The 72089-nt window shown below is 39.8% G+C and overlaps 1 long non-coding RNA gene and 1 pseudogene across 2 annotated transcripts; one reads left to right on the plus strand and one right to left on the minus strand.

The window, feature by feature from the left end:
* Window positions 1–217: 217 nt before the first annotated feature.
* LOC113260715 (nascent polypeptide-associated complex subunit alpha-like) lies at window positions 218–17274 on the minus strand (annotated as a pseudogene).
* Window positions 17275–25244: 7970 nt separating this feature from the next.
* On the plus strand, window positions 25245–54187 carry LOC123001447 (uncharacterized). 2 transcript variants are annotated; one of them, XR_008959294.1, is made up of 6 exons: window positions 25245–25330; window positions 44576–44801; window positions 46197–46359; window positions 47381–47494; window positions 47838–49827; window positions 50029–54187. It is a non-coding gene; the product is annotated as an uncharacterized LOC123001447 (long non-coding RNA). The 2 variants fall into 2 exon arrangements; XR_008959293.1 differs by having other exon boundaries at window positions 25264–25330; window positions 44576–44635.
* Window positions 54188–72089: the final 17902 nt, after the last annotated feature.

A 72089-nucleotide genomic window follows, 5' to 3' on the forward strand; every position in this document is an offset into this window, starting at 1 on the left:
TTATATTTCAAGAATATTTGTATAAGCATAAATACAGAAATTTTTGTGTTTTCTGATGATTTCCTAAAGCGGAATCGCTACATGAGAACCAATAGACCAAGCAGAGTGAAATAGAAGCCGCACTTATATTAATGATGGAAACAGCACAAGTGTAAAACCAAACGACAGTCACTCTTTTGAAGCACCAAAGTAAATAAGAGTCCTTATTTTCGGTTGGTTACTTTGTTAATTCCGTAATAGCAGCTACAATGCCATTACTGTTGTTCTTCAGGGCTTAGCCGCCTTTGCGCTTGACATGTTTGCTTCTGACGTGATCAGTCCTATGGTCCAAATGTCCACATCTGTTTCCTTAACTTCCTTCTCTTCACTCTCTGATACAGTTGGAGTCTCTCTTTTTTTTTGAATGTTCTGGACAGGTTCACCTTGAACTTTGAATTTCTCAGCAGCTGCTAGCTATGCTTGCTGAGATAGGCCCCTGACCTTGGCTTCTTCCCCCAAAATCATGTGTGTCTAAAGCTGGGCTCTTGTAGACATATGGCCTTACGATGACAAAGGGAACATTCTAAGATTTCTGGATGGTGACTCTAATAACTTCTGTAACCTGTGGAGGACTCAGTTTGGACATGACCTTCCATTGACTTCTTTTCATTCTGACTTTCTTTGCTTTATTTTTCCTGCCTGGTTCATCCATTTCAGGGGCTGGTGCCAGCTGGGTTTGCTATGTGCTTGCCTGTGTGGAATCCTGTTCCTCCAGCTCTGATACTGAGTCACCAATGCCAGGCTCTGTCTGACCCTGTCTCAGTCCAGGGCCGTGGCGATTGCTGCTCTGTGGCAGGGACAGTGTTGGGAGAGGACTACTGACCCAAGATGGCAGCAGGAAGAGTATGAAGGTGTATGGAGATAACTTTTGATACCGTTGCCAAATGGCTTTCTAAAAGGAGATCTAAAATTACATTAAATGTCTCTTTCCAAAATACCTTGGATAGAATTCTTTTTAAAGCAGTAGGGTTGTTCGTATTTTGAATGTACTTTAATTTATTTAATAATTTAGGTTGTCCATTGTTTTTTATAGGATGTTTCTACTAATACATTTTGTTTGAGTGTTTCCATACAGAAAGTCTCTAGAAGTAGAAATCTAAAATAAAAGATAGATAGCATAGTTTAAATTTTGATAGATGCTGCCCAAATACATTGAAGACTGGTTTATTAATTTATCTTCCACCTGTTTTCCTTCACCTCCAAAAGAACAGGATATAATCCATCTTTTGAATATTTGAAATTATAGTGTGGACAGAGAGAGCACATAACTAGTCTTCTGGTATTTATTTGCACATTCCTGATAACCAGTGAGGTTGTGTTACTTTCTATCTGTTTATTGTTCATTTTTCCCCCTTTATATCTTTTGAATATTTTTTTAATTTTGAGTTTTCTTATAAATGTCTTATAAGGTACTTAGTATAGGTTGGGATACTAATCCCTAATGCTACATATGTAGCAAATATTTTTTTGCTCTGTCTCTTTGTAATTATGTCGCCAAGCCTAATTTTGTAATTTTTTCATAAGGGCTTGAAAAGTCTTCATATTCTTATTTTGTTTGGTACAAAGTTATGAATATGCTGACAATTCTTCTCGACTTGATATACTGATTTTTAAGATAGCTCTGAAAATCCCCCAATAAGTCTGTTGGATTCATATTCATTTAGCTTTATATTGAAACCCTCTGAACATGCTAATAATTATTAAGCTTATTTATTATTATATCTATATAATATAGGCTTATATTTTATTTGTAAAATTTTATATCTTTTAATGTGACATATATGTAATGTTTATATAAAAAATATATATAATATAATGTAATTATAATAATTATTTAGCTCATTCTATTGCCTAATTTGGTTTGGAATGATCTTTGTTTAGTTTATGTTTTCCATTCAACACAGCATTTGGTGCTGAATGGAGTGTGGGGAGGGGTGAGGCCTGGAGGAAGGGAGACAGGGAAGCATGGAGAAGGGAGGCCCGAGGACACACAGACCCACAGACACAGAGCTAGCCTGGCTCTCCAGGTGTGTGGATATGAGATCGCCAGATCCCTCAGAGGGCCTTGGAGACATGGGCTCCTAAGGCACCTTGCATCTTGGCTCTTGGGATGCTTACAAGCTTTGCATCAACAGCCCATCCCCAGAACTCCCACATTACAGCAGCATCCTGGGAATTAATTCCAGAGGCAGCTTCTCTCTAGGAGTGGAGTTGGGGACAAGAGAGCTCTTTTCCACCTGTTGCCTTTTCAGTATCTGGCACGCCAGCACAGTCCATGCTTTCTCCCATTCCCGCTAATTTTTTGGAGCTCAGGTTACAGTGTAGTAAGGTTGTAGGTTTTTCAGCTCTGTTAGCACTAACTATCAATCTATTACCAATTGCTTTCTACATTCCAGAATTTCCTGTTTTATTATGACATCAGCACCCCCACTGGCTTTCCAGTATCATATGGGTTTACTTATTTTTTATTATATTTTAATAGGGTTTGAAAAGACAAAGTCTTTATTATGCCTCTCATTATCTAAACTGGACCAGAATTCAAAAGCTCTTTAGAGAAGAAATTCGCCTATGTTCAAATTTAGGCTCTGTCACTTCCCAACTGGAAAGCAACTGGACAAATTACTGTGCCTCAGTTTCCTCATTTGTAAAGTGTGGATAAATGTACATGGTAGTGTCATACAGAGACATCTAGGACACTCTGTAAATGCTAGCTGTTGTTACTATTTTGTTTGTACTATGTATTGTGAGTTTTATTTGTAATAGTGTATGTTTATATATATGTAAATATAGGAGGATGTGTTACTTTTATGCTCTTCAATAATAAAAGCTAGCTCTTATATCGTGCTTACGGTGTACATTTTTAGCCCTTCACATATATTAATTTATGGTTCTGAAGGAGAAATCACAATGGCAATTAGAAAATATTTTTAACTGATAAAGAAAACACAACCTAATAAAACTTATGGGGTGCTTTTCCCATGATGTTTCCTAATTAGCTGTTGTTGGTGTCTTAAAAATGTTTTAGTTTCCATTCATTTATTTTGAATCTGGTTTCAATACTGAGCAAAGCCTCAGGCAGAGGTCTTATGAGTTATTACTTTACTAGGAATTAGCATTCTGGGGAGCAGGAATGAGGCACAAGGGGGTGAGGCAGGGCTGTCAGGAGAGTCCGCAGGAGTGTGGCTGTCTGCAAGTGGGCTTGCTCAGTGCCTAAGAGCCAGCCCTGGGGAGCTCTGTAAACTGCACCTCCGTAGGGTCTTTCTGGGGTAGGCGAGGGCAAGGAAAGGGAAAGAGTTTATCTACCAGTTTCCATCTTCTTCCTTCGTCTGGGATATTAGCCCCTCAGTTCCCAACCTTGGCAGAAATCCAAGTCAATAAGTTGGCCTGTCTCCAGGAGCTTGGCCCCTTACTTCCAAGCAGCTTCTGCAATCTCTGAAGTCTTCAAAAAGAATCTGTTTTTTCAATGCAACCAGCTTTTGTTGTTCTTACTGATACACCGCTCAACCACAAATTCTACCATTGAGGTCAGAAGTAAAAGCTCACCTATATATTTTGATGTGTGATTTTTCTTTCATTGTCTCCCGCCCCCCCCCAGGAATCAATAGTTTTCGTTTTGGCTAACTCTTGACCTAAGAATCATTAAGAAGTAGTTAGGTGTTTTTTTTTTAATTGGTTTTCTGTTGCTTCGAAACAAATTCTACACAACCCAGCAGATTTAAACAACATATACTATCTCACCATTTCTGTGGGTCAGGAATCCGGGCACAGCTCAGCTGGGTGGCTCTGGCTCAGAGTCTCTTCCAGTATGCTGTCAAGGTGTCAGCTGGGATGGAACTCATCTCAAGGTTCAACTGGAAAAGGATCTGCCTCCAAGCTCACTCACAGGTGGTTGTTGGCGGGATTTCATTTTCCCAGTAGATGTTGAACAGAGGGACTGAGCTCCTCCCTAGCAATTGGCCTGAGATGCCTTGCATTCCTTGGGAGGGGGCAGCTCAACGGCAGCTTATGTCACTAACTGAGCAAGTGACAAGGGCCAGAGAGAGTCCAACAAGCAGGCAGTCAGTGTTTTGTAACCTAATCTCTGAAGGGCTATCCCATCGCTTTTAGTGTATTCTATTCATTAGAACCAGGTTTCTAAATCCAGCCCACACTCTTAAGCTTTTTTTTTTTTTTTAATGTTTGAAGATTCTCCGGTTGTGTTTGGAAAAGCCCTCTCACCTCTACGGAAAGGGAAAATGGCAGACACCGCACATTCACCGCCTTCCCAGGGTCTGGGATATAGGAACATAATCTACACTTCCCCACTCAGATGCACCACGACGGACTTCGAAACAAAGGTCACTCGTGGGAAGAAGCTGGGCGGCAGCAGTGGGAGCAACTACATCCAAGCACCAGGAGCAGTAGGAAGCGGGACACCCGGATCCCACACTCAGTCCTTCTGCGGTCCAGGCTGCAACCTCTCTGCCTACCGCCCGCCCTGCCTCCTTCCTGGTTACCACGACTCCAAGGCTGATTCTGGTACTTCCTTGCAGAGACTGTGAGCTAACAGCTATTTGTACGTCAATTCTCTCTGGTTAAATGACCCAGAGTTAGTTTCTTTAGCTGCTTGCACGGAAGAAATCTGAGGGCTAGGATGTCCTCATCTTTGTTAATTCCATGTCCTCTAGTGTCTTCATCCCAATCAGCGGCTCTCTGCTTCACCTCCTCTCTTTGCATTTTCCTTTTGCTCATTTTTATTGTATTTCTGTCCTTTCCGAAATATTTGTGTTCTCTTTCACCTAATGATTTTTCGACAGTACCGATTAGTCTTCCAACGGCAATTTTACCTTCATAATTTTATCTTAACATTGTTTTCACTCCTCTCTATCTCATCCGGTTATCTTTCATTTCCGCCTACCTCTCAGGTATATCCCTACTCGTGCAACACTGGGACTTTCATCTTGTCATCGGTCTCTTATTTCACAGAAATCATGTACTCCTACACTTTACTGAGCATGGAAGTGAATGTTTCCCCAAATTAATCTCTGGTTTTCACTGTAAATTTTTTAAAAGATTTTACTTGTTTATTTTAGAGAGAGAAAGAACACCCGTGAGAAGGGGGAGAAGCAGAGGGTGAGGGAGAGAGAATCTCCAGCAGACTCCCCACTGAGTGTGCACCCAATGCAGGGCTCGATCTCAGGACCCTGAGCTCATGACCTGAGCTGAAACCAAGAGTCCAACACTCAACTGCCTGAGCCACCAGGTGTCCCCACAGAAAATATTTTTAAATGGAGACTCATTTTCTCTATCTTAAGGGCTATGTTCTTTATCATGTAAAATGTGGATAGAACCTTCTCAGAGATCAACTCTTTCGTGGTCAGATTCCACTTGAGCGTGATCACGGTCCACTGGTTGCTGCTAGAATCTTCTGGGGTTTCACCTAGAAAGCATGCCCACATGCATGGCTCCTAACAGTTTTTACCAATTTGGATTAAATAAAAATTCTCATAAGAAATATGATATATTCTTTATAGTGTTGACTCTCAGGGAACTTCAAAGGTAGAATAGGTTGCTTATAAAATAAATTAATGATATAAAAAAATTCCACCACAACATGATCAACGTCAACTGACAAATAGGAAACTGCAAAAAAATATTGGCAGTATTCACGTAAAGGTTAATGTCTCTAATTATATAAATATATATAATGGCTACTACAAATGTTATTGATTTATTATAAATTATTACTAAGAAAAAGGGGCACCTTGGTATCTCAGTTGGCTAAGCATCTGCCTTTGGCTCAGGTCGTGATCCCAGGGTCCTGGGATTGAGCCCGGCATTGGGCTCCCTGCTCAGTGGAGAGTCTGCTTCTCCCTCTGCCCCTCCCCCACCCCCACTCATGCTCTCTCTTTTCCCCTCTCTCTCTATCTCAATTAAATAAAATTTAAAAAATATATTAAAAGAAGAAAAAAGAATCCTATGAACACAGATAAAGGTCATGAATAGGCAATTCTCAGAAAGAAAATATAAATATTTTTATTCTTATGAAAAGATAGTCACTGAAAAATAAGAGAATTGCAAATGAAAACTACAATAAGATACATTTCTTACCTATCATATCGGCAAAATGCTGTGACACTGAGTGGGCAAGGGTCTGGAGAAATAAGCATATGATACATTATTATTGGTGGTATAACTTTTATATAATCTCTATAAAATTTGTCAATATGTATTAAAATTTAAAATGTGTTTATCTCAGCCATTCTGTTGGAGTGCTTTTATCCTACAGATATACTTACACATGTGCCTAAAGACAGTATAGTAGACTATTGTGGCATTTCCATGGCAGCTAAAAAATAAAAAAAACTTAAATATTCATCAATAGGAAAATGATAAAATAAATTATAATACATCATATAATGGAATTCTATGCAACATTGAAAACAATGAGGAAGCACCAGTCGTTGTAACATAGAATGATTGACAACATAAGCTGGATACAGTGGGAAAAGAAAACAGGGTGTTTGAGAGTCTTTATATCATGTAATCATCCAAATAGGAGAAATAAAACAGAGGCACCTGCCTAATGCTTGTGTGTGCATTGCCTATCTCTACAAAGGTACAAGAAACAACTCAGATTGTTGACTCTTGGAGAAAGCACTGTGGGATAGGTGAGCAAGGCTAGAATATAGGGCTACATTTTACTATATATCCTTTGTAACATTTGATATTTGACCATATGCATCATTTCAAAAATACAATAATTAAGGTCTTCATGCAGGTGCATAATACCATTACCTATTTTTTACGCACAAGTTTTGTTTCAACTGTTTTGCTTGTCTTATTTTTAATGGTAAAAGTTGAGACAGGAATAATACGGCTTTTTACAGTCTCACAGGTTTGTTTTTTTCTTTTTTTAAGATTTATTTATTTATTTATTTGACAGAGAGAGACAGCCAGCGAGAGAGGGAACACAAGCAGGGGGAGTGGGAGAGGAAGAAGCAGGCTCATAGCGGAAGAGCCTGATGTGGGACTCGATCCCGTAATGCCAGGATCACGCCCTGAGCTGAAGGCAGACGCTTAACCGCTGTGCCACCCAGGCGCCCCTACAGTCTCACAGGTTTTGATCCTAAGATTCTCAGGCAATCTTGTAAGATGAAAAAAGACTATTAAAAAAAAAAAAATGGAAGCAACATTTTCTGCAGAGGTAACTTCATTGGAGAGTAAAATAGTTTTGAATAATAAATGGCTGACGCTCAACTAGTGGTCTTCTGAAATTAAACTTGATTCAGACCTTGAACCGATTACATTAAAAGTGTCTGTTCAGTCAAGAGGATAGACACTCAGGGCTCCATATGCGTGGACCCACAGAGCACATATGGTACATTCCTTTGGCTTCCTCACAAAATATCGGGACTTTGATCTTTCCTCTGAAACATTTCACCTGCGTTGATGATTTCACATAAAAAAATAATCTTGGTCTTAATCTTGCATTTTCTTTCATTTCTTCCTCTTTACCAGTTAAATTTAATTGCTTTTTTTTTTTTTTCCCATCCAAATGGGAGTTTTCTCTTTATTCAGACTTCTGGACTGAGTTCATAATGTGCAGTTAATGCAGAGCAGTCTTTGAAGCAGTATGCCAAGATTTTGATAGGATTGGAGTTTTATGAGTAAGCGTGGCTGCTTCATTTGTAATATTGTATTTAGGAAAAAATTAAAAGACCTTGAAGTCATTTTTCTCTCTAATAGACCAAGTATCAACTGAGTTAAAAACAGACACACACACCTTCTTCTATCTATTGGGGTGGCCATGCTGAGAGAGTTCAGAAACGTTTTCACTCAGAATAAATGACACAATATCGGTCATAAATTTATAATTGTTGAGGAAGGAATTCAATTTCAGGAGGAGCGTATCAAACCAGTCTCTACTTTCGTGCAGACTGAAATTTTCCACTCTTAAAAAAATGTCAAGCGTTGTTGACTCCAGATCACCTGGATTTATAATCCCCCCATCTCTCCTGACAATACCTCCTTCTCTTCCATTTCTCCAGGAACGAGGAGGAGCAGATGAGGTTGCTCCATGAAAGATTTTCAGGAGATTTTCATCCATTCAACATATTTCCTGAGGGTTTCTGTGGGTGGCTTCCAGACTGTTCTAAGCTTGCCAACCACAGTGTAAACAAGACAAAGTTCCTGCCTTCGCAAGGCTAAATCCTAGAAGGGAGGGCAGTGACTAAGCAAATCATCATACACAGTTTCAGAGAGTGATAGCTGTCTGTCTTCCATCACTGTTCAATCCCAAAATTCAGTAACATAAAATGGCAACCACTTCTTTGCTCATGATTCTGTGCGTTGGCAATTTGGGCAGGCCTCAGCTCGGAACAGTTAGCTGTTCCAAGCCATGTCAGCTGGGTTCATGTATTTACTTATAGTTGGAAAATTGTCTGTAGGCTGGCTGGTCCCAGAGAGCCCATTCACAAGTCTGCCAGTTGGCCTGGGTTGTAGGCTGGGACACCTCAGTTCTCCACCACCTGGCCCCTCCAGCAGGCTAGCTCACATATTCATTTTTTTTTAAAGATTTTATTTATTTATTTGACAGAGAGACAGCCAGCGAGAGAGGGAACACAAGCAGGGGGAGTGGGAGAGGAAGAAGCAGGCTCCTAGCGGAGGAGCCTGATGTGGGGCTCAATCCCAGAATGCTGGGATCACGCCCTGAGCTGAAGGCAGATGCTTAACGACTGTGCCACCCAGGCACCCCTAGCTCACATATTCAAATAGTGGTCTAAGAATTCTAAGCCCAGCAAATGAGGACAAGACCTAATACACAGGAATTTTAAATCTATGCATGTGTCATATTTGTTATTCCCCTATTAGCCAAACACATCACTGGAGTGAGGCCAAAGTCACTAAGAAAGGTGCCTGAACAAAGGCATGAACACAAACAGGAAAATTGTTTCACCCATTTTTGCAAATAAATATATATATATATACACACACACACACACATACACACACATATAATATATAATTATTAATATTACATATATATATATATATTTCACATATATCATGTACCAAAGATCCCAGATTCAGGCATTTTCTTGCAAGTCAAAGGCTGTCATGAGGGCCTGCTTACATTTTGCTTCTACATGTCTCAAAGTCTATTTTTTTAAAAAAAGGAAGTTTTCTTCCTCATTGGAAATGCTGCATTAAACAAAATTACACAGTGATTATTAGCATTAGCCTCATTATCAGCATGATTCAGGGCTTGCCAGGGAGTTTAATATGCCACCTTGTACTTCACAGACTTTTTCGACCACAAAGTATCTCCCAAGACAGATGCTATCTGATTCTGACAACTGTTGCTGTCAGGAATGTGGATCCCATATAGCTAGATCTTCCAGGCTTTCAAAAGAAGCAAGAAAGTTTATTTTATGTGAAATTTCTGATTTTTAGATATTGACAACTTGTTTAAATGTCTTTTAAAGATTCATTATAAATACTTGTTTTAATAAGCAAAATACAACTGCAAATCAAATTTGACTCATTGGTGATTTTATGCAGAGGCCCAAGGAGTCTCTTGGGAGAGAACTCATGTCAACGGAAGGCAGAGCGGAGGCTTGGATGTTTGGCCTCACAGGAGACCTGGCCTTAAAGGCAGGGCAACACAAGAATGAACATAAGCCAAAGAACTGTTCTCCATCACCTCCATAGGTATCAAGAGCTCAGAAAATGAGTCTCCGGTGAAAATACTGGTGGCCTAAGCTCAGTGACCTCATCATCAGTAAAGACCCTAGGACAGCATGTCCCAAGGAACCAGCAGGAGGGGAAGCCCAATTCTTCCTGATAGGCCCACCTGTCACTGATTTGTTGCTTGTCAATTGTACCAGAGATGGGGGAGAAGCAGTTTTCCCTCTTGGCTTTCCTAATGGAAGCACACTTGTTCTATAAAGCACATTGGGTCCATTTCATTCCCCATCTGCATTATATATATATCCTGGACCCCACCTTTTCTAGCATTAAATGCTGCCCTCCCCATATCTGTTTTATGCTTCCATCTCTTTTAGAGTAAATTGTACTTTCCAAAATTATATGTCCACATGCTCTAGCACGATGTGACCTTGCCAACCCCCCATCAACAGGTAGAGTCCAGTCCCTTTCCCTAGACTGGCTTTGTGAACCTCCTGGAAGCAGTATGATGGGGGAGAAGTGACTCTGCATGGCTTCAGAAGGCCTTACAGCCGCTGCCCATTTCTCTTGGGCCCCTGGATCTACTGCAGAATTTCTCAACATCAGCACTATCGACATTTTGGGCTGAACAATCCTTTGTGAGGAAGAGTGGGTGGGGGTTGTCCTGTGCATTATAGGGTGTTTAGCATAGTGGACCCAACTAACCCAACTGCTGACTGAGGACCACTAAGTCATCTCAAAGTCACCAGAAGCAGAAGAATTAGCCAGCTGGGCCATGCCTGAATTCCCTGCCTACAGAATCTGTGACATTTACCTTTCAAAAGGCTGCTGTTTTAACCCACTATTTGGGGATAGTTATGTAGCAATAGTGACTAGAACACCTACATCGATGGAAGTGAAATATAATGATATTTTGCTATTTTAAGAAATAAGGAAATTAGTATCTATTCGTTGTCCTTGGATGCTCCTTTTAATTTTCTAATTTGCTGTACAGCAAATGAAGTTGCTTTCATTCATTTAACACATATTTATTGAGGACCCATCTTTGTGCCAAGATAGAAACGCATAAATAAACATTTTGTAATTGTTATATCTGTATAATTTCCTGCTATCTACACAACACTCTCGGTTTTGTGAGTTAGTGACCTTGAAATGACCTTCACTCTTGGGTTTCTTTCTTCTTCTCATTCTAGTCCCCTTTCTGGAACTTACTCCTCCTTCCCCTTTTTCCTCCATCTCATGCACATTAGGACCCAGTCCACCTCCTCTGCAAAACCTTGTCCTGTGCATTAGTCAAAATGATTTCTATCTCTTTTTTGGTCTTTCATATTTTTCCTCCTCTCCTTGCACTCCAAGTAATATAATGTAAATATAATGTAAATATAAAAGTGTATATAATGTAAATAAATATAAATATAAAAGTAAAGTAAATATCAAAGTAAATATAATGTAAATATAAATATATAATGTATATTTATACATATAAATATATATAATGTATATTTTTATATATAAATATAATGTAAATATAATATAAATAAAAATATAAAAGTAAATATAATGTAAATAAAAAAGTAATATAATGTAAAAAAAAAGATGATAATAATCATCTTTACTTGGTAACTGGCCTTTCTTCCTACTTCAGAGAGAAAACAGAACCCACAAGCATGGAATTCTGTTAGCTGCTTCTAGCTTTCTGAGCCCACAAACACATCTGCATCTATGATACAAACAACACAGCCATACATCCTGTATTAGGGTTCTCCAGGGAAACGGAACCAACAGGAGATAGAGCTATAGCTATAGATAGGAGAAGATTTATTATAGGAATCGGCTCACATGGTGACGGAAGCTGAGAAGTTCTACAGTCTGCCCTCTGCAAGATGAGGCACCAGGAAAGCCAGTGGTATAATCCAGCCTGAGTCTAAAGGCCTGAGAATCAGGCCAATCGATGGTATAAGTCCCAGTCTGAGTCCAAAAACCTGAGAACCAGAGGTGCCGATGTCCAAGAGCAAAAGGTAGATGTCTCAGCTCTAGCAAAAAGAGAGTGAATTCGACTTTCTTCTGCCTTTTTGTTCTAGGCAGGTCCTCAGTGGGTTGGATGATGCCCTCCCCACCCCCCAACCCACATTAGTGAAGGCAGTCTTCTTTACTCAGTCTACTAACTAAATGTTAATCTGTCCTAGAGACACTCCCACAGACACACCCAGAAACAATGTCTGACCAGCTATCCGGGAACCTTTAATCTCATTCTAGTTGACACATGAAATGAACCATCCCACTTCTTAGCTCCGTTTTCATTGAACAAGTTGTTCTGTCTTCAGTTGAAAGGCTAAAGCTTCTTCAGTCACCCAGACAGTCCCCGATTCAGTGATTCCCCAGCGCCAACCACTCTGCTGAGCCCTAAACTCATAGATTCAGCTGCCTCCTGAACATACCCACTTAATTGTCCCTTACATATCTCAAACGCCCTAGGTTTAAGACCAAACTCATTATTTGCCTATTTAAACATGTCCCCCCTAAGGTCTCCATCTTGGGGAATAACACCACTCTTACTGGAGCATCTGACAAAGCCACCATACCCTACCAATGACTAGACCCTAAGGATTCTGCCTTCCTTAATTAGGTCATGTCCATCAACACTGACTCTGCCTTAGCTCAGACCCACATCATTTCTCCCCTGGACACTTGCAGTCGCCATGTAATTAACCCCCATCTCCAACTATGCCCTCTGCTAACCAGTCTCCACTCTGCTGCCAAATTCATCTTTCTAATATAAACATTTCAACATCTGGATGACATGATGAAAAATCTCCCTTGACAATAAAGTCCAAGTTCCTCAGTCTGGCAGACAGGGCTTTCTGGTCTGGTCACTACTCATTTTTCCCGTCTGACCTCTTGCTGCATCATCCCCTGCACTATCCCCTGGCCACGCTAAATATGTTTACAGATCCATGAAGACATCATCCTCTCCCATGTCTATGACTCGCCAATGTGATATTTTTCTCTATTAGTGTTTTTCTTTCTGGTATATCCTTCTCCTATCTTACCCCTTTCTTAATTGGCTATCGTTCAATTAGTTAGGTTATGCAACTATGAAGAGATTATTGCTGTATTTAGGAGATTTGTTTGTAATCCAGCAAAACAATGAAAATATTAGTATTTAGGTATCTGGCATTTTCTGATTATTAAGATGATTTGTCATTAAAATATATTTATCGTTTTTGTTCCCACATACCTAACGTTTCAAAGCAAGTTTAGCAGCTGATTTATCTTATTTATCTACTCACTTATTCTCTCTTTCTCCCCACTAGAATATATGCTCCATGAAGCCAGGGATCTCAGTTGTGTTGTTGCTATAGATCCCATAGGCCCAGAGCAGTGCTCAGAAGAGGGTAGGAGTCAATCCTAATGTACCAAATGGAACAGTGAATAAATGCTCAATCTTAAAGAACTCAGGCCAGTTGTCTTTGGGTAGCCTTTTTTGATGCCCCTAAAGAAGGATGGTATTGGATCATCTTCTCTTGTGACCCATCATACCCTTGGGTTTTCTCTATTACAGCAGGTAGAACAGTATATTGTGACTTTCCATAGCCCTGTCTCTTCCTGAGGCCGCCCTGCAACCTTATGGTCACCTCCTTGAGAGCAAGGACTGTGTTTCTTATGTCTGTATTTGCAGCTTTAAGCATAGTGCCGGCATAGAGTAGACGTGCAAAACATGCCTAAAACAATTAACCCTGTTGCCACAGGAGCAATCTATGCACATTCTTTGTCTCTTGTGCTGGCCCGCCAACACCTGGAGAAAAGGAATTCTGTCTTCCCAAACTCTTTCCTACTGCCTCCTACCATGCTGTTCACATTCTAGACACACAATAAATGTTGAATTAAATTACCATTAGTGTTTCATATGCTCAGATAAACCTAAATGGTGTTCATCAAAAACAACAAGTTGTTCATTTTTCCAGTGCTGACCAACAGCATGATGCCATGATGCTGAAACAGATGGTTAGTGGCAACTTTTATAATGATATGAAATGCACTCTTTCAAACATCAAATTGCCATAGAACTTTTGGCATCTAGTCCATAACCAATAGTCTGCACTGTTTCTGTTAGGATTTTGTGCTAAGGTGCTCATTACCTTCAATCAGGACCTCCTAGAAGGATAATTCTCTATGGCCAGAGTATCCAATCTAGCACAACCTGGATAAAATAGCCTACAGAATGATTCAACTCCTTTTCCTGCCACTGCATGCTCACCAAGCCTATGCATTATTTATTGGTTGGGTTATAGAAAGTAGAAAATTCCCTGGTCTGCCTTCTGGACAGTGTTTACTTAGTCCTGAAAGATTCTGACTCTGAATCTCTTCTTGTGAGATTTCACACGCTTTGGAACATTACCCCTAACCTACTAAAATTATAAGCATCAACATTTACCTGTTTGGGGCTATCGCTAATTTTTTTTAAATATTATAAACACCCTCACACCTAAAATGAGATTTGGGAAGAAAAGAGGGTTTTCACATGATTTTGAGGAAAGACTGCTTCAGCTGTTGGCTTATTTCATCCAAATTATGTTTAATTTTTTATAGTTTCTAGTGTATATAAAAACACTAGTTTTTTTATAGTTTCTAGTGTATATAAAAACATGTTCACTTTTACTAATCCAAGGGTTAACATAACCTATTGATTATCGTGTAGAGGATATAAATTCCAATCACAACAGAGTTACACTCGACCGGATTAGATTCTAAAGTCAGTCAAGATGATCTGGCAAAAATCACGTGTAAAAAAATTACCCTTGACAATCACTCAAATGAAGGTAGACATTCTTTCTCTCCCAATCCAAGGCCCCCAAGTCGCTCTCACATTCCCAGACTGCTGCTTCATCAGTTCCACACCAGATGAAGTTCCTGACTTGCATGTAAAGCCACTCTGTATGAATAACGTCTATCTGCAAAATAAGAATCATTTTCAGCACTGGACGATGATCATATAACCAGGGCCCCCAGGACCAACAAGAGATTCGTCTTTCTTTTCATTCTCATTGAAGGTACATGGTCTTTGATGGAATAGCAAGCAGAATCATTACAATGTTCTATTTCTTTCTCTCTCTCCTCTTCCTCCTTCTCTTCCTCCTCCTCCTTCTTCTCTCACTCTCTCTCTCTCCTTCTCTCTCTCTGAGATAATTCATAGAAGTTAAACTCACCTATTCTGTGCCTGCACTGGAAGTTTTCTTATCTGTTCTCAATAGCTTATTACAAAACCAACCGTAACCAAGAGCTTATCTGTCTACTCACCTCCTTCCAACAGTTGCCCATTTCTGATCATCACAAGTGTGATTTCTGTTCTGGAGTTCTGAACTCCCTGTACCCTGGTCATATAAGAATTAACTGGATTTGTCTATTTCTTCCAGGTTTTAATGAACACAGAAGAGAGTCCTGGTGGCATTATCTGTGGTAGTATTTTCAGGACACGGTCCATTTTCTCACAGCTAATGGCATCCCCGATGGTACACATCTGAGGAAATCTGTTGGGTATTTGGGGTATGGGAAATGGTCTGTTCACTTACAATGAGGGCTTCTTTTAAGAGATTTTAAGTTCTGTCTCTGAGGATATACTTTAATTTGCTCCCTAACTGAGCTTCTACACATTTAATTAAAACTTCATCTGGCATCTAGCTGTGTCCAGCTCTCACTGAGAGGTCCACTGCTAAGACAAAAGAAGGACAAGAATTTTTTAAAAAGTAATGCGAATAAGATTTGAAAATCCTCACAGATGAAGTTGAGCAGAAGGGACAGGGCTGAAAATATACAATCTCTTTAATCCTCTCTACCGCCTTGAAAGATGCTATTTTTTCCCCATTTCATAGAGGAAGAAACTGAGGTTTAAAGATATTTAATAACTTACCCCCGGGCCACACAGACTGTAAGTGGTACAGCAGGGATTCGGACCCAAATCTGTCTGGCTCGCATTCACTAAGCTTTCATTAGACCACACAATCAGTGCTATTCCTGAATCCCATGGTTTCGCCTTTGCCAAAAAACGTACTTATTTTTATAATACTTTTTTCCTAATCAAGCCATGAAATTTGTAACTACTGATTCCTTTCAAAGATTTCAATACAATAAGTGAGAGTGCTAGACCACTCCAGCTTCTGAAAAGGACATAAATGTTGGATAAAAGACAAAACAACAAGAAATCAATTCTCAGGCCAGGAGGAGAGGTCAGAAGAGCACACAGTACAGCCTGTGTGCTCAGGTCTTTTGCCCAAACAGATGCCCTAGAGTTTTCGTTTTTACAGCCTCGGTGGTTATAGAGGACAGAATATAAGGTCCAGAGTTGGCCCAAGTGTGAGTCCTAACAAGTGATGGTCCAGATGAAGATGGGATTCCAAATGGTTACACCCTAACATAGGGGCAAACCAGAAAGCAAGACCCTACCCCCTGGTTTGGGGTACTGTCTCAACCTTTAGCTCTGAGCAGATCACGGGGAAAAAAGCACCGAGAATTTGGAGATATCAGTTAGTCCTTGTGAGAAAGTCAACCCTAATTCAAACTACCTGTGAGATCCCCAAAGCCTCAAGCCAAATAATCATCGAGAATCGGGTTTTCATCCAGTGAGGATACCACCTGATGGAAGAGATATCTGGAAATGTTTGGGGAGTTTTTTGAGTTCTCATTATTCCTGGGAGCACCACAGGCATTTTTCAGGTAGAAGCAGAGACAGGAAGCCTCTATAATAAAGAAATGTCCCACCCAAGATGCTAATAACACACTCCTTGAGAAACACTGGTTTAACGTCAATAGATGGGCGACACCACAGGGAGTTGAAAAAGCGCAGTGGTATGTGCCTGGAGAAACCCATCTTTATCTCAGATTTCACATTTTTTCACAATTCCCAAGGAAAAATAAAATCATAGTCAATAATAAAAGAATAAATTAGAAAATAAGGTACAACCTAAAATTGCCACACACACCCCCCAGCTCCCCTCTCCCCGCCCCCCCCCTCACCACCAAGTGATTGCACTTTGGTGCTGGTTCCTGAATGAGGAGTAGGCAAGAGATTCTGTGGTGTCACCCACCAAACATACTTGCCACTGCCAGCCCCAGCTGGCGGTGACCCTGACCCTGACCGTCCCCACACCTGCACCAGGCCCTGCTGGGCTGGAGGGCAGCCTCCTGCAGCTGACAGTAGAGCATTCGGACCCAGGCAGCAGCAGCTGTGGGGTCAGGAACAGAGCGGGAGGCTGAGCGGGGCGCAAGGGCTCCGGAGAAGCTGTTCTGGAGAGGCAGGAACCCAAATTTCCACCGCCTCAGAGTCTCCACAGAATAATTCTCTAGTCTTCTGCCAGGTAAGGAGACCCAGAATCAAGATTAAAATGGAAGGAGGAAGGGGACCTGGGGGCAACGGATCTCGTAAATACTTGTAGACAATCTCTGTCTTCAACCTCAGGCAAACCTTATTTTCAGAGGTATACAATGTTTTCCATTTATAAAAAACTGACATTTCTGGACTTACATGACTTGGCTTTCCCTTCCCGGCTTGCATTTCGACTTCCCGGACATTGCTAATTCAGTCACCACCTGCAACTTCCAACTGCACGTTCAGTGGCTCCACGTAGATAGCTTGAAGTTAGCCATGGGGGGAGTATTGACACCACAAGAATTGGCAAATGCTACAAATCAGGGTTTTGGGGTTTCCTCCCAGGGAGAGTTGATTCTTAAACATTTAACAGCACACCACCAATGGCAATCCTAGTTGTAAATTTCTCTGGCCCTCAGTCTGCCCATCTGTAAAGTGGGTCTAACACTTCAGCTTTTCTTTCTTCTCAGAGATGTTGAGACTTACCCAAGATAAGGACAAGAAAGATGTTCAACTATTCAAATATTGAGTAACTTCTGACAGTATAATCAGTTTTTATAATCACTAACATTGATTATTAATGACACATTTCCTTTCTTTTCTGAGAACAGGACAGAGACTGGACATACATAATCTTGGCTGGCTCATTCATAACTTGAGGAATTAAGATAATAAAATAACATTCAGAGCACGGAGGACCATAGAGGAAGGGAAGGAAAAGTGAAGGGGGGAATCAAAGAGGGAGACAAACCATGAGAGACTGTGGACTCCAGGAAACAAACTGAGGGTTTCAGAGGGGAGAGGGGTGGGGGGAGGGGGTAGCCGGGTGATGGGTATCGAGGAGGGCACGTGTTGTGATGAGCACTGGGTGTTATATGCAACTAATGAATTACTGAACACTACATCAAAAACCAATGATGTACTATACAGTGGCTAAATGAACATAATAAAAAAGATTAAAAAAATAAAGTAACACATTCGCAGCTTAAAAAAAAAAAGTGAGTAAATCTCCTATCCATTTTCTTTAGCAAACTGAAAAAACCCTTGAGCAGAATCACAGACAGAAGAAAACTAAATTGCTTTTTACTACCCTCCACCCTCTTCCACTCTGTAGGAAAGTCAAAGAATTTCTTTCTGAAAGATTAAAGCATTCATCTAGTCTGAAGGTGAAAAAAACCTCCAACTGTCTGTATAATACATTATTACTTTATATTTGTACACAAATATATTTCACAAAGTGAATCTATGTGCCTTATCTTACTTGATCCAACTAACATCTATTTTTATTTTAGAGCCCAATACGACTCTCCCCTTGCCTTTTTTCCCCTTCCTTACATATAAAATAGAGGTTCTCTGATAAAATACAGCCTGAATTTCAATTTCAAGTGCCGAGTAAGGATGCACAATGACTACATATAGATCCATATCTGGGGCTTTGTGCTCTGTGCTCCGAACACCTGAATTAACATCAACTCTGTGTCCCTCATTGAAAATAGATGTTGAATCAGGACAGTGTGGATATTTATCATTGTGAAGAAATATGTGTAAGGTAAGCAATTCAGATAACATTAGAAAACTACAGAACAGGTGCTTTTATAATTTATGGTGTGCTTTTGAGAACATGAAGGAGGGGACAGACTTTGTCCCCTGGCAGGCGCTTCAAGGGCAAGTCAGGGCACAAATAAGCAAGTCAGGAACAAGCATCAGGAAGGAAGGCGGGCTTTGCAGATCAGGAACTACTAGCTTTCAATCTTGTTTCTCTCCTCCTTGTGAGAGAATTTTACTTGAGGACTGGATTCAAAAGATTTGTTGAAACATAATTCTGAAGACAAATTTGCAAGCGATGGACTTTGCCAAGAAAAGCCCAGGACAAGTATGTTTTTCGCACGTAAGGAACAGCCTCGGAAAATTTGTAGGGAGAAGGGCAATGTGAAGATCTGGAGAAAACGAAGTCAAGAATATGCATGGGCAAGGGAGGAAAGAAATTTGACCAAAACAAGGAAAAGAAGGGACTCAAAGGCAATTAGGATGCATCATGGAGTAGCCCGTGTTCATTCACCAACAAGTCAGCGACACAGCTCTACGACTCCGCTCTTCACTTTGACCCTGGGAGACAAATCGCCAAGGAAGACGCAAGCAGAATCTGATCAACTCTCACCCTTACTGGTGGTTTGTCCCACCTCCTTCTCCAGGTGCCAAAGTGTGCTGGCCTTCCAGGACTCCTCCCACGGCTGATATCTTTAAGCTTCATCTCTGATTTGGAATGAAAACTTTGCCTAGGTAGAGGAATTTCAGGCATCACTGAGCAGTCAAGACCATTTTTCATCCAAGCCCATGGGAACGATCGCAAACCACTACTGTGTATTCGACAGATGTGTAACTCTCTTGTATCCCTTGAGGCAGGCCTAAAAAAGGATAACATGATGACTTACTCCTTTTAGGGTGAAATCAATGAAACAATCACTCGGGGTGATAAAAGAAGCATATTTCAGAGCTGGATAATGTCACGGGCACCAGCAAAGCCAGGGGCTACGGGAGATCTTCTCAGGGAAGAAAAGAAGGAGGGTCCTCTGTCATGTGGTGATCCTTGGAAACCTCTATGAATACAATCATGGCAATCATCTCCTCGGCCCTTCGTTTGTTCATTCATGGAACAAATATTTACTAAGCAGCTATCTCATGTCAAGTCATGTTCATACCACTGGTTTCCTGCAGTGAACAAGCAGAGAAGGGACCTGCCCTTGCAGATTTTACATTACAGGTAAGGGAGGAAAACAAGCAAACAAACACAGGAGGAAAATGTCAGATGGAGGCAAAGTGCTTAGAGAGACCCGATGTGATAGAGCAAGACCGTGGGACGATGTTGAATCGCGCAGCCAGAGGAAGTCTCTCCAAGCAGGTGAGGTTTAAAGTAAGCAGGTGCGTCAGTGCAGCCCTAAGCAGCAGACACATAATGCTCCGGGAGAAAGCGCATCGGAAGCAGAGGAACTCGGTGTCGTAGACATGGAAGGAGGCAGCTGTGGCTGGGAAGTGTGTGAGCAGGGAGGGCGTGAGGTGGCGGTGGAATTGTAGACAGACACCAGATCACAGAAAAAGCAAGTGGGTCTCATCCTGATTGCATGGGAAACTGTTGTGGGCATTGAAGGGGAGTGAGGAGGTCAGACCTAAGTGTTTACAAATCCCGCTGGCCACTGAACCCAGGGTGGATTATAATGTGTCAAGAGTGAGAGCAGAGGGGCAGAGAAAGGGACTATCACAGTGAACGAATGCTGACCATGGCTTTGATGGGGTGGACAGCAATAGTGACAGCAAGCAGGAGTCAGGCTCAAGACACATCTTAGAAACGCCCTCCATGATTGCTGCTTGTGAACGGGACAGGACCATGTGGAATGAAAAAAGTACATCAGGAACCTTCTGCTGGCGGCCCCCAGCCATCTTTGGCATTCCCCTACTTCCTGCCTCTGTCTTCTCCCAGCGTCCTTCCCCTCCTGTATCTGTGTCTCCCTCTCCTTACAACAACACCAGTCATGGGGCTTAAGACCCAGCCTCAGCCAGTGTGACCCCATCTTAACGTGATTACCTCTGCGAGAATCCTGTACCCCAATAAGATCACATTCACAGCTTCTGGGTGGAGGGGAGTTTTAGAGGATAGCGTACAACTTAGTACAGCAGCAGACGGGTCTGCACAGTTGTCCTCGAGAAGCTGCCCTCTCGTGAGGAACCAGAACCACACAGCACACATGCAGGGAGGGGTGTCATCCCAGGTCCGTGAGGCTCAGAACTGCCTTTCTGCCTTGTGACGCAGGGCATTGCAGTGTGCTGATAGAGTTGTGTGTGGAGACTCTACCCGTTAGCCCTGGGGGAGTGTGTGGCATATGTGTGTGTGTGTGTGTGTGTGTGTGTGTGTGTGTGTGTGTGTTTCTGCAATAGTAGTGACAGATGGGGAGAGGAGAAATGGAACACACCTCCATCAGACTTACATCTCAACTATGGAGGCAAAAGGAAGCATCAACAAGTGTTATACCATGAATCGTGTCCATCCCCGACCCCAGATTCATATGTTGAGGCCCTAACCCTCAATGTGACTGTACCTGGAGACTGGGGCTTTAGGGAAGTAATTGAGGTTAAATGAGGTCATAAGATTGGGACCCTTATCCAATAGGACTGGTGTCCATACAAGAAGGAGAGACGCCAGATCTCTCCCTCTCTTTCTCTCTCTCCTTGTGTGCACAGAACGGCAGGTCATGTGAGGACACAGCAGGAAGGTGGCTGTTTACAAACCAGGAAGAAAAGGCCTCACCAGAAACCATCCCTGACATCACCTTGATCTTGGACTTCCAGCCTCCAGAAGTGTGAAAAACTAATGTCTGTTGTTTAAGCCCCCCAGACTGTGGCAATTTTTTATGGCAGCCTGAGCAAACTAATACAGCAAGTCTTCATTTCAGCCATAATATAATAGGAGCCAAATGCCCCTACAAACATACAGGAGAGGGGAGGGAAGGTTCAAGATACAGTTCTATCTTCTAGAAACACATCTCTTAAATCATCACGACAGAGCTTCCAACTGGCTTATAAAGGATTTTTTATCAAACAGATGCTTACTGTGTGTTCATTATGGACAATTCACTAGTTGTATTGCTAAATACAACTTGCCTTTCAAGATTCAGTGGAGATTAGTGGACTTTGGTCTGATTCCAAAGAGAAAGTGGCTTTGTCGAGTCTCCGTGTGCTTCCCCATTTCTATGCAGTGAGTGGAAATAACGTCCACCTCCTGGGATGATGATTTTGAAGACGTGAAAAACCAACCTGTGCTGTGAAATTAAAATGATATTAACCATTTCTGGGAAAACATGATTTGTTTTTTAAAAACTTGTAACAACATTCTACACACTATAGACATTGTTCCTCATGCTGTCTCCACAATGAGAACTAAAGTTCTTTCATCCTCTCCCCTGTGTTTTTTAGTTTTCCTGCTATCCCAAGCCCCCTTCCATAGGATTGCCACATGGGGAATTATGCTGACCCTCGGTAACAAGTTTAGAGGCTTCATGCAATCAGATTTCACAGTCCGTATTCACTTTAAGCTCTTCCTGGATGGTCTCCCTGAAAAAGCACACAGATAGGAACCAAAGGGTCATGTGGAAGGTCTCTCTGGTTTAACATCTTTACCAACAACCTGGAAGAATGTGAAAATACCACACTAATGAAACCTGATTCTAAACAGGAAGTTGCTACAATGGCAGAGGAATCCATTGAGGAGAAAACCACAGAGTCACCGAAATTCACATTGGCAAGTCACCATAAATATACCGGAGAACTAAGAAAGAATTCCAAACAGGGACTGTCAATGGATGAGTGAAGTCAGTCAACTATTAATGTCCTAAAAGGCCTGAGGGTAACGGTGAAGTTAATCGTGCATGGTTGCAGAACGGAGGCGAGCGAAAAATGATCCGTGCTGCTTTGTATAGCAAGGAAGGAAAGCGTAAGCGGCCGGAGACGCCATCTAGAATTTGCGACTGTATCACTTGTGTTATTCCTTTGGAAACTCCCTCAGTCACAGACAAGTGAAAGGCATATTTCAAGGGAAGAGTGGAAGGAGAGGATGGACATGGGGAAAAACGAGTTGAACGGAGAATGAAAGCAAATAAACACCGACTGGCTGCATTCACAATTACTCAGGGCTACAGAAAGCAGTGTGGCTCAGTAGGTAAGGAATTCAAAATTGGACTGGGTTTGAGTCTCTTATTTGGCCACTTCTCAGTTGACCTTGGGCAAATGGTGGAACTTTCCAAGTCTCAGTTTCTGGGTCTGGGTCTGAAAAAATGAAGTTGTAGGAATACTTGATTCACGGGGTTGTTTGAAGAGGGAATGAGAGAGTGCGTGGCAGAAATTAGTACAACTCAAGCCATGAAAAAGATTGAAATCTTCGCCATTTGCCACAAAGTGGATGGACCTAGAGGGTATTCTAAGTGAAATATGTCAGACAGAGAAAGACAAATACCATATGATTTCACTTATATGTGGAATCTACAAACAAAACAAAACAAATCAGAAACAGACTCAGATACAGCGAACAAACTGATGGTTTGCCAGAGGGAAGAAGGGTCCCTGTGAGGGGATGGACAGAAAAGGTGAGGGCAATTTAGAGGTTCAAACTTCCAGTTATAAAATAAATGAGACACAGGGACACAATGTATAGGAATATAGTCAATAATATTGTAACAAGTTTGTATGCTGACAGATGGTAACTAGACTTATTGTGGTGACCATTTCATAGTATATAGATATTGAATCACTATATGTGCACCTGCAACTAATACAATAGTACACACAATTATTCTTCAATTAAAAAAACAGAAATCAGTACAATCTCTGATATATAAGTTTTCAGTAAGTGCTAATGACAACAAACAATAATAATGCTCATCTACACATCATTAGTTTTTTTAAATAATGTATGTACATTTTTGTCAAGTTTTTACTTTCTGTTAGCGATGATTTTTGCATGTGAATTTTCCAGACTTGACATTCAACTTAGAGTTTCCACCCGACAATTCAACAGCCCCTATGTTGGCAGAGTATTCATTTTAAGTAGTTCACTGTCCCCCATCACTTTCTCTCCACATAATTCTACCATCTGTCCTCCCATCCCTTCTTAATCAGAATAACCCTAATAGGCAGTCCTGGATCTAGTGATTTTTTAAACCACGAGAATACGGAATGAGAACCAGATGGTAAATTTGAGCATATCTAGGACAATCACTTTTTTTAGCTACAAAAACAAACAAAATTAAATAGTGGTTTCTCTTTTTTATACATTGGTTTCCCTGGCCAGATATCTCCTTGAACTCTACTCGAAGACAAAAAATTTCCATCCGCTCATCAAGTAGCACATATCTCCAACTACGGGATATCAAAGAAAGTGTATTTCACTTGAGCCATTAGAGAATCTCACTCAGATAGTTGTTTCCTATTACCTGTTTCGAGCAGGTATTTTCTGTGATTTTAAGTTGAAGGGCAAATGGGAGATATTATTTTTAAAAAGATAAATATTTGAAGAAAATTTAATGGGAACCAAGGGGAGAAAGGATGGACAGAGTGTGCTGATACATAATTATGTAAATGAGCAGGTTAAAGTGTTTCGTCTGTGAAGTCTGCACGCTGATGTACAGCCTTTCCAGGGGCACGCAGTAATGAAGTGCGTTCCCATAAAGGTCCTTTTCTGAGGTCAGAACTGGGTTAGCCCCCTTGTAATCTAGAGCTTACTGTATTAATTAACAAGACCAAACACATTCCTTTTTCAACTGAAAACTTGTGCTCCAATGGCTTGATCAAGCTGATAACACACACACGAAGAAAGAGAGAAAGAAAGAGAGAAAGAGAGAAAGAGAGGAAAAGAAAAAAAGAAGGAAACATTCTGGTCTCAACGACTTTCTTCTGAGAAAAGAAGTGAATGACATAATACTCCTGTACATAGTCCAGACATGTCAATTTCTTTTCCGAAATTGGATACTTTTTGAAGAGTCCATAAAAACTATCAAGTAGATTCTGGCAGAGACATTACCTCAGGATAATAGATCAATCATCTCAAACCTTTCTGTGTCACCTTGGATTTTAATGCCATTGGAACAATTTCCTATACTTTCAGCTATTTCCACTGAGGCACCAAACTATTTTTTACAAGTAATTATTAAAAGTTTAGAGTTTTTTTAAAACTTCATTAGTTCAACAAATGTCTCCCTTTCTCCCTTACTATGTGTCTCCGTGTAACACCACGGACAATGATGTTTTCACACATATAATGCTTTTTATCAGACATTCATTTTTGCCTGAAGGAAGAATCTTCCTCAAGAAAGGGGAAAAGTAGCATGCTTCTTTTCTGGAAGTATAAACATCAAAAAATACCATGTTCTACTTGGGAATTCAAACCATTCAGAACACTTTATTATTTAGGGAAGTGTTTTCCCAACATGAAAGTTGCTAATATATTCCAGATGTGTATTTATTAACCATCCAGCTCTTGGCCTACAACTGAAAAGATGTTTGAGATGTTTTTCTAGCTTACTGAGATAGAAATGACTGAATGCCAATTGGCTTTCCACTTGTATGCTATGTGTAACAATCAGATAAGCAATCACACAAGGCATATTGAATTATCTCCAGCTTGGGACTTGTGGTTTATGTGTGTCTCTGTCGGAGGACAGTGGTATAGAACAAGATTGGATCCTCACGTGGCTGTTGGTTGTTCTTTTTTTAAAGGTATTTATTTATTTATTTATTTATTTATTTATTTATTTATTTAAGAGAGAGAGAGAGCGCGCGCATGCTTGGGGGGAGGATGTGGGGGAGGGGCAGAAGAAGAGGGAAAGAATCCCAAGCAGACTTCATGTTGCGTGGGAGCCCGACGCAGGGCTTGATCCCACAACCCTAAGATCATGACCTGAGCCAAAACCAAGAGTAAGATGCCTACCTGACTGAACCACTCTTGTGCCCCTTCATGTGGGTTTTATAAGGTATCCCACCTGCTCTCCAGGTGTGGCAAACACCATATTTTGGTTAGTTGTATTATGTTGATCTGGCCTCAGTCTTGGGTAAATAAGTTTTCTTTGACAACTTGTCTGCATTGGCTAGCAGTTTCTTTGGGCTTAGAAAAGTAATCAGAAAGAATAAAAATTCATTTTTCACTTACGCTGGTGCTTTTCCAAAGTCTGTGTCTGTCTTTTTTTACCAAGTGTTTTGAGTAGATAAAAGTAATTCTTGATTCTTCATTGGAAAAATATTCTGAAAAAAAAAAGAAAAATATTTTGTTCTTAAAGTGTCATTTGGATTTTCTTGGATGGAAAAACAAAACAAAACAAAAATAGTTGTTTACTTAGAAGAAAATAACAGACCTCCTGTAAAACCCAAGTTTTGCTTCTGTCTCCGTCAATGACTCAAATGACTTCCTGCTCTCATCAGAATCAAGGTATAATGTCTCCCCCCTTCATCTGCAACCGGATGATCTTGTTGGGGACAGTTTGGAACATTTACGAACTTTGGCTTGTACCCATATGAGTTATTATGCCCCGTATGATTAAATCATGGATTTCCTGCTACGTCAAGGTTATCCAGATATCTGGGGCAAATTCCATTTTGTTGTAGGGAAAAGCAAGCTGCCCTACATTAGGTTTGAGAGCACAGCATTAAACGTCTGCTACCTTAGGGGTGTTTTTGGCTTTTTAGATTAAAACGCCTGATAAAGACATTTGTATATTTTCATTTACCATTTACTGCCTGTGAGTTGGAAGTCTATTCTCCCAAAATGTCTTTGGTTACAGGAGGGAAAATTTGGAGGCAGTGTCTCTGTTACTTCCTAGAGAAAATGAGTCCTTTATTTATATCATTAAGCCACTTCTGTCTCTAAATTGTTCTGCTAGTAAGTGATACATTGTCCTTCAGAAGTTTTTACACTGTGAGTGCCCTGTTGCTTTAAAAACAGTTAGGAAGTACTTTCGCACTTGGAATTCAGCTCCTTTAGGAGGGAAATTAAAAAGAGAGAGAAGGAGGAAGGGAAAAAAGCTAGTCCTGGAAGTGTTTAACGTTCAAGGGTTGAGGGGGACCTGAGTGGCTCAGTAGGTTGGGCGTCTGCCTTCTGCTCAGGTCATGGTCCCAGGGTCCTGGGATCAAGCCCTGCATCAGGCTCTCTGCTCAGCAGGGAGCCTGCTTCTCCCTCTCCCTCTGCCTGTGCTCTGCCTACTTGTGCTCTCTGTCAAATGAATAAACAAAATATTTTTAAAAAATGAAGTTCAAGGGGCGCCTGGGTGGCACAGCGGTTAAGCGTCTGCCTTCGGCTCAGGGCGTGATCCTGGAGTTATGGGATCGAGCCCCACATCAGGCTCCTCCGCTATGAGCCTGCTTCTTCCTCTCCCACTCCCCCTGCTTGTGTTCCCTCTCTCACTGGCTGTCTCTATCTCTGTCAAATAAATAAATAAAATCTTAAAAAAAAAAAAATGAAGTTCAAGGGTTGAGGGAAAGCAATGCATGAAATGAAGAAAAAGAAAACAATGGAAGAAAAACGTTTCATAAATGTTGAAATTCAGAGTGCAGAGTTAACTGCACATCTGAGAAAGCCAAAATCACAGGGAACTGGAGTCTCTTTCACAGCAAGGGTTAGGGGTTGTCAGGGTCCCAGAACCATCTGCAAGAGAATGCAGACACTTTTAAAATTATGTTTATTTGTTTGTTTGTTTATATTCAAGTGTAATTAACATACAGTGTTATATTAGTTTTAGGTGTACAATAGAATGATTCAGTAATTCTCTACATTTCTCAGTGCCCCAAGATAAGTGTATTCTTTTTTTTTTTTTTTTAAAGATTTTATTTATTTGACAGAGAGATAGAGAGAGCCAGAGAGCACAAGCAGAGGGGAATGGCAGAGGGAGAGGGAGAGGGAGAAGCAGACGCCCCGCTGAGCAGGGAGCCCAATGCCGGGCTCGATCCCAGGACCCCAGGATCATGACCTGAGCCAAAGGCAGCCACTTAACTGACTGAGCTCCCCAGACAACCCGAGATAAGTGTATCCTTAATCCCCTTCACCTATTTCACCCATCCCCACCCAACCCGCACCTCCCTTCCCCTCTGGCAACCACCAATTTGTTCTCTATATTAAGAGTCTGGATTTTTTTGTCTCTTTTTTTCTTTGTTCATTTGTTTCTTAAATTCACATATGAGTGAACCATAAGGTATTTGTCTTTCTCTGACTTATTTCACTTAGCATTATACCCTCTGGGTCCACTCATGTTGTTGCAAATGGCAGGATTTCATTCTTTTTTTTATGGCTAAGTAACATTCCATTGTATGTATATACCGCATTTTCTTTATCCATTCATCTATGAATGGACACTTGGGTTGCTTCCATACCCTGACTATTGTAATTAATGCTGCAGTGAACATAGAGGTGCATGTATCTTTTCAATTTAGTGTTTTTGTCTTCTTTGGGTAAATACCCAGGAGTGGAATTACTGGATCCTATGGCATTTTTGTTCTTAATTTTTTGAGGAACCTCCATACTGTTGTCCACAGGGGCTACACCAGTTTGTATTCCTACCAACAGTGCACAGGGTTCCTGTTTCTCCACATTCTCGCCAACACCTGTTATTTCTTGTGGTTTTTATTTTAGCCATTTGGCAGGTATATAGTGCTATCTCATTGTGATTTTAATTTGTATTCACTTGATGACTAGTGGTGAACAGCATCTTCCCACGTGTTTGTTGGTCATCTGCATGATTTTAGAAAAATGTCTATTCAGGTCCTCTGTCCATTTTTTAACTGAATTATTGGGTTTTCTTGGTGTTGAGTTGTATGAGCTCTTTATATATTTTGGATCTTAGTCATCCTTATCGCATACAGCATGTGCAAACCCCTTCTCCCAATCAGTAGGTTGCCTTTTTGTTTTGCTCATGGTTTCCTTCACTGTGCAGTGCTTTTTATTTTGGTGTACTTCCAAGAGTGTGATTTTGCTTTTGTTAGAAAACTATTTCTACAGCTGATGTCAAAGAAATTATGAGAAGGCAGGTGCTTTTAACAATGCAGGTCCCAGGGCGCCACTCCACTGATGATCTATCAGAAGAGCTAAGGGGAGATCCAAGGGTTTGCATGTTAACCACTTCCCGGGAGCCTGAGAACTGCTTATATATTCTGTCCGAAGCACTGAAAAATACCACTGGCCCAACCTCTAACGGTCCAGTTGGCCTTTAATTTGTCAAATAACAAAACCATATATATCTCAGCCAGTTACCACCGTGCTTTGAAGGATGAAGCCCTCCCCCTGCGGCGGCATCCCCATCAACGCCTCTCCTCTCTGGCCTCCATGCCTCCAGCAACCTCCTCTGGGCCTCCCCGCTTCAGCCCTACTCCTCCTCCCACCCAGTTCCCCAAAAAGTGGCCAGAGGTTTTTCAAAAATGAAAATAAGGCCCTATTCTTTTCTTTCCTGCCTAAAACTCTCCAATGTCTTTCTGAAACACTCACTAAGATTCGGATACTTCTCTTGGGCTGCAAAGCAACACAGAATGGAACTTCTGCCCACCTCTCTTCTCCAACCTCAGTTTACACCATTCTCCCCTTGCTTTCTGCTGTCCTTGCATGCCTGCCACAGATGCTTTCTTTCAGATCCTCAAGCACGGTAAACCTGCTTCTCCCTTAAGGCTTTGGAACTCTGAACTGAATGGGCTAAACTTGGGAAGGTATAATCAGAAAAGAGCTTTATTCTTCTCCCACCAGTGCTCTGGGAAACACTCTGCTGACTAGGCCACAGTGATCTAATGGATGCTATGATGAATACAGACAATAATGTACTATACAGTAATCATATAATGTGATAAATATCACTACAACGGCAATCCTATTACAACATGTAAGTGTACCAAAGTAGCATGTTGTACACTTTTAAATTTACACAATGTTATGTCAAATTTATTCAATTAAAACAATGCTCTTCCCCTCCCATTGAAGCTATGTCAGACAGTGCTCTTCACTTTTTGCTCACTTTCTAAATAAAAAAAGGTCACCTCACTCGCAGTGTAATGCTTGTCGCCTCTCCCTTACTCAGGTCTGGCCCTGTGCTCAGAACTGGCAGGAGGAGACAGCTCAGATGTCCTCATTCCCTCCTCCTCTTCATGCCATCTCCTCCCACCTACCACCTGGCTCCCCTGGTTGGGGACAAAGTGAAGAGAGATCAGCAAAATGATGTGATGGCTGATTTACATACCTGTATTGCCTTAACTTGAATTGTCTCTTGCTTTCAAATGCCCTCTGTCATAGCTGACACCAAGATGACAGCTATTCCATGCAGGGTGCATTATATGTTCTTCAGAGCCGTCTCCACCCCCACCCGGACCACCATACTGTGCTGTCCCCTGATGTGAGCAATGCATTCTCTGACCGGTTATTCAGACCTACCTCCATAGTGCCTCCAAACACGGCACAGACTTAGGACCTTCCTTGTCAGCAGACAGCCTTTGGGTGAAGCCCACAGGGAGTCTCAAGCTGTGCTGCTCTCCAGAGGCCCACATGGTCCTTGGGCACGTTCTCTCATTGGCGCCCACCAACCCCCAGCTGCTGGTGTCCTTCCCTGCTGCTCTCTCCCTTCACCTTACTCCTGCCACCTTCCCCCAGCCGGCTGCTATCTTCAGACTTCTCCCACCAAAGTTTGGGCAAAAGACTCTTTGCAACCCAAATCCCAGATCCTCCAAGAACTAGCCCTCACATTTCACTGACAGCAGCAGGAGGCACGGCTCTGAGTTTCTGTAAGCAAGTTCTGAGAGAGGGCACAGGATTCCAGTTTCCCCTTCTTGCAAACACCCCCGCCGACCTCCCACCCAAACTGTTCAATTACTGCTTCCTACATATGACTTAGAGGAGGGACCAGGGCTAATTCCTCCTTCCCACAGAAAAAGGAAAAGAAAATTCCACAGCACTTTCTTCCCTACAAATACACTTCAAAGCAGGCTGCACTCAGTGACTATCTAGTGATTTTTTATACACAGTCTTGAATAAGCTTCATGCCCACCTCCCAGCAAGTCCCATGGAGGATGTTTCTAGTACTGGGCTGCAGAACTAAAGGAGACTCATGCACTAATCTCACTTTTGAGAATTTAGTCCCTCTAAAAAGAAAGCCCTAATTCCTTAGCACGTTCCGTTCCCGTTGCTTTGGTTATCCATTGCTGTGTGACAAACTATCCCCCAAAGTAGTGACTTAAAATAACAAGTTATTCTTTCTCACAATTCTGTGGGTTGATTCACCTCAGCTGGGTGGTTCTTCTCTTCTGTGTGGAGTGTATTCAGCCTTGGTTGTGTGCAGATGCCGTGGTGTGGAAGGCTGTTGAAGTCTTGACTCACAAGTCTGGAACCCAGATGTAGCTTAGTGGAGCCCTTCTTTGTAGCTTGGGCTTCCTGACACCATGGCAGCTTCAGAGTCATTGAATTTATGCAGAGGCAGCTGGTCTCAAAGAGGAATAGCAGGAGCTGCCAGTCCTCTCCAAAGCTGAAGTCCTGGAACTGGAGGTCACCGAGCCAGCCCAGATTCAAGTGAAGGGAAAGAGACTCCGCCTCTGGTTAGGAGGGCTGGCATGCTGGTATAGGAAGCGAAGGGCTGGTGGAAGCCCTCTTTGGAGACTGTTTATCATAATGACCTCTTTGCCCAGAATGTTCTTTTTAAGAATATTAACATGGCCACTGGCCTCTTTCTCACCATCCAGTTCTCAGCTCAAATGTCATCACTTGACCATACTCACCAAGCCATCACCAATTCTACCATCTCACATAACCTTACAGTCACTCTGGTTCACTTTCTTAATTTCTTGTTCTTTGTTTATTGTATTCTGCCATTATTTGTTACATATTATATATTAGTTATTTATTTATATACTGTCTGCCCTTAACTTCCCTCTCCCCATTGGACCATAAGCTCCCTAATAGAAAGGAATTTGGCTTCCTTATTCTCTGTAGTCTCTCCATCATCTAGAAAAGAGACGGGATTCTATGAGTCTTTGTGAATAAATAGCACCTATCTCCGTTCTCCCATATTCGACCAGCTCCCAACAATAGTGGCTGATGGACACAAATGCCTTTATATCCATCTAAGGTTTCATGGTAGAGTAGCATTTTTAGAACATTCATTTCATTTATTGTTTTTCTCTCTACAATAATAGAAATAATTTCTCAGTGGAAGTCTGAAATAAAATTAGTGTTCTGACTCCAATAACGCTTTGGATTTTTTTTTGGATAAAATGACCTCAGGTTTAATGAAACTTCTAAATTTCAATAAACAGAATTTTTTTCTCCCTGGGCAAAGTCAAGGGAGAGCATTCATGTCACACTTTTGATTTTCCTTCTCGTCATAGTTTGATGTTATAGTAAACTAACATCATTAAGGGGACATATCTTTAGGTGGGAATCAACAACCTAGAGCTCTTATGCAATTATTTTTGGAGGGATAATAATAACAACAGCTAAATGTCTTGAGCACTTACTTTGTGCCAGATCCTGGGCTAAATGTTTCATGTGGGCCAACTCTTGGGTTATTCTAAGCATAAGGACAAAAGAGTCTTCCACTGTCTTTGTGCTGCTGTCTGTGGCCTCCAGGAATACACCCTTTAAGAGTGTCACCATTTGAACAACTTCCCTCCTGATCCTCTGCAAACTCTCCAAGTAAAGGGACTTTGACCTACAACATACTTAAATTCCCTTTTACCCCAGCCCTAGAACAACTGTGTTATAATTTCCTTACTTAACTGAGCATAAGCCTCAAGCATTTCTTTCTTACTTTGAAATGCTAGTCAACTCTTATCCCTCAAAGTAGTGTCTGTCTACTTCATCAAAAAAATACCAATTATTTAAGCGTTAATTGTCTCTTTTAAATTATATTTCTATTTAATGCCATCCTTCTGCAAAGGAGTAAGGACAATTGCAAGCTCAATGATTTATACTTATTATGTATATCTGTTAATACCTTAAATAACAACCTTTGCATGTGAATATGTAATTATACGATATGTTAAATGTTATTCTAAAAATCACTTTTTGTTAAAATCCTCCCAACTCACATAAATGTGTTCTGGCCTTCTAAATTGACCAATGGGCCAGGCTCTTTACAAACGCTATCTCATAAGGCATAGAACTGAGAAATCCTTGGAAATATGTCCATCCAGTGGTTGCCTCTCAATGCCCATAACTGAGCTGACTATTCCAAGCTGAAAACTCTGGTCTCGAGATCACTGTTCATCTAATTGATGGCTACTGTCTTCATCACACAGCTGTTAGCCCATCAAGAAGATAGTTAATAAACTTGGCAATATACATTGCATTAACTCTTTTGCCCTAAGGTTAATAATGGGATTATTTTTAAATGTGCTTTTGATGTGCAAAGCTTCCCTAATAAATATGATTAAGTAAAATAAGTTGAGAGTAAGACCATCAATTCAATGAAGACTGCTTCACATTAGGCAGTAGCTTCATATTTGAGTAAAAGGAAATTTGGTGTCTGTACTTCATGGCTCTTAAAGAACATTTGGCTGTGACCCAGACACTGAGCTTTACCTTTGTGGAGCTAAGCCAGGAAAACACTGATTTATGCATCAACAGGATGGTCTTCAATGGAGCATTATTCGGGGATTTATTTTTGCATACAATACGTTCTTTTTTCCTTTTCTTCATATCAAAATGAGCATTATGATTCTTTGCAAGAATAATACAGAACATATCCTAAGACTAAATCAATGAAGGGAATAAACAATGTTGAAATAGACTCCTAAGAACAAAATGTGTTTTATTAAAGAAACTTTGTTCCAAAAGTTATGTGAATTTTGTATTAAATATTAAACCTTTCTAAAATCTATTTACTCACTTTTTCAAAAACGAAACAATGTAAAATGCACTTGTTACTACTACAACTACCTTCACTGCAACCATCTCTAATATTCATCCTTTTGAATGCTAACATTTTAGTCCTTATTGACTTAATCAATATTAGACAAACTCCAGGAATAAAAATTAGCTATATGACATTTATAACAACAAAGATTATACCAGTCAGTAGGAACACATTTGGTGATAAATTCTCCTTATTTTGGTTTTGATAAGTTTTATTAAGAAAAATAGTCCTGGATTTAAACTTGTTATCATTTGTCGGGGTCTAAAATAATGTTTAAAAAAAATATTTTGATATAGTTAAACTAGTCACTTCCTCCTCTGTCAAATGACTATAATGACCATAATAATGACATCAGTTCGGGGATGATGGCGAACATGTTTGAAGAGAGGAAATTAATTTATATTTGAAGGGGATCCTTTTTTTTTCGAGTACTAAATTAGTACTCTCTGCCCTCTTAGCACAAAATGTACTTGCTGGGACAGGAAAATTTCATTCAGGCTTCCTGGACTCAGCCTCCCCTCTGATTTAATCTTGGCTGAAGGGGAGAATCAGAGTAGATGTCAGTAAAGGAGGAGCCTCTAGTCTCCTCTTGTTTTAGAAGAGAGAGGACAGCTCCTACAGTAGCTTCTTCCACCAGACATAATCTCCATTCACCCATTGCTTTAATGGGTTCCATTTCTTCATTAGATGACAGACTTTAGGAATCTGGAGTATTTGTCAGAGAGGAATTTGTATTTTCAAGAACAGCTACCCAAAGTATTTTTGAACCAAAGTACTCTTTCTCTAGATTTCATGAGAAGAAAGATGGCGCCACAAAGCTTTTGTTTTCAAAACTCTCATGACTAAGTCAATAAATATTGTCTACTCTTCAAGAACAGCTTCACGAAATCTTCTTGAGCCGAAGTACATTTTCTTTAGATTTCTTCGAGAGAGGGAATGGAACTGTAAACCTTTTGTTTTCTAAACCCTCATGTTCAAGTCAATAAATATTTAAAGTCTATAAGGTACTGAACTAAGGAGAAGATAGACATAAGAGGAGTCGAGGAGGTCCAACTAAAACAGGAAAACAAAAAGCCACATTTCTATCTTCCTGTTGCTGATATCTGGTGGGGGAGAAAGACATGCTCTAACAATCTAGTATAAACTGAGCTGTGCTAAGTGGTACAAGGGAAGCTCAAACTCATTGGGATTGGTAGGGTATCTGGGTATCTGGCAAAGCTTTCTGGAGTGCTGGCAATTCAGTTGAAGCTGCAAGGTCTACAACAAGGTAGAAGAGAATTACAGACCCAGGAAAGAACCTGCACAAAGTCCCAACAACTTGAGGTCTCAGATTCCAATTCTAGGATGTAGGCTACAGTGTGAAATACATAGAGTTCACAGTGGGATGAAGTGGGAGATAAAACTGCGAAAGGATGGAAGGCCTTTCTTACTTTTTTGTGACTCTTTTTGTCATTATTATTCAGAGGGGCATAGACACACAGTCTGTTCTCAGAATGTGTCATATTACTGTAACACTACCCAGAATCCAGAAGATGATGCCAAAAGGTTCATGCATTTCCCCCTGACAGCCCATCACCCTGCAATGAGTCCATCTCAGAGGTCCCAAGTCAGTCTCCTCTCTATAGCTTCCAATATTCTTTCTCCTCACAGTGGTTTTCTAGATGTGGGGCCAGCAAACATTTTCTAAAAAGGGCCAGATGGTAAATATTTTAGGTTCCACAGGCTAAACCGTCTTTGTCACAACTACTCAATGCTGCTATTGTAGCATGAAAGCAGCCATGGACAATACAAAAACAATTGGTGTGGCTGTGTTCCAATAAAACTTTATTTAAAAAGCAGATGATAGACCAAATTTGAACCATCGGGTGTCCTGTATGGACTCTTGTTACAAGTCCCAACTCCTCTGTCTTCTCCAAAAAATCTTAGTTGTTCGTACTCTCTGTCTCCAGTCCAGACTATTAGTTATTTGAAACCAACAGATTTCCCACCTTGAGGAATCTAAGGCAAGATCTAATTTTGGAGGCAAGGATGAAAAGAACTTAATCTTTTCTTATCTAACCCTTGAGAGGAAGGATCTAGAAGACAAACTTTTTAGCGTAATTGTAGCGTAATTGTTATTGTGCTTAATCTCTCTCTCTTTTTTTCTAGTTTTACCAGAGATATCTTTCTGCTAATTTAGCTCCTTTGGGCCAGGGCTTGAGAATGTAACTAGCTGCATAGTATATGCCATGAAGGAGGTCACCTATAAGTGGAAGGATGAGAGAGGGGAGAAAATACCATTTTACTGTATTTGTAATCTCCAAACCTAGTGATTGAGTGCCTATCATTTATCAATCCACAGATTTTTCTTTAATTATTATAACATAGGAACAACAAAAAAATGAAGCATTTTAACTTCATATACAATGGAGAATCATTGAAGGTTTTTGAGCAGAGGAAAGCTGGGTTCAGAATTTCTTAAGGAAATACAATTATAATAATAACGTATAATAAAGACTGGAGGCAGAAGAACCAGGGTGCTTTAGTTAAAAAGTCTCAGTGACTGCAAGAAGTTTGAGGGGATGGAGGGATGAATAGGCAAAGCACAAGTAGTGAAACTATTCTGTATGGTATTACAATGGTAAATACATCTCATAAACTTCTCAAAACCCACAGAATGTGCAACACCAAGGATAAACCCTAATGTAAACTATGGACTTGGGTGATCAGGATCTGTTAATGTAGGCTTATCAACTGAAGCAACTATACCACTCTGGAGCAGCATGTTGAGAGTGGGGGAGGCTGTGCCAGTGTGAGGGCAGGGGGTATATGGGAAATCTCTGCACCCTCTGCTCAATTTTGCTGTGAACCAAAATTTGCTCTAAAAATTAAATTCTATCTTTTTTTTACGTCTCTGACAAGGAATAACCCCAGCCTTAACTTGTCAGACAGCATATATGTCACTGAAGGTCTGGTAGGTACCATTCATAGGGCCAGAGAGACAAAATTTCCAAAAGGAGAGTACAGTTGGAAGAGATGTAAGAAGTTTGCCTTAAGACTACAGTCTAGACAGAGTCCCGCTCTGTAGTTAAGCAGTATGCAGACTGTATTTTCCAAGATGGCTGTAATAGGACTCCCCATCCAATATATCTCTTCCTGTGTGATGTTGACACTTTCCCATAGAGCGTGGAGGTTTTGTTTCTCTCCTTGAATCTTGGCGGGGACTGTGATGCCATGTGATGCTATGGAATTTCCAAGCCTAGGACATGAAAGGCCATACAGATTTCACTCGGTCCTGTTGGGACACTCATTCTGGAACTTAGGCACTGTGCTGTGAGAAAAGTAGCAAGACCACACAGAGATCAAATGTAACTTTCTGGCTAATGTTCCAGTTGAGGTCCCAGCCAATAGCCAGCAGTGACCTCCTGACACAGGAATAGGTGAGCCACAAATGACTCTAGCCCCAACACCACCTGCTACAATAGCAGGAGATGCCCCAAGCAAAAACTGCTTAACTGGGCCCACTCCACACTCAGAATAACAATAATGAGAGAAAACAATAAAAGGATTTTGTTGTGTTGATGTGATTCCTTATATGGCAATATATACGTACAAAGGGTAGAAAAAAGAGAAGAAGCCCAGGGGCCCCTGGGTGGCTCAATTGTTAAGCATCTGCCTTGGGCTCAGGGTGGGATCCTGGCGTTCTGGGATCAAGCCCCACATCAGGCTCCTCTGGTGGGAGCCTGCTTCTTCCTCTCCCACTCCCCTGCTTATGTTCCCTCTCTTGCTGGCTGGCTCTCTCTCTGTGTCAAATAAATAAATAAAATCTTCAAAAAAAAAAGAGAGAGAAGCAGCCCAGGTGGGTGGTTGTTGCTATTTAATAAACCAGTAGAAAATAATAACTAATAATATCATACCTAGTTCTTATGTTCACTTTTTAATGTTCTCATCAAATGGACCATGATCTCTTCTAAGGGTCACCATATTGCCCAGCTTTCTTAAGTATGCCACCAGGATTGATGGGATCGTGCTTTCTCCACGGCCAATGGCCTACATAAGCCAGAGGCTGGGATAATACACACTATGCTCAAGTTACTATCCATGTATTTAATTTAAAAAGAAAAAATAGGGGCGCCTGCCCGGCTCAGTTGGTGGAACCTGTGAATCTTGATCTCAGGATTGTAAGTTCAAGCCCCAGGTTGGGTGTAGTGATTACTTAAAACCTTTTAAAAACTAAAAATAAGTAAAAATAAAAAATATTGCTCATCCCTCCATAGGCACTACGCTGACAGAATCAAGGTATCAAATTCTAGAGACACAACTGATTTTTAAGAGTAACCTCACAAAAATTACCTCCTTATTTTTAACATATTAATTCATCTTTTACTTTTTTTTTTACTGATGCAGTCACGTATCTCCTGGGATCACTTCCAATCTTGATAAGGCCGTGTGGCATGTACAACCTAATAGAGCAACAATTCCAGTGAGCTATCATTCACATGGATGCAACAAAATGCATGACTTAACAGGGTCACATTCTTGGGCTAATGCTACTCCATGGTCTGACAACAGGCAGCTGCATGAGCTTGTCCAAAGATACAGAATGTGGCCACTCCTGCTTCCAGCCAACACCCGTCCCCTTCGTTCTCCACAAACAAAATTTTCTCCCACTTTAGGGCAAAGAATAATATCATCTCTCTGGCTTCTGCTGCCCATTCCTTCCTCTCACACAGTCTAAGAAGACTGTGTCTTTTCTATTCAAAGCCAAAATCTTCATCTCTCTTCCTAAGCCCACCCCTTCCCACCTTCTCAGAGATAGTCTTCATAAATAATTCCCTCTTTCTGGTATCTTCAGCTTCTCCCGCTCTCCCAACTCTTGATCCTCTGCCTATAAAATTAAAAAACTTTCCCATTCTAGAGATTAAGTCTTCCTTGTGTTCGCATCCCTTTAGATGCCTCCCTATCTTCCCTTTTCAACCAACCTTCCTGAAAATGTTGTCAGTATTTGTTTTCTCTTGCTTAATTCCTATTCATTCCTTGTTCTGGTGTCATCCAGATATTGACCATATCATTTGAATTGTTAGGTTCAACAATGACCTTCTGAAATTATTTCCAGTCTTACTGAACTTGATCTTTGCATCTTTAGAGATTTTCCACCATTTCACCCTTTGGAAATGATCTAGCTTCCCTGATTGCCATACCACTCTCCCCTAATTGGAGTTCTCTCCCTTCCTACCCTTCTTTTTTTCCTTCTCTCAACAACATACAGCGTCTTATATCAGTCAGCTCAGGCCACCATATAGACTATCATAGATTGGGTGGTCTATACCAGAAGTATATTTCTCACTGTTCTCAGAGGTTAGCAGTCCCAGATCAAGACACCAGCTGATTCAGTTCCTGGTGAGGGTTCTCCCGGCTTGTAAATGGCCAGCTTCTTCTTATATCCTCACATGGAAGAGAACTCTCTTTCTCTTCTTATAAGGCCATCAGTCCTATTAGATTAAGGCCCCACACTTATGACCTCACTTAACTTTGATTACTTCCTAAATATCCTATCTCCAAATGGAGTCACATTGGAAGTTAAGGCTTCGACATCGGAACAGGGGAGACATGGGGACGGTTTAGTACATAATACGTATAATTTGTTGGCTTTTGCTTTCATGCTTTTTATTTCAGAGCCCAAGATGGATGCTACAGTTATAATGAACTCATCCTCAGATATCTTCCTTGAGAGGCTGAACACAGGCAAATCTATGTGCTGGGCTTATTTATTTGTTGTTGTTGTTGTTGTTTTTCACAAGAAAAACAATAGCAGCCCTCACGCTTTCCCTTATTTCTTCCTGGCCAAGACTGCCTCCCATGCTCATGGATAATCATATCACTGGCAAAGGCAAATTTTCAAGATTGGCTCAGCTTAGTCCGGATCCATTTTCCTGGGACAATGGAGGGCTGTTATTCTACAACACACAGGGGCCTGGCACGCAGGCAGGAGGACACAGTTCCCTTCCACCTTCCTCACTATACGCTCTTGGTCTTCCTCATAATGTCCTCTCACTTCAATTAGCCCCTGAAGTTTTGTTCTTCTCCAGGACTTCTTTCTTGGACTGCTATTCTCTCTACACTCTTTTCTCAGTTAACCTCATCTACATCCACTGTTTGCATTAGGCCTTAAACGTTATAAGCCCCCAAATCCTTTCCTCTTGTCTAGACTCCTTTCTTGGCTAAGGTCACACATATCCAAAGGTCTTCCTGGCATGTCTACTAGGATTTGCCACAGACATCTCAAAGTCAACATGTCAAAAAGAGAACATTGTTGTTTCTGTCCCTAATGCCACTATTTTCCCTGTTGTTTGGTGGTAGTAGTACCCCAGAACCAAACACACAAACAAACCACTATCATCTCAATTGGTGCCTCCTTCCTTCTATATCTAGTTACCATTTTCTGTTGTCTTCTTTCTACATATCCAAATTTCCACCCTTCTTTTCATCCCACTGCCACTGCCTTCCACCTGTGGCTTCATTTCCTACCTCTTCCCTTCTGTCTTATTACAACATTTATCAATCCAGGACCCACTTGCATTAATGTGTACCTTGGTTCATATATCCTCCATCACTATGAAACTTAAAGGTACAAGAGGACAAGGACCTTTTCTTCCACATTTTTGTACCCATTGCAATTATAGCAACCTGGTGCATGATAAGCCCTCATGAAACTAAGTTCATTTCAGCTGCCCCAACTCATGTATACAGAAATAATAATGCAGTTTCCTTGTATCAGGCTTTCTTTCTCATCTCAGCTTAAGATATTTCAGAGAAAACCTCTATTTTCACCTCCTTTCTACCTTCTCAAAATACCAAGTACATTACTTTCCGCTAGTGATGACAGAAGCATTCAAAAACATTAATAGATTAAATAACTCCTGGAAGCAAAGTGGTATTTTCTATTGTTGTGGATGGACATGGCATTAATTTATTTTTCCATTTTGTATACAGTCTCTTTTCTGTCTGCATTGCACATGGACTCCCCAGAGTTGGTCACCATCGAAGTATTTGATTTTCCAAGATGAAATCTTGGCTCAGATCAAGTCCATGGTGTCTTCTGGCTCTCATGTCTTATGATTCTGTGATTATAAGATTACTGAGAGAAGCAAGTTCATTTTGACATAAATAAGCCCATTAATTGGGTAAGGGAATGTGTGGTCCCTAATGATGTTCTCAACTAATTGGCTCAAAAAAATGTAAATACCTTATTTTTAGCAAAATGGGATAAATTGCAATCTTTGAAAGTTTCAACAGCACGAGTTTCTTTTTGGAAAATGCTATTTAAGAACAGCAATAAATTCCTTTGAATTTGGGTCACAATTTGAACGCACAGCATCTATGATTACATCAGAACTACTAGAATAAATCATGCTACTTCCTTTCTTCGATGAAATTCTATCAGCATAATAACTATTTTCAATTATTTAAGCTAAATAATAAAAACTAAGATATGATTGAAATACTACAAGACAATTGATCATACCAGATTTAAACATATTTTGACTAAGTTGAGTGAAATTTGCTTTGCTTCTAAAAACCACTAAAATGATTTTTAATTATGCAAACTGGAGCAGCCACTCTGGAAAACAGTATGGAGGCTCCTCAAAAAGGTAAAAATAGAACTACCCTACGATCCAGCAATTGCACCACTAGGTATTTACCCAAGGAATACAAAAATACCAATTCAGAGAATGCACCCTGATGTTTAAACAGCATTATCTACAATAGCCAAATCATGGAAATATCAACTGATAAATAGATAAATAAGATGTGGTATACACACACACACACACACACACACACACTGGAAAATTACTCAGCCATAAAAAAGAATGATATGGATGGAACTAGATGGTATTATGCTAAGCAAAATAAGTCAGAAAAAGACAAACACCATATGATTTCACTCATGTAGAATTTAAGAAACAAAACAAATGAGCAAAGGGAAGAAAAGAGAGAGAGAGGCAAACCAAGAAACAAACTTAACTAACAGAGAACAAACTGATGGCTACCAGAGGGGAGGTGGGCAGGGACATGGGTGAAATAGGTGATGTGGGATGAAGGCAGGCACTTGTGATGAGCACTGGGTGTTGTATGGAAGTGTTGAATCACTATATTGTACCCCTGAAACTAATACTACACTGTATGTTAACTAACTGTAATGTAAATAAAAACTAAAAAAAAAGAAGAAGAAAAAATGATTTTCAATTACATTGTTACAAATAAAAATAAGTAAGTTATGCTCTAAGGAAGATCTTATTTTCATCCCATTATTGACATTCTTCTTACTCTGAAAGTTTCACACTTGAAATTATCATCTTTACTCATAAATTTGCCTTATATTTCTCAAAGTATGAGGAGTGATGTCCTTTCTGATCTATTTAACTACATCTAAACCACATGTTAATCTCATGAGGTCAATAAACCAGACATAATTTCACAGATGAGGAGACTGTCACCTTTATTCATTATCACATGATTATGAAGTGATAGAACCAGAACAAGACTCAATATTTCTGGTATTTTACTCTAGTGCTCTTTGAAATCTGGCAACCATTCTAAGCACAAAAAATAAATCTCTCTCTGATTTTTGTAGAACAGCAATAGGATTGCACTTGAGATGTCCAAAGTTTAAAATTTCTTGTAGGATTTTGATCACTTTTTTTCTTTTTGCCATTTCAGTTTTGAAACAGCAACCCATGGGAAGTTGTCCAAGGTTTATACAGTGAAAATTTTACTTCTCAGGACTTAGGAAAGTCTAGCCAATATTTTCAAAATAGAAAAAAAAAAAAAAACTCTGTTCTTCATGCAATATTCATAAGACAAATGAATTTTTAAAACTTGCAAAGATGGCTGAGTTATAACTTCACAAAGTATATTTCAAAACATGTTAGAGGTCTTCTGCTTGTGGCCATCACAAAATAACTTGTGAACAGACAATCTTCTCACCAGAGACAACTATAAAGCTGGACAAAATACAGGAAATGATTATTTTGAGACGTTAGACATAGACAACATAGATCTATGATCCCTGAGAAAAAGAAACATAAGATGAACATCACAGTTATACCAGCTTTTTGCCTGGAGGCACTCTGCAAATGGTAGAGCAGGGGGAAGGAGCCAAAGATAGTGCAGCAGTCTCACTGGGTTGAATAAACAGATATCATAGCTCTGGGCTACTGACGCGGCTGGAAATGGTGGTGCAGGAATGGAGACAAGGGAGCTGTGCATAAAGGAAACTCCAGAATTCTGCATATGGTTCCCCTTGGTTTTTGGTCCAATACAAAACTGTGTATGCATGGGGCAAGAAATGAGAAGATGGGGCAAAAAACAAGTACTGAAGAAAGAAAAACTACTAAGGAAATCTGAGCTGAGCAACTACTAGAACTCACCCAGGCTGGGAGAGATTTGAGTCCTGACCAGCTGGAGTGGAGACACCTCATAAAATAACTCTGACATTCAACAGAGACCCAGCGAAAGTCATGCTAATCTAGTTCCACAGTAAAAGCTACTCTAAAATTTTCCTAACAAATCTTAACAATAATCCTTGAAAGTGTCAGGCTTAGTTAACTATCTGCTAGAATAAAACTCAATATTCTATTAAGAAAGAATATAAAAGCCAGCTACTCAGCAACATAGCATCTATAGTATCTAGCATATAATAAAAAATTAGTAGACATTGTGAAGAAGCAGCAATATGTGATGCAGAACCAGAAGAATTCGGTCAATACAAAGTATACATAGTTCGTTTTTAGAAACATGGGATGAATCTCAATCTTTGAATGTTTAGTAAGTATACATTTTTGGGAAAGGACTATTCTCTAAAATATATAAAGTGATAAAGACAAAATCTTAAAAGAAGTCAGGAAAAAAATTATAAGAGTGATTGCTAACCTTATTAGAAACAAAGTAAGCCAGCTGACATTACATTGACATCTTTAAAGTACTAAAAGGAAAAACAAAAACAAAAGGAAAAACAAACTCTAAAATCGTACAAAAATCTTTCAAAAATGAAAGAAAAAGAAATTTTTAGACAAACAAATACCAACAGAATCTGCAACCAACAGGTAAGAACTACAAGATATACAAAAGGGAAGTTCTTCAGACTAAAAAAAAAAAAAATGATATTAGATGGAAATTCAGCCTACACAAAGGAATGGAGAATTCCAGAAAAAGTAAATATGTAAATAAATATAAATGATTCTTTTTTTCTTTTTTAAAGATTTTATTTATTTATTTGACAGAGAGACAGCCAGTGAGAGAGGGACACAGCAGACGAGGGAGTGGGAGCAGAAGAAGCAGGCTCTCAGCGGAGTAGCCTGACATGGGGCTCGATCCCAGAGTCCTGGGATCACACCCTGAGCCGAAGGCAGATGCTTAAGACTGCGCCACCCAGGCGCCCCTATTTTCTTTTAAAAATATTTATTTATTTTTAGTAATCTCTATACCCAACATGGGGCTTGAGCTCATGACCCGAAGATCAAAAGTTGCATTCCCTTCTGACTGAGCCAGCTCAGCTCAGTTATGGTTATTTTCTTATTGCTTAATTCCAGAAAGATGGAAGTATACTATTATGAGTGCATATATACTTAAAGACATATAATATGTTTTATATACAATATATAACTTATTTATTTATGTTTCTGTAGACTGTGACAGATCAAGGACACATGGTAAACTGAAGGGCAACTATTTAAAAAAATAAATAAAAGAGGCAAAGTGAAAAAACCCATAGAGGACATAAAATAGAATCCTAAATAAAACTTGCTCCAAAAGAAAGCAGGAAAAGAGGGAAAAAGAACAAAGATTTTGTAAGATTTTAGAGTTTGTTTTTCCTTTTAGTACTTTAAAGATGTCAATGTAATGTCAGCTGGCTTACTTTGTTTCTAATAAGGTTAGCAATCACTCTTATAATTTTTTCCCTGACTTCTTTTAAGATTTTGTCTTTATCACTTTATATATTTTAGAGAATAGTCCTTTCCCAAAATGTTACTGCTTCATTTTTTTTTTTTTGCTCTTTTTCATATGAGTTATCTAAACTTGTTACTTCTACTTCCTCTTCTCTCATTCCCAGCAAAGATGCATCCAACTCAGCCTGGATGTCAGAGGAAGCCAAGGAAGCTTCTGTGAAAAGGTGATGCCTCTGCTGAGCCCTGTAGGATGTTCATGTGTTGTATGTAGAAGAAGCAGGCAAAGAAGCCTGGAAAGGCAGCATGGCCAAAGGCACAAAAATGAGAAAGCTGACATGATAAAGAACTCTAAGAAGTTCTTTCATATTGGATCAAACAGCAATAAGAATAGTAAGTTGGAGGCCATATCCTGAATATGATATGCTCTTGAGGATTTTATCTTCAAAAGTAGGAAGCTTTTGAAGGATTGTAAACATGATCAATTCCACCCTGCAGAAAGAATACTGATAGTGCAATTGGAAGGGGGGTAGACCTGTTCCTCAAATATTGCAACAGTTCAGTGCAAGACGATGAGGGCCTAATGCAAACGAGAGACAGTGGAAAGACAGAGAAGGTGATAATTGATACAGGAGTAGAATCCATGGGACTTAATAACTGATCAGATGTCAGGGGTGAGGAAGAGGAAGGAGACTAGCTGAATTCAAGGCCTCCTGTTTAGATGGCTGTGTAGATAGTAGGTCCTTCACTAAGATAGGGGTCCTGGTAGGAGACTGGGTGGCTACTGTGCTTGCAATTGTGAAGTGATGAGATTTGAGAACAAAGGTGGAGGTCTAGTAGGCATATGTATATATCTTGCACTCAGGAAAGACTGGAGACTGGGATTTCGGTTTTGTTTTGTTTTAAGATTTTATTTATTTATTGGAGAGAAAGACACACAGAGAGAGGGAACAGCAGCAGGGGGAGTGGGAGAGGGAGAAGCAGGCTTCCTGCTTAGCAGGGAGCCCAATGCGGGGCTCGATCCCAGGACCCTGGGATCAGGACCTGAGCCAAAGGCAGATGCTTAGCGACTGAGCCACCCAGGCACCCGTGGTATTTGGGTTTGATGGGCACATGAATCCAGTGTGCAACCATGGCTTACATGAAATGAGAAAAAAGATACATGTGGCTGTTGAAGCCACATGAATAGATGAGATCTCAAGGATATAGAAAAGGACATTATATAAAAAGGGTCAAAGTGAGATTTTCGTTTTATATTTATGAATATATAAGCAAACCCCTTCCTTATTCCAGATCCAACTTGTATATTCCTAACTTTTTTTTTTTTTTAAGATTTTATTTATTTATTCGACAGAGATAGAGACAGCCAGTGAGAGAGGGAACACAAGCAGGGGGAGTGGGAGAGGAAGAAGCAAGCTCATAGCGGAGGAGCCTGATGTGGGGCTCGATCCCATAACGCCGGGATCACGCCCTGAGCTGAAGGCAGACGCTCAACGCTGTGCCACCCAGGCGCCCTGTATATTCCTAACTTCTGACAGTAATTTCAAGGATGACATTTTTTAGTAACAAAGGAAACTATTTGAATAACAATGAAAAAGCTGGCAGTCAGTGATTATCTCTAGATTATAAAATATTAGGGAAAAATATTCAATGTATATGTACTAATGATGATGGAACTGTACTTTTGGCAAAGATCGATTCTCCTTCACTCCTTGACTTTTATATTGGACTCTCTCTCTACAAATGTCACTCCCAACACCTCATCCTTCCCTTCTTCTGTTGTCATAGTGATACTGCACAAAGTTCTCTAACGCTGTAATGCACATTTATGTCCACTCTTCAACATGACACATCAATAATCTGATGGTAAAGACAGAACGGGATTTACTGTGAAGCTACTGACACTTGCCTAGTGTTCAACTGGTTGGACAGTTTTCTAATATTTGCAAAGGTACGATATCTTTATATTCTTTTTCTCAAAAGGGTCCCCCAAATTATATGAGCTGCAGCACACGTGCACTACCCCTGGATAAGGACTAAAAGTCAAATGTTACAGAGCTTAGATTAATCAAATCAATCAAATATTTTTAAATTCATTAAATAAAATGAATAAATAAATGTAGGAAGTGGTCCTCATAGTCAGGTCTTCTGACATCAAGGCCCATGGCCTTTCCACTATAGCAGGAGCTCTCCATTGTGGCCGCCCTTTTGAATAACCCAATGGGCATCCAGGTTGAGAATCGCTGCCTTCCTTACACTACCTCTGTTAACATTTCCTGTAGTTAAATACAGGGTTAACAATTCCAAAAATACAGTCTCCAAAGGCAAAATAGTACAACAAAGAAATGGAGTCTTTACATTTCTTTTTAAATAATCAGTTTACTGATGATTCAAATGTGCCAAGTATTACGACCACTTATTCATACAAAAGAAAGTTATTTTTTCTTATCTGGAGAAATTTTAATACAACAGACTATTTATATTTGTTCTGCAATCAGTTATTGATAATTTTTCTGACTTGGAATACATAATTAAATATCTAGCAACTCTTTGTCTGTTGTAATCTACATAAGTTTGAATCAAATTATTTCCTATTCAGGTTTTATTCAATTGCCCTTTGAGCCTTCATCAAGGCCCACCAGCCCCACTGGTGTGTTGTCCCTTCCCCGACATTCTAGGTATGAAGAAGTATTTCCCTCAAAAGGTGAGCTTTTATAAACTGCCATTCCCTAGCTCAAGCCGTAACATTCTTTATGGAAACTTTTTTCAAACCGGTCTTTTCAACAATTAAATTCCATCTCTAACAAGAGGCAAAAAAGCGAGAACAATTATTTGTGAGAGAAATTATTTGAACACAGCATTTTCAAATTCCTCTGGGACTCTTTGAGCTGCTTGCTTTTGTTTTGTTACCCTCTTTATCCATTTAAAGAGGCATTTCTTACCTTCCATGTACAATTTTTTTCTCCTTTTAGGCAACTCAAAGGAACCTGTGATATAGTGAACAGAGTAACTGAATAAAAGACTTGGATTTTGGTCCCAGCAGAAGAGCTGTGTCAAATTGGCCAAGGTGCTTAACCTCTCTGAAGGTCGGTTTTTTTCCTTCTGTAAAGTTAGAATATAAACATGCATCTTGGGGCTCCTGGATGGCTCAGTTGGTTGAGCGGCCAGTTCTTGGTTTCAGCTTAGGTTATGATCTTGGGGTCCTGGGATGGAGCCCCCTGTCAGGCTCTGTGCTCAGCACGGAATTTTTTTGAGACTCTCTCTCTCCCTCTCCATTTGCTCCTCCCCCCATTCTCTCTCTTGCACACACACACTCTCTCTCTCTAAAATAAATAAATAAATCTTTTTAAAAAACTCCATGCATCCTGTCTAATTCATGCAATTGTTAAATGACCAAATATAATATTTCTACCATGTTTTATTTAACAGGGAGACATCTGCTACTGGGAGTCTTTGCTTGCAAAGTCTTTAACCGAATACCTTCACTTAGGAAACTATGTCCTGACGTATATTCCGAACAAACAACCTATCCAGCTAAGTATTTCACTTGAGTGTTGTAAACCACAAGAGGCCTGATATCTTCCTTCACTAACTGGAAATGATTATATACATTTAAAAAATCCTTTCATTTAGAAAATTTCTACTGGAAAGATATGTATTAGCATAATTTGAGAATATGATGTTCCTGAAGGGTTTAAAATCTGATTCACATTGAGTGATTTCAAGAACCACTATTGATTACTGGATATGAGTATCTATAAAATTATTTCCTTGTATAATATAATTTCTCAAAGTTACTTGAGTCAGTATCTCCAAATGTGTGATAACACAAATCATAGCAAGGGCTTTCGAAATGCACACTTAAATACTAAAGACTGACATTCATTTAGAGTCACTGAATGGGGCAAGAAACGCAAATATTGTCTCGTAGACTACATCTCTCATTTGACAGATTACAAACGCGAGATGCAGTGGTTTTGTGAGGGAGATGTTTTGTTGCAGAATTGGGACTAGAACTTAAATCCCTTAACTCAAAATGTAGGGCTACATTAACTACTCCACGTTTAACCCTGGAGCCATTTCCCCCAATTTTCAAGCTAAGACGGCAAATATTTAAGATTGGAGTTCTTGGTTCCAAGCATAGATTTTCTATTAGACTATTAGAGGGTAGTTAAAACAGATTTAATTTAGATGCTTACTCATATTTGCAGTACTGAACTTAAGTTGGGATTTAATTATAGAAAGCATTATACTAAATTAATCTCATTGGAGTTCATTTCATTATTCTTATGCAGCAAATTTCAAAAAATTAACTTAAAAGAAAAAAACCAAAACAGAACAATCTCATACAAACTCTTTCCCAGTGGATTGATCTACTTTAAAATCCACTAAAAGTCCTGATGAGGCAAACATTTTCCCTTACTCAGGCCAGGCAGTTAGGTGCATATTTTCAAAGTAATGATTACGAAGATGTTAGCATCATTAAATATTGTCAATTCTGCAAAATTACATGTAGGGTGTTCTGGACATTTGTAATCTGGACAAAATGTAAAGCAGGGGAAATCACCTAGAAAATTTAGCAGAGATAATCTTGTCTTTGCCACTGGAGTGGGGGAAGAGGCTATGGCCTAACACTGCAGCTGTTCCCAAATTCTTATGTGGCAGTTGCAAATAGGAATGCTTTCCTCATAAATAATTAACTCCAAGGTTATGGCCCTTTCTTTGAGAAGTAGACTTCATCCCAGTTGTTCAGTCTTAAGAGAGGATTGCAGTAGGTGGATGAAACTTGAATATCAAAATAGAAATTGTTTTTTCTGATAAAGAAAATGGTTTCCAAACATCACGATGGTAAGAGGGCATGGTTATGCTTAATCTCAGCTCTGTCAGTAACTAATGTCCCTCCCAGGGACTCGATTTCCTCCTGTATAAAATGATGATCCCTTTGACCCATGCTATGCCAAGTTTGAATTCTCCCAAACATTCAACTTCATGGGTCAAAGCAGGCTGCTAGTTCTTCACCAAAGGCTAACATTACACAGGAAGTCGGTATTTTATTAAATTTGGTGCAACAACCTTCTCTCTGTGAATGAATGAATGAATGAATGAATGAATGAATGAGTATGAATAACAACATTTATGTAAGAGACAAGGGAATGAGAAGGCTGGATATGTATTCATTCATTGTTAGAATGGCTAATAACCTAGATTACCACAAGGTGTGTCGGATTCAACGGAGTAAATGAAAAGCATACTATTTGAGGTAAATTACTTTCGTGGGCTACATTATTTTGCTTCTCTATTTTATTTACACAGAAAGAGCGAGCTATACTTTCACATAAAACCCACTCAGAGAACAGAATTGATGAATTCTGAGCAGTGTGACAGGAAGGATTTAACTTTCTGCAGTAGAATACATCTGGTGAGTTTCCATCCTTTTTTTTTTTTTTTTGAGAGAGAGAGAGCATGTGTAGGTGAGCACATGTGCATGAGTGGGGGGAGGGGCAGAGGGAGAGGGAGAGAGAAGTCTAGAAAGGACAATGGGACCCAGAGATGGGAAGGCTGAATTTGTACCCTGACCCCTGAAGGAAGGGGTCTTTCTTGTTTTACTTTGCATTCCTAGAACTCAGCTCAGTGCCTGGCATACAGTGAACACTTAAAAATGGGGCAACTTCTATGTTGGGTCAGCTGCATCCTGGATAAGTGTCTCCTGGTCCAGCATACTTTCGGAAGCAAAAGCTGATGCAAGGCTGCGTGCTGGGGCTTCCTTAGGAGGTACGACCCCACGGCCTTCAGAATGAGACAGAAAAACAGAAAGCAAATTGAAGATAGTCCATATGACTGAGCCAACAAGAGCTGCTAAGAAAGACACAGCTGGTTCCCAGCACAGGATGCTATCCAGATGGGCCATGTAGAAACCCTGAGCCTCAGTTCCATCTATCAGGGGAAAGGAGTTTGTTTTCCTCTGTCTCATCTCTCAGTTCACCCCCTGGAGCAGTGACTCCCACACACATCTGGTGATGTCACCTGGCCCTGTTAGGCAGTTGCCAAAGCAGCCGGTTGCATTGCCTGTGGCACGGTGCTCACCTGAGTCCAGAAGCGCTGGGAAGAGGTACAACCGATGGCGAAGCTGGGTGGAACTTCGGTACAGGAGCAACTCTTCCTTTGGGGGTATCATGGAGACCATGACAAAGACCAACACCCCCAGAGCACCCACCCCTCTGGGCTTAGAGGGTCAGTTGGTCTCTCCACTGAACAAACAGCAAAGTTGCAGGGGGCGGGGCAGGAAAAGCTAACTGAATCTGGGGAGGTGATAAACTGGGTCAAGGACAATGTGGCATTTTAGAAAAGTACCTGACCCAAGGCTCAGCTTCAACTCTAAAATGGTGATCATATATTTGCCCTCACATGTCATAAGGATGTCATGAGGATAAAACGAGAGAGAAGAAACTTCCATCTTCTCATGCCCCCTCCTCCCTCTCTTGAATCTACCTCACAAAACTATGCAGGAAAAATACATCCACCCACCATCTCCCTGTCTATCACCAGGAGCTGCTAAAAAAAAAGTCACACACTAACCTCAAGCAGGCCCTCATCATTGACACTTAGCCGTGGTGCTTTTCTCCATTAAGCTTACTCTCCCTTTGCACCTTTTCTCTCTTTCCACTCCACTCTCTGATCTCAGCACCCGTCCCTGGCCAGGACGCAAGCAGATTTTGTAAGCACTGAAGGTTATACAGTATTGGGAGTTCCTTTTAAGAAAACAATTAAAAATATAAAATTTAGTATGAAAGTGAATATTCATTTCAAATGAGCAAAGGAAACACACGAAATACTACAGACTGGGGGATACAGGTCCTTTTTCTTTTGAAATTTCTTTAGACAGTTTACCAGAAATGCTAACTGATTGCAACTTGGTTTATCTTCCTAACCTGGAATACCCAACAGCAGTGTTTCTCAAACCTCAAAGAACCTATGAACATCTGGGGAACCTGGTCAGATGTAGATCCTGATTTGGTGGGGTGTAGACGGGCTCTGAGAGTCTACATATTTGACAATCCCCAAGGGCATGGCCAGGTGATACTAATGTGGTCCAGCCACAAACTTGACACTTCAAGTAGCAAGGCTCCTAACTCCCAGCATTTGCTAGGGCAGGTAGAAGTGAAGGTTCTGGAAGCTTAAATTTCATTGCCTTAGGTGTGACACCCTCACCCCAATGCCAAACAAAGGGGCAGTTCAAAATGTGTTGAGAAAGTGAATCGTTGCAGAAGCTGGGTGAAAGATCCTTTTCCAATTCTTGCTTTCAACACAACTGACAGCAAAACTAATCTCTTTATCAAGCAATGGGTTATTTATAATGATGTTTGATATACACACTCTGATTTTTACCATATAACTCAGAAGGCATTTAAAGAATTTAGTGGTATCCCTAGAACGAAGTCCTTCCATTCTTGTCTCATTTCTGTGAAAAGGTTTCTCGAGGACTATTTTAATGAAAGTAAAAAATGGGAAAAGTATTGATGCAGAACTCTGTCTCATTCCCACAAAAAATACTGAACCACACATACTTAAACTACTTGGGGAAAAAAAAAACCCACCATCTATCTCATTAACAGATACATTTCCAGTAACTTTTATATGTTTAACAATTATTTATTGAATTTTATAACGCATTATGTTGTTTTGACCAATTGTATGCAAATGTTAATTGTAAAAAGAAATCAATCCAGAAGAAAAATATTTAAGACTTCAAAGTTTATGGTTGCAGGACTTTTTAAAATTTAATTTCAATGTCTATATTTTATTGCAAAGACTGTTCAAAAAAAAAAAAAAGATTGCCAAACATAAAGATATATTATGATAAAATTCTGCTGAAGAAATCAAATGAAAATAAGATTATATGGAGGAAAGAGCAGCATAAAATTTCCAACTTGTTCATGAATATTTTAAGTGAATTGCTGAATATCAAATTGTGATTGCATACTGATTCCACTAAGTATATTTTAAAGGACCATATAAGAGTTTTATCTTAAAATTTCAATAATTACAATATGCCTGTGATATTGTGGTTTGTAATAAGAAATCTATATTTGGTATTCGTCACCATTTCTGGCACACAGCTCTTAAACTCTTGGGATTTCCTAAGTGAGAGAGTGATGGAGGTGCCTTTATTTTAATCAGGTAGCTTTTAGACCCCACATAAGGATGGGTACTGATTGCCTGGAGAATCACGTGACAGGCGGTTGGAAATTTCAATCCCACCCACCACCCCTCACCTCCAGGGACAGGAGAGAAATTAGAGATTGCATTCAATCACCAATGGTCAATGACTTAATCAATCATGCCCATGTAATGAGGCCTCCATAAGAACCCAGAAGGACAGGGTTCAAAGGGCTTCTGGGTTGGGGAACACGTGGAGATTTCGGGACAATGTCATGCTCTGAGAGGGCACAGAAGCTCAAAGCCCTTTTCCACATACCTTCTTGCCCTATGCAGCTCGTCCATCTGGCTGTTGCTGAGTTATATTCTTATAGAATAAACTAGTGATGTAGTAAGTAAAATGTTTCTCTGATTCCCGTGAGCTGCTCGAGCATATTAATTGAACCAGAGTGGGTTGTGGGAGCCTCTGATTTCTAGCCAGTTGGTCAGAAGCACAGGTGATACCTGGGCTTGTGATTAGCATCTGAAGTGGAGGTGGGGACAGGTAGGGGTTCTTGTAAGGCTGAGTCCCTCACCTGTGGAATTCGGTGCTATATCTGGGTGAATGATGTCAGAATTGAATTGAATTGAATTGTAGGACACCCTGCTGGCGTCTGGGAATTGCTTGTTAGTGTGGGGAAACCCCTATCCCCTACACATGTGGAAATTGGGTACAGGACCCAAAAGAATGCATAGAGAGAGAGAGGGGTAGATGATAGATAGATGATAGATAGATAGATAGATAGATAGATAGAAATTACTTAAAATTATGATGTGAAATGTTGTCAACATACAACTGTGAGAGAGGTACACACTTCCTGAAACTTGTTAGAATCTCTGTAAGCACGTGAGGTTTGGGGATCACAGCTCTGAGCAACCCGCCTCCACCTCTCGTCTCCTGCGGTTTACTCTACCCCCACTGCAGTCTGGCCCTGCCTGATCCTCAGCAAAGCCACTCTTGCCCAAATCACCAGTGCTCAGCACTTTATAAATCAAAGGGACACCAGCCATACTGGATTAAGGGCCCACCCTACTCCAGTATGACTTCATCTTAATCTTCAATGAGCCTATTTCCAAATAAAATCATAATCTGAAGTACTGGGGGTTAGGATTTCAACATGTATTTTTCAGAGGACATAAGTGAACGCAAACAGTGCCTGAGGGTCATGGTTTTCTTTGACAAACTCTCAAAACCCATTCCCTTCTCTTGACTCTCCAGTTCCTCCTACCTCACTGGACCCTCAGTCTGTCTCCTTTGCTGGCCCCTCCTGTGCCACCTGACCCTTGGGTGGGCTGCCAAGACCCCCATTCTGAGCTCACATCTTGCTCTACGAGCTCTCCTTGTAGAGGCCATCCACACCCCATACTTTGCAGCCCCGCACTGCCAATTACCTCTTACGCTGACCTCTCTGCTGGCCCCAGATCCAGTACCTACAAGTCTACTTCCAGCGACTTCTAGTTTTCTCACAGACACCGCTAACCCAGTGCCCCCAAGGTAACTTCCCCATCCCCACTCTCATCTGCTCTCCCTCCAGTTCTCTGTCTCAGTAAATGCGGCCCAAATACTCCCAGTTGCTCATGCCAGTAATCTGATAATCATCCTGCATATCTTCCTCCTTCAAATATACCTCGAATCCACAGAACATTCTCGGTTTCCCTTGCCAATTCCCTAATCCAAGCTACCATCATCACTCTGCTGAAAACATTGCACTTTGGATAAAATCCAAAATCTATTCAAAGCCTTCAAGATCCCACATGTCATAATTAACTATTTAGACAAAAGCATCTGTATGAGACTTCACTGTTAACTATATTTGATTAAAGCACAGACTTTACGAAGTTAAAAATTTACTTGTAGATTTCAGTCCAGTAGAAACAATAACTCCCAAGTATTATACTTAGAGGGCTCTATAAGACACTAACCAATTTTGTATCCATTAGAAGATTTATTTCTGCGCTCCTCTGACTTTCTGATTATATAAATCTCTGTACCATGAGTTCTTTTTTCAATCAGTCTGCTGATCCTGCCAGTTCCTTCATTAACAAGAATAAAATTTTTGACATGTGCTTTTTTTCTGTATTTGAACGAGAGTAATATTTTTAACTGTCCAAAAATCAGACTTTGTTTGGAGATGGTCCAGTATGTCCAAGTAGACTCTGTGTCAGAACAAATTACACTGTGTTGTCCAAGAAGTGTTTCTCACGGGCTTATCCTCTCTAGGCCCCCAGAGGGATTCTCCAGCACACTGCAATTTTACTTTTGCTAACTCTGTTTCTTCTCTTTTTCTCTTTAACTTGATGCCGAGCCCTTCCTTCTGCTTTTGGATCCTGGCCAGAACCAGCTTCTGGTTCTGTTTTGTGCAAAGCTACAAACTCTTTGTCCTGAGTTTGTACGTAGCTGATAGGTTATCAGCAGCAGCATTAGGTGAATGATGGATGGGAATCTGGTTTCATGGTTTGACCATCTGGTGAGCTGTGTTGGTTGAGCTGGTGAAGACAACAGAGCAACCAGTCTGCTAGTCTTCTCTTTTTTCTTGCCTAGATGTGATCTCAGATGAAGGACAGTTCTTTGAGAGCTAGATAGGCCAGGTGCCATGTGTCTGAGGTTACTATCAGATTACAACACCTCTTAAATTAAAGAACTTCTGTCTGATTGGTTTACAGAAATAAATATGTACTTATATAAATCATTTGCCAAAATTTCCAGAAAATAAAGGAACTGAGTTTCTAATACTTTTATTATGCTAGCCTTTTCAGTAAAACAAAACAAAAGGAACTATGGGCTCAGAAGCGTCTTTTTTTTTTTTTTTTTTTAAGATTTTATTTATTTATTTGACAGAGAAAGAGACAGCCAGTGAGAGAGGGAACACAGGCAGGGGGAGTGGGAGAGGAAGAAGCAGGCTTCCAGCGGAGGAGCCTGATGCGGGGCTGGATCCCAGAATGCCGGGATCACGCCCTAAGCCAAAGGCAGATGCTTAACGACTGAGCCACCCAGGCGCCCCTCAGAAGCTTCTTTTAAGAAGGAATTCAGGTTCCCATATTTAAAGTGAATCTTTGGACAAGTCAGACTTATTAATAATTTTGATTTAAAAAAATAACACCAATTATATATCTTTTCCTTGATGGTGTCAGTGTGGCATGCTATCAGTGAGGCACAAAGTACAAATAAATGGGATTGTTTTTTAATTTGTTTTTGAAGAGCCTAGTTAATCTGATTTCTTAAGTGATTTATATCAGTTTATTGACCAGATAACTGACATCTATAAAATGTTTAGGAATGTAAAAAACATAAAATCATGTGTTCAACGAAACTGAAACATGATTCTAACATTTTTATAACAGTAATTATGTTTTAGAGTGTGTCAGCTTGAAAATAATTTCTAAGGTGCTTAGATAATTTTACACCCTAAACTACAATTAAACTAAGTTAATTAATGGAGAATCTTCGGATATCAAGATAATTTCGATGTGAAATAAAATACCGAAACATAGGTAGCTAAGCATTATATACATACACAAGCAAGCCAAAGACACACATCCCATAATATATATATCAACACACCCCAAAAATATAGCCATTCTATAGCTTAGAAAAACCAAGACCAAAAGTATACTAGGTCAGGATATCCAGGAGTCTCTTTAGTGCAGATGCAGGAACCTTCATGAAAGTAGATGGGTAATCCAAGATCCTCAGAATAAGAATTAATTATATAGGACTGAATGAATTGATGAATAGTGTTAGTATTGATTTTAATGTTCCATTTTCCCATGGATAGAGTTTGTTCTCTTTCTTCTAAGAGAAAGGAGTAGGGGTGGGCAATTATTCTGCTGAGACTCTCCCTCCCCCTAACCCATTGCCTTCCTATCTCCAAAACTCTTTCCTTTGTTTTTCTCACTGTCCATTCATAATGCCAATGACCAGTAGATATTGACTAAGACACAGACTCAAAAGAACCCAAGTTTGGGGTACTCAATTGTTGAGGTTATATCCAGACCCTTGCTACCTGGATTGGCTTATTTCCAAAGCCAACTGACCCCACAATAGGTTGGTTATTGTCTAAGTGACCTTCTCTTGCAAAAGACAAAATATATTTTGGAAAAAAGGTTTTTTAAAATTTTTCCATAACTTTGACACAGAAACAAAATTTATTTCAAATGAGATAATTTACAGAAAATCCTTCTTTTGATAAATATTCAAATTTATTGGTAAGATAATCATCATCATAAGCCATTTTAACGGCAAAGCAGAAATGCTTTTCCCATATTTCCGATATGAGTATTCCAGTCTCACACTTAATTTTTTTAACTCCTCTTACATTCTTATTGGCCCCTCCCCATCCCCTAACACACACATCCATCCAAGCGTTTGACCTGCCTTTTGGAATCTACCACCACGATAGTGGCGCATCTGTTTTCCCCTTGCTCTCCACTCCCACTGCTGTTAACCCAGTTAAGGCCAGAGCTACATCGAACCTATACTGTGACATTGCCCTAACCCACCGGCCTGACTCCAGTGTCATCGCTCCTTCTACCTAGCTTCCCTCACCCCCTTCCCAACAATCTACAGCCTTAGTTATGTGCATAAAACCCATCTATAATCACATAACTACTCTGCTCACAGAATAAAACTCAAATCCTATCTTGGAACCTCAAGACCTTCTACCATCTGGTCCGATCTTCATCTTCCCTTGTGTATAGGTTTTATAGATTCCGCACACTTTCCAAACGTTCTGCTTCTGTTCACAGAGTTCCCTTTGCTTAGAAAGCCCCTCTTTCCTCCTACCCACACCCCATCTGTGTTTTCGCATGTTTAAATGATTCCTTGTCCACAGCTTTCTCTAAGAGTGTTTTGTCTGTTAAGAAAAATTGTCTAAAATTTTACCTAGAAGCATTCCTAGAAACACTGAACTTAACCTTCTACACTGTGTATGATCATTTACTGCCCTTGCTTTCCCCTTGGTGTCCATGGACTTCTCTGAGCCAATAATGTCTCTACATTGATAAGCTTTAATTCTCATGGGAGAATTTTAATACGTTTTCCTGTTTCTCATTTTCTCAACTGATTTTTCTTGGGATTCAGGATTTAGAATAACATCCCCAAGAAATGTCACTTAGAAATTCCCATATGAAAACACTACTTTCAGTGTCATGTATAAATGGCTCCTACAAAGGTTATCTAATCATCTCAGGTAATGTCTGCGTTTGAATTTGTTATTTACTATTAATTAAGACCTTAGACTGTGTGAAATTGCATGTTTACTTGTAGATTTTATTCTGGAAGAAAACATAGTTCTCAAGGTTATGATTTTCCTGCCCTGTAGGACATTAACTAGCTTTGCATCTAACCTACCCATCACATTTTAACATTCTTTTCTCAAAGTGCCAATAAATACCCAGTTCCTCAAAATGATCTTTGGATCTTTATCATTTTCATGGTTCCCTCACTAATGAGTTAATAAAACTCTGACTCATGTCATTTTGTATTTGTATGAGAATCATGTTTTTAACTTCTTAAAAATTATATTTTAATACTATCGTCTGGAAGTACTTTATATGACTGCTCTTGATTTGCATAAAATCTCCCTCTCTTACAGTTTTCTCGGCCATCCATCTTATTAAACTATCAGGTCAGGGTCTTGGAAAAATTCACCTTTGAATTCTTTAGAGACTTTACATGGTGCCTTGAAAATGGTAGATGCCCAATAAAAATCTGTTAAATGTAAGCGGAAATATAAATGAAATACTGACTCTTTTTTTTTTTAATATAAAGTATCTGAAGAGATCATTGTAACTGGAAAAATTGTTCTTTCATATCTATTCAAACACATGGATTCCTTCCTCACATTTTGTTAGAAACAACACTTCAGATGCCATAAATTAGCATGTTAGCTTTGACATATTCTTTTAATTTTAAAAAGTTGCCTAAGCAGCTACAATTATCACTAAGGGAAAACGTCCAGTATGTTTAAGACCATATTTTGAATACTCGTTCTTATAAGTAATTGGGTCACTCCAAATATATGATCAAAAGAATTAAGTATTTATTGAAAGCAAATAGGAAAATTTCTAATATAACTGTGGTATAACAAAACAAATATCTCTGATTAATGTATAAAATTAATAAAGGCAATAATTTTATGTCCTAGTTTTCTTTTAATTTCCACAAAGTTCTTGAGGCATGAGACCATCTGCAGCAACATAACTCAGCCATTAGGACTGAAAACTGAGACCACCTAGGGACTATGACCTGATTGCCCCAGGTAATTCATGCCCTGGAAGATAAGACTGGACACCAATAACTAACTTCACCATTTGCTTCAGAAAATGCTTACAAGCCAATTTAACAAGACAAACAGTTTCCTCATCTGGCAAACAGCTCTCCTGTCAGAACAGAGATTGGTTCACCTATTCAAAGAACTTGCTCATCAGACAGAACTTTGCTTTGCCTTGTTCACCAGACCGACCCAGTCCCTGCTTTGAAAGACCCATCTTAAACACTTGGCCCAGACCTCAAAAACCTTTTATAAAAAATCCTTCCCTAACTTCCTCCCTTCAAGATAAGGGATGATCTCCTTTGCTGTGGGAAGTTCAGTGAACTCAGCTTCAGTTAATCAACTGGTCTTCGGGCAGAAGTCAATTAACATGCTATAATCAATGATCACAAAAGAATTATCTAGCTTTATGACAGTTTTCAAGTTATTCTGTTGTTAGATTTCAAATTATGCTGTTGTAACTCATTGACTGATACTGAATATTGCATGTGAAAGATAGGGTTAGGCCACTAAAGGATACTTAGAATTTACTGATAACAATGTTACAGAAATGTAATCAGAGCAGTGCTAGGCAAGTGGTAGGTCTTCCTTATGCCTCTGTATGACTATCTTCCCACAAAGATGGAAACATCATTGAGTTTGAAACGGTAGGACACTCCATCTTACCCATGTAATGCTTACTGCTCAGAATTGGCTCCAGACAAAATTTTAGAATAGTTTGTCCTTTGACATTTCAATGTTCTCTTCTTTATAGTTTTCTTCCCTCTACTCTTTTCAGGAACACAAAGCCTTTCTGCATGCCTTATGCTTCCATTTCTCATAAGCCTGGACCTTGTCAGTCACTCACACCTTGTATGACTGGGTTTCCAATAGCACGTTATCTTCCCTACCTCCCCTCGTTCCCTGCCTTAAAATCCAGTCATCGGCTGTGCTGCTCCTCCATTATACTTTCTCCTAAGATATTTTCATTTGAAATCTCTTTTTCCTATTGATATAACGAGAGGATTTAGCCCCAGTTAAAGGAATTTCAGGAAAAAAAATAAGAAAATTTTGGCAGGCTCAGAGAATTCCTTTCATTCATTTCATGTGCCCTTTTTAGTCTATATGAAAGCCCAGTCATACTGACACTAAGGTAATCGAGATTATTATAATGAAGTGGGAAAAAATATCCAGTAGGAAGAATAAGCTAAATAGAAGAATAAGCTAAATACTGTAAGAAGCAACCAGATAAATCCAGAAAGTGTGACAACAGGCCCAATCACATCAACAATTCAATGTCATTAAAAAAAAAAAAGACTGTTCTATTTTCGATTGGGGGTGAACGAATCTTTTTTGAAAAGAGCCAAGTAGAAATATTTTAGACTTCGTGGGCTACGTGGCCTCTGTTATAGCTACTCAACTCTTCCTTTATAGAATGACAGCAGCCATGGGCAACGCCTAAATAAACAAATGCCTGTGTTCCCATAAAACTTTATTTACAAAAACCAGCAGCCTGATGGATTTGACCAGCAGCCCTCGTTCTAGATTACAGACTTAATATAACCACAGGATTCAACAGATAGGCCTGATTGAGATTCTTCTTGGGACAAACCAGCTGTAAAGACATTTGGTTATAATTGGGGCAATTTAATATGATTTGGATATCAGTTGGGATAGTTTCATTTATATGGAAAAACAGAAAATGTTAACTAACAAAAACAAATCACTCACTACACATTATATATACTATTTCATGTTTAAAAATGTACATGTATAAAAATTTACAGCTATGTTCAATAAAGTGCTACTAGTGTTGGGAATACAGTATTTTAATCTTTTTTCTTTTTTTATTGAAGCATAGTTAATGTACACAATGGTACATTAGTTTTAGGTGTACAACATTGTGACTCAATAATTCTGTATGTTATGCTGTGCTCACAAGCGTAGCTGCCATCTGTCACCATACAACGCTATCACAGTACCATTGACTGTATACCCTATGCTGTACCTATCATCCCTGTGATTTACTCATTCTATAACCGGAGACCTGCATTTCCCACTCCTCTCCACTCATTTTTTCCCCATCCCCCGACTCCACTCCTCATTGGTAACCACCGGTTTGTTCTTTGTATTTGTGAGTTTTAGGGTTTTTGTTTGTTCATTTGACTTTTAGATTCCACATATGAGTGAAATCATATGGTATTTGTCTTTCTCTAACTTATTTCACTTAGCATAATACCCTCTAGGTCTATCCACGTTGTTGCACATGGCAAGATCTCATTCTTTTTTGTGCCTGAGTGACATTCCATTGTATATTTATACCACATCTTTTTTTTTAATTTCAGTATAATTAACATACAGTGTTATATTAGTTTCAGATGTACAATAGAGTGTTTCAACCATCCTATACATTACTCACGGCTCACCATGATAAATGTACTCTTAATCCCCATCATCTCTTTCACCCATCCCCTCATCCCCTTCTCCTCTGGAAGCCATCAGCTTCTCTCTATATTAAAAGTTTGGTTTTTGTTCGTTTCTTCGTTCATCTGTTTTGTTTCTCAAATTCCACATATAAGTGAAATCATATGATATTTGTCTTTCTCTGACTAACTTATTTCACTGAGCATAATACCCTCTGGCTCCATCCATGTTGTTGCAAATGGCAAGACTTAATTTTTTGGGTGGCTGAATAATATTTCATTGTATATATATATATATATATATATATATATATATTGTATATATAATATATATATATATATATATATATATATATATATACACACACACCACATCTTCTTTGTTCATCAGTTGATAGACATTTGGGCTCTCTCCATAGCTTGACTATTGTTGATAATGCTGTTATAAACTTCAGGGTGCATGTACCCCTTCGAATCTGTATTTTGTATCCTTTGGTATTTACCTAGTAGTGCAATTGCTGGATCATAGGGCAGTTCTATTTTTAACATTTTGAGGAACCTCCATAATGTTCTCCAGAATGGCTGTACCAGTTTGCATTCTTACCAACAATGCAAGAGGGTTCCCTTTCTCTGCAGCCTCGCCTACACCTGTTGTTTCATGTATGGTTAATTTTAGCCATTCTGACAGGTGTGAGGTGGTACCTCATCATGGTTTTGATTTGTATTTCCCTGATGCTGAGTGATGCTGAGCATCTTTTCATGTGTCTGTTAGCCATCTGGATGTCTTCTTTAGAAAAGTGTCTATTCATGTTTTCTGCCCATTTCTTAACTGGATTATTTGTTTTTTGGGTGTTGAGTTTGATAAGTTCTTTATAGATTCTGGACACTAACACTTTATCAAATATCATTTGCAAATATCTTCTCCCATTCTGAAGTTGCCCTTAGTTTTGTTGATTGTTTCCTCTGCTGTGCAGAGCTTTTTATTTTGATGTTGTCCCAATAGTTTATTTCTACTTTTTTTTCTTCCCTTGCCTCTGGTGACACGTCTAGTAAGAAGCTGTTGTGGCCAAGGTCAAAGAGGTTTCTGCCTCTGATCTCCTCTAGGATTTTGATGGATTCCTATCTCACATTTAGGTCTTTCATCCATTTTGAATTGATTTTTGTGTATGGTTTAAGAAAGTGGTCCAGTTTCATTCTTCCACATGTTGATGTCCAGTTTTCCCAACACTATTTGTTGGAAAAACTATCTTTTTCCCATTAGATATTCTTTCCTGCTTTGTAGACAATTAGTTGACCATAGAGTTGTGGGTCCATTTCTGGGTTCTCTATTCTGTTTCATTGATCTATCTATCTGTTTTTGTGACAGTGCCATTCTGTCTTGATGACTACAGTTTTATAATACAGCTTGAAATCTGGAATTATGATGCCTCCAGTTTTTTCTTTTTCAGAATTGCTTTGGCTATCCAGGGTATTTTGTGCTTCCACACAAATTTTAGGATTGCTTGTTCTAGATCTGTGAAAAATGCTGGTGGTATTTTGATATGGATTGCTTTAAATGTGTAGATTGCTTTAGGTAGTATAGACATTTTAACGATGTTTGTTCTTCCAAACCATGAGTCTTTCTCCTACAGTCAGGAACAAGATAAGGATGTCCACTCTCACCATTACTATTTAACATAGTACTGGAAGTCTTAGCCCCAGCAATCAGACAAGAAAAAGAAATAAAACGCACCAAAGTTGGCAAGGAAGAAGTCACTTTCACTATTTGCAGATGACTTGATACTCTATGTAGAAAACCTGAAAGACTCCACCAAAAAATTGCTAGAACTAATACATGAATTTAGCAAAGTTGAAGGATATAAAATGAAGGTGCAGAAATCTGTCATATTTCTATATACCAATAACAAAGCAGCAGAAAAAGAAATCAAGGAATCGATCCCATTTGCAACTGTACCAGAAACAATAAGATACCTAGGAATAAACCTCACTAAAGAAGTAAAAGATCTGTACTCTGAAAATTCTACAACACTTATGGAAGAAATTGGTATTCTTCTTTTTAAGTTTTTGAGGAACCTCCATATTGTTTTCCACAATGGCTACACCAATTTACATTACAACCAACAGTGCATGAAGGCTCCTTTTTCTCCACATCCTTGCAAACACTTGTTATTTCTTGTCTTTTTGATATTAGCTATCCTGACAGGTGTGAAGTGATATCTAATTGTGGTTTTGATTTGTATATTTCCCTGATGATGAGTGATGTTGAGCATCTTTTCATGTGTCTGTTGGTCATCTGTCTGTCTTCTTTGGAAAAATGTCTATTCAGTCCTCTGACCATTTTTAATGGGATTATTTGTTTTTTTCTGGTGTAATTGCTTTATATGTTTTGGATATTAACCCCTTATCCGGAAATACCATTTACAAATACCTTCTCCCATTCAGTTGGTTGACTTGTGTTTTCATTTTTTTATTTTTATTTAAAAAATTTTTTACAATTTATGTTCACTAATTTTGTAGTAGTAAAAGTTCATTTTTAATTTTAAAAAATGCAGAAGAAAATTATTTACTCAAAATCTTGAAAAATTGGTATGTTCCTTGAGTGATTAAAAAGAAGAAAACCTTAAGATTGCATCTTAAGGTTTTCTGTATGATTTTTATGATAGGAATATAAATAAGCTAGATGTATTTTAAAATATATCTTGTAGAATGAACTGAAACAAAGCTGATTCCACAAACAAATAAATCTCCAATTGTTTTAGACTTTTTTCTATTTTTTTATGGTTTTTGGAACCGTCCTCAAGAGAATAAGAAATAGACTTCACACAAATTTGTGACTTATAAATCACATTTATTATGGCCCACAGGAAATTTCATACTTAATGTATGCAATGAATTATGTGAAGCAATAAATGTGTGTCATTAAAAAATATATATAGCTATTAACTCTGGATTTTACATTTTATTAAAGGAATTCTGTAATGCATTTCTAAGTGGTTGTCATTTAACATATCTGAGACTGAATTTACACAAGGTAAGTATTTCTGAGTAAAGTGTATTATTTGACTCAGTTTTTAATCTTTTTCACTTTATTTTCTTCCTGTAATAAATTCGAGGCTGTAATTGCAATACTTGCATAGATGTATTTGCTTGGTGCCAGTTATTCTATATAAACACTCAGGAGAGCGTTCAAAGGAGTCTCCACGGCAGGTGATGACAGCTTACTACAGGAGCTACGCCTACTTTTCCTGCATTGTGGAACGGTGACACAATGAGTTGTCTCAGATAATACATCTGACTTCTGTGGACTTCACATTTCTCTTTGAAGATGAGGGAGCTTGGATGATTTCTTCTTTAAAGGCCCATTTAGCACTGGTATGTCATGGCCTACTAATTGTGTAGCTCATTCGTCTTCTTTCTTCTTCCATTTTTCCATTATGGTTGAAAGAACAGACACTGAAGTGAGCACAGCATGGCTGGCTCCTTCTCTCCCTGTCCCCGTGCCCACGTGTTATCCTCCATGTGTCCGGAGCCACGCCCCCACTGTCCTGCCTGAGCTGCCCGGATCTGCTTCACCCTTGCCAGCTCTGCAAGGGCCCAGCGGTTCCTTCATTTGCACCCCTCCGTGCACATCAAGTGAAAACTGATCATGAGTTTCCCTTCCTGCATCCTCTTCCGAAAAGTCTCTGCACAGAGTGAAGTCATGGTAAGGTCAGATAGCATTGTAAGGGCAAAGGTGGGGGTGATGAATCCTGATTGTCAAACTCAGAAGCTCATGCTGTTAAGCTCTACGTGATGAGATCACCATCCTGATGAGTTAGTTCTCAGATTCTTCTCCCACTTTTCTCTTTTCCAGCCTGTCCCCCGCTTTCTGTTGTGTTCCCTTCAAAAGTCAGCCCAGAAGCAATCCATGTCTAACTATTTGACACTTGGAGTGGATAATTTTTAGTGCCACTCTCCTCCATAAATAATAATCATTTTTAGTACTTTTAGTAATACACACAAAGTGAAATTAATAATAATAGTGGTCACAAAAGAAATAGAGACAGTGAAAATTTTCTTTTATGAAGCTTTGTATATAAAATCATGCCAAAAAATTTAAAAGATTAAAAGATAAAATATTACAGTACAAAATAGGAAAAAGGTCCCTGTATTGGGTTGAATCGTGGTTCCCCCAAAGATATGTCCAAGTCCTAACCCCTGGCACCAGGGTCTTTGAAGATGTAATTAGGTGGAGGATCTCAAGATTGATCCATATATTCAATGATAAGTATCCTTATAAGACGAGGGGAAAGGGGTGTCTGGGTGGCTCAGTCGGTTAAACATCTGCCTTTGGCTCAGGTCATAATCTCAGGGTCCCGGGATTGAGCCCCGCATTGGGCTCCCTGCTCAGCAGGGTGTCTGCTTCTCCCTCTCTCCCTCGCCCCTCCCCCCAGCTCGCATTCTGTCTCTCAAATAAATAAATAAAATATTTAAAAAGAAAAAAAAGAGGAGAAGAGAAACACAGACACGGGGGAGAACCCTCACGAGAAGGCAGAGGCAGAGATGGGAGCATGCCCACAGCCACAAGTGTCTAGGAGGGACGCACGAAACAGATTCTGCCTCAGAGTCTCCAAAAAGAACCAACCCTGCCAACACCTTGATTTCAGTTTTCTGGCCCCCCAGAACTATGAGAAAATAAATAGCCATTGTTTAAGCACCCCAGTTTGTGGTAGGAAACTAATACAGTAATGGATTAATACTTTTTATTACAGAAAATATATATATTTAAAAATATCAGAAGATTGATGTATAAATATTGATTTATTACAGTAACGGATAATAGTGCAACAGCTTCTGTTCTCAAGTCTTTGCAAATTTGCCAATGATTTCATCAACATCGACCTTCATATATTCATGTTCAATATAGGACATAATAAGATTTGTCCCCCAAGTCTCAATCACAGTGAATTGAATCACACTTTTTATTTATTTTAGATGAGTTTCTTTCACATCAAGCCACAGATCTACAAGTAGTTAGAAGAAGTCTTAAATGAAAGAATAAGTTTGGTCAAGAATCATAAAAATCCTATTTCAGAATAAATTCCAGAAACCGTAATACTATCCATGTCTTTGTTTTCCTTTCTAGCAGCTTTTCAATTTTTCTTTTTTTTTTAATAATTTTTATTTTGTTATATTAGTCACCATACAGTACATCTCCAGTTTTTGATGCAATGTTCCATGATTCGTTATTTGCATATAACACCCAGTGCACCATGCAATATATGCCCTCCTTAATACCCATCACCGGCCTATCCCAATCCCCCACCCCCCTCCCCTCTGAAGCCCTCAGTTTGTTTCCCAGAGTCCACAGTCTCTCTTGGTTCATTCCCCCTTCTCTTCCCCCCCCCCTTCATTCTTCCCTTCCTTCTCCTACCAATCTTCCTATTTCTTATGTTCCATAAATGAGTGAAACCATATGAAAATTGTCTTTCTCTGCTTGACTTATTTCACTTAGCATAATCTCCTCCAGTCCCATCCATGTTGCTGCAGATGTTGTGAAATCGTTCTTTCTGATGGCTGAGTAATATTCCATTGTATATATGGCCCACATCTTCTTAATCCAGTCATCCGTTGAAGGGCATCTCAGCTCCTTCCACAATTTAGCTATTGTGGACAATGCTGCTATGAACATTGGGGTGCATATGGCCCTTCTCTTCACTACGTCTGTATCTTTGGGGTAAATACCCAGTACTGCAATTGCTGGGTCATAGAGTAGCTCAATTTTTAACTTTTTGAGTGACCTCCACACTGTTTTCCAAAGTGGCTGTACCAACTTGCATTCCCACCAACAGTGTAAGAGGGTTCCCCTTTCTCCACATCCTCTCCAACATTTGTTGTTTCTTGCCTTGTCCATTTTTGCCATTCTAACTGGTGTGAGGTGGTATCTCAATGTGGTTTTGATTTGAATTTCCCTGATGGCTAATGATTTTGAACATTTTTTCATGTGTCTGTTAGCCATTTGTATGTCTTCATTGGAAAAGTGTCTGTTCATATCTTCTGCCCATTTTTTGATTTGATTATTTGTTTCTTGTGTATTAGTTTGAGAAGTTCTTTATAGATCTTGGATACCAGCCTTTTATCTGTAGTGTCATTTGCAAATATCTTCTCCCATTCTGTGGGCTGCCTCTTTGTTTTGATGACTGTTTCCTTTGCTGTGCAGAAATTTTATATCTTGATGAAGTCCCACAAGTTCATTTTTTCTTTTGTTTCTCTTGCCTTTGGAGATGTGTCATGAAAAAAGTTGCTGTGGCCGATGTCAAAGAGGTTGCAGCCTATGTTCTCCTCTATGATTTTGATAGATTCCTGTCTCACATTGAGGTCTTTCATCCATTTGGAGTTTATCTTTGTGTATGGTGTGAGAGAGTGGTCAAGTTTCATCCTTTTGCATGTAGCTGTCCAATTTTCCCAGCACCATTTATTGAAGAGACTGTCTTTTTTCCACTGGATGTTTTTTCCTGCTTTGTCAAAGATTAGTTGCCCAGAGAGCTGAGGGTCCATTTCTGGGTTCTCTATTCTGTTCCATTGGTCTATGTGTCTGTTTTTGTGCCAGATATTGAAGAAGACACAAAAAGATGGAAAAATATTCTATGCTCATGGATCGGAAGAATAAACATAGTTAAAATGTCTATGCTACCCAGAGCAATGTACACTTTCAATGCCATCCCAATCAAAATACCAATGACATTTTTCAAAGAAATGGAACAAACAGCCCTTAAATTTGTGTGGAACCAGAAAAGGCCCCGAATCGCCGAGGAATTGTTGAAAAGGAAAAACAAAGCTGGGGGCATCCCGTTGCCGGATTTCAAGCTGTACTACAAAGCTGTGATCACAAAGAAAGCTTTTCAATTTTTCTGTCAAAAAAAACTTACACACAGATGAAAACTCCAAGTGGCCACATTAGGGAGGCAGAGTGCTCTTACTGTTTATTTTGAATCTGTTCTTTAAACACAGAAATATCTAGTATTAACGCCCTGAAGACACAGACCTTGCACAAACCCAGAGCTCAAGCAATTCTGAAGCTCTACTCTGAAAGGAATGTGAGTAGCCAAGTCTGTCCGTGATGCAGGCTGACTGGATAACTGTGAATTCTCCAACTTAAATTCTGTGTAGAAAACGTTTTTCATTAAAAGATACAGAATTTAGGTGTGCTAATTGGAAGGTTCATATGTATTGTTAAAATTCAACAATAATTGCAGCAAATGCTTAGATCTCACACCAACACCACATTTCAGGGGAGGACTAATTGATGGTCCCTGACATGGTTTGAAATTGGTGATCCATGGTGATGACAAAGCACAAGTCAACTGTTAGTTGAACTGTATTATTGTTTAAAGTTTTCTGTAAAGAATGCACTCCCTGATTGCCTGTACCCACAAGGGACTGCTCCTTCTATACTTCACCATCATGAAGGACAAGAGAAAGAAGAGGGAACGTAATGAATCATGGAACATTGCATCAAAAACTGGGGAGGTACTGTATGGTGACCAATATAACAAAATAAAAATTATAAAAAAAGAAAAAAAAAAAAGAAGAAGAGGGAACTTGTGTCCATTTCCTAGGGCTGCTGTAACAAAGGATCATCAACTGGGTGGGTTATAACAAGAGAAATGTCCTCTCTCTCAGTTCTGAGACTCTGGGTCGATCCCCCTGTGCTATCCCAAGCTTCTGCAGTCCTTGTCATTCCTTTGCTTGTAGCTCCATGACTCCACTCCGCTCTCTGCCTCTGTCCTCACATGTCCCCCTGGATATCTGTCCCTGTACACAAATTTCCCTCTACTCAAAGGCACACCGGTTATACTGGACTAAAGACCCACCCTATGCCTTCATCCTAACTCAATTTCATCTATAAAGAACCTATTTCCAACAGGGCTACATCCATAGACACGAGGGCTTAGGACTTCAACATATTTCTTTAGGGGACACAATTCAACCCATCACAGAAGATTACAATTTCTCAGTGCTTATTTACTGTGCAACATTTTGAATTATTTTAGGGAAAGACCACTGGGGTGGCTCTTCACTGACCCTAGAGATGGTTCATTTGAGATGGTAAGAGTTGGTAACAGTAATTCCTTTTAGTGGCAAACTACTCAAGGGATTTTTATATATATATGCAAAAAACCTTGTATTATTGATTTCTTTAAGCCATCTGCAAAAGTCAGAGAATTTTGTCTCATTTATTAACATATTTACTTTTCTCTGGAGGTTTTTCTTCTTTCTTTTCCCCCATCTTAATGGAAATATTTCTAAAGTGTTTCAACCACTCTGCCTTATATTAGTATTCTGGTTTTTTGCCACCTATATTTACCCTCTTCCCTCTAAATTTTAATCTTAGATAATTTCTAGTCTTTTTAAAATTACCAATGATGTGTCTTTTTTTTTTTTTTACTTAATAAGACATCCCCATATATCTTTAACTTCTCCATGAAGCTTTAGATAATTAAATACTTTTTTTCCAATCCACCTTTTCAAAAGGTTGGGAAGCCATTTAGCCTAAATTATGAGATCTTGCAAAACTCTACCCTTCCTCCATATATAAAACGTTTTGTTCTTCTATACTTTACTTCTCAATTTTCTTAAAAAGTCTGAACTTCCATATCTCTTTTTCCCTCTTTTCTTTAACATAGAACAAGTCTCCATTCTGTGGTGAGTTCATATTGTATAGATATTTATGTCCCTCAATTTTTCTTACTGTGTCATCATTTTGGTCCCTACTTCCTCAGCATTAAGAACTAATAGAGGGTCCACTAAGCCAGAGAGGAGGTAATCCCTTCCCAGTATCTCTGTGCGCCAAAAGACTCGATTTCAGCATGTAATAAAAATAATATTAATGTCATTTTATGTATGTGGAGTCTTATCTGAAGGAATGACTTTGGACATTCACTTAATTTTAGAGAGATGAAATGTTTCTCATGCTTGGACTTATGTTTCAATGTCACCCTTACCCCCAAATTGAGATGAACATATAAAGCTAATTGATTGAAGATATTTATGGCAGGAACGATTGGATATAGCCTAGGAGTGAAGTTTTTTCATGACCTAACATGGTACAGGGTCTGAGAAAAGGAAAACAGGAGTCTGGGTATCCACTGTGTAGACGTAGACCCTTGGTGAATTGAGGGCCCTCAAGAGTAAAGACCAGGGTCCAGCAGGAAACAGGATTCACCCTAGATGATTCAAATATGGAGGTTTTAAAGGAGGGACTCCTCACAGAGTTATGGGAAGGATTAAGGGAACAAACAACAGACAGTGGGGCCCAAAAGAGCAGCAATGGTTGGAAGTTTTTTCAGTCCTAAAACTGGAGGTGCAAGGACTGGAACTGGTATTGAAGAAGCCCAGTGAGAGCTGGAGCTTTGGAAGAGAGACCAGGGCTGTGGGCATTGAAGGAATTAGCTCCTGAGAGAGACAGACTAATGAGGAATCAAGTCAGAAATACTCTGACCTCTCTCTCCTCTCACCCTCTGAGTCCCTGCTAGCACTTCTCTATGGCCACACTCAACTGGAAGGGTGAAGGAGTTCCAGGATTCCAGGACTCCATCCCCAGTACCAGCCAGCCAGGGCAAAGAGCAGGGCAAACAAGACTAGAGAGTAAATCTGAGGGGCCTGGGGATTGGAGTCCAGCCAGCACAACAGCACGCTGAATGAGCTCGTTGGCAAAAACTAATATAATAAGCCCTAACTGGCTTCCATTTTATTGGCTGTGTAAAGGCATCATTTGTATGATTTGTGTACAAGGATCATTTGGAACCCTTCACATCTGCAACTAAAGCTGAATAAAGTGGCATAATTTTGAGCCCGTCAAGTTTAATTTCAAACTGTGAAATTCACACAGTATTCAAGATTATTAAAAGACAGAAAGTACCAAGGGGACTTGACCCACATGGGAATCACTTTCAAAGTCACTGAGCCAGGCCAGGGGTGTGCATGTTCTCAACTATTGTCATTGGCAATGGTTAACTGATCTTAATGTACCTTCTGATTATGCATTCCACAACTGAAAACCACATGAACACTCCCAGGCAATATTCAAATTGTGCTCTCTCATTTTAGCTCACCAGACTCTCACAAAAGTGGTGGGAGGCCAGTAGAACAAGAAAGCAGAGAACTATAAACCTCTGATACAAGGCAGATCCTTCCAACGTGTGACTTCATGCATTGTGCCCAAATCCCTGAGAGGAGGTAAACTGCTCAAGGTCACACAGTCAGTAATAGACAAAACCAAAATTAGAACATGAGTCAGCCTACTCTCAAGTTCTTTCCATTATACCGCCCCTCATAAACGTAAGTACACAGGCTCAGAGATGTCATCTATCATATCAAAACTGACATAGGAAGAGATAGAGTCCGGAGAAGAAGCCGTGCCCACTGCAGTCTGTCGTATACTGCACCCACAGAAAACAAGCACTAGGAAAGTCTGGATGCAGCAAGAGAGAAGCCAGCCTGCAAGAAAAACCAGGAGGCTCTAACTGGAAGGGCCACGTCCTCCATAATTACTGACCGCATCAGCCTTGGGTACCACATAGAATGTGTCCACTGGGGTTATCTGTAACCTCAGACATGCCATGGCCTCTTCCAGGGGTCTCTCTTTTGGGGAAAATCATGTAGTTCACTCTGCTATGGTCCCAGTGCAATTCAAACAGGATGTAGGGAAATTTATGCTGCTGCGGTAAACTGTGAAGAAAATTGTGGTAATGACAATGCTGTGAAGTGTTAAATGAAAAAAAGAAACAAACAAAAAACAATGGGCTTTTCCATGACAATGAAAAGTTAAC

Source organism: Ursus arctos, unplaced genomic scaffold (genome assembly GCF_023065955.2).
Source record: "Ursus arctos isolate Adak ecotype North America unplaced genomic scaffold, UrsArc2.0 scaffold_15, whole genome shotgun sequence".
Lineage (NCBI taxonomy): Eukaryota > Metazoa > Chordata > Mammalia > Carnivora > Ursidae > Ursus > Ursus arctos.